This window comes from Ochotona princeps, chromosome 9 (genome assembly GCF_030435755.1).
Source record: "Ochotona princeps isolate mOchPri1 chromosome 9, mOchPri1.hap1, whole genome shotgun sequence".
NCBI classification, from domain to species: Eukaryota; Metazoa; Chordata; class Mammalia; order Lagomorpha; family Ochotonidae; genus Ochotona; species Ochotona princeps.
In genome coordinates, this window is record NC_080840.1 from 3072968 (window position 1) to 3145056 (window position 72089).

The window sequence follows — 72089 nt, forward strand, 5'->3', positions numbered from 1 at the left end:
CTTTTTCTTGTCTGATAGCTCTGGTGAGAATTTTCAATACTACATTGAAGAGTAGTGGTGACAGTGGACATTCCTGTCTGGTTCCCGATCTTGTGGAAAGGTTTCCAATCTTTCCCCGTTTAGTATGATGCTGGCATTGAGCTTTTCCTAAATTGCTTTGATTGTGTTGTAGAATGTTCCTCCTATGTCTATCTTGCTTAGGGTTTTCATTATGAAGTGGTGTTAGATTTTATCAAATGCTTTCTCTGCATCTAATGATGATCATATGTTTTTATTTTTCAATTTATTGCTGTGATTTGTCACATTTATTGATTTGTGACTCTTGAACCATCCCTGAATACCTGGGATGAATCTCCTGGTCCGGGTGAATGATCTGCCTGACGTGCTGTTGAATTCTGTTGGCTAGTATTTTATTGAGGATCTTTGCATTTATGTTCACCATGGATGTCGATCTGTAGTTCTTCCTTTTGTTATATGTTATCTCTTAAGCTTTATCCATTGATCCCATTCATTTTAATTTAAAAGTAGAGTGTGGTCTGATTTGTTTATAGAAATTTGGTCATGAGCTCAAGTCTTAACTTGCAATAGACAGGGAAAACAGATGTCTGGTCTTCCATGTCTGATTCCAGGATGCTCACTAAATCCTCACCAAATTCACAATAAAATAATTCCGGTTCTACTTGGTTTTGTCAAACTCCCTTTGCTTCCTGATGAGCCTTGGAGGACAAAGCATGCCTCAACCCAAAACACCTGTTTATGAATTACTAATTGCAAAAATGAAACATTTTTACTATACAGAATTCAAAATCCAACAATTTTGTCTGATTTTAACTAATTATATAACATTTCTGGTGAGAGCATTTTCCTATGGCAAAATTCAATTTCACATGTTCTGAGGCAATTCAGTGAGCAGGTAATCCTAATAACGTCCTGCATGACACACTTGCCTACTGAAGTCAGATGTGAGTGTGATTGACATGGGCAGGAGTTTAGGCATTATCTAGACGATTCCAGGTAATAGCACTTAAAATATGATAGGTAAGTTATTGGGGAATGTTCCTCAATGAAGGGGAAAACGTTCAAATTGCAAGGATTGCCCAAAGATAATATACAAGTCTTTTGAAAGGCTGAATTTCCTGACATGAAGTCTCGCAAGCTGAGGCTGCACAATAGCTCAGCAGGGAACTTTCTGACTTTCATTGTCCAATGTGACAATTCAAGCTTAAATTAACTCAAACTCAAAGATCAAATCACTCAGTCACAATGGTCACATTGCAGTAGCTCAGGAAACACATACTGCCACACATGCCATAATTGACAGCATACCTACAGAACACTTCCATCATCACAAAAAAAATATTTTTGGAGAGAGTTGTTACAGATGATCTCAAACAGCAATCACAGCTGAATGGGATGTAATTAATGTCCTTCAGTGCCAGCAGTGTACATAAGCTGGTCTATGCTTAGAAACTACAGTTACTCTTCATTTTCAGGAGAAGGCAGAAAACAAGGCAACAGCCATCGCGTAAGGCTCTAGGAAGGGAATAGTATCTCCAAACAGACAACAGTAAACTAAAGTCCAAATATCAAATATGTAAGACTGTGATGCACAAAACCTTTGCTGCATCAGCTCTTCTGCCATAGAACAAAATTGGCTTTAGACAACACGGAAATACCAACTTTTTCCGTAAGCATTTCTGTTTGGTGTAGTCAAGAGCAGGCAGTCATCTGAGCAGTCCTCTCTAGTGCTCAGCATTGGAAAATCATCGTCCATATAAGCAGTGGCCACTGCAACAATAAGCACTGACATGGTGACAGCCCCGTGCTCTGCACTTGGTCAGCCCTTCAAAATTACCGGCCAGACTAAGCAACTAAAGACACTGATAAAATCAAGTTTGTTACTGATGAAATATGCAATTTGAACAGCTTAATTATTTCAAATTTTGTTTTATTGTCGTTATTCTAGTTGGAAAATGTGATAACACTGTGAAATAGCTCCTGAGGTCATTTTGAAAATTTAAGTGTATGATGATGCAGGTAAAGTGCAAGATGCGTAGGGGTTTCTAAATATCAGAGAAACTGTGTAAGGAAAAACTGGGCATGGATTTCAAAAATGTTATACTAAGACGTACTCCCATTGTAATTCCATTTCTACAGACTTTTTGAAGTTCTCTTCTGTGTGTCAACTAAGTGTGTAACATGGAAGATGGAGGCCACTGCTGTATATACTCTTGTTATGTGATTACATCAATAAGATAGATATTGGAGCTTACGTTAGAATTTATAAGTGCAGTTGTGTAAGATTGGGAGAAAGTGTTAGAGAAAATATGTTCTATCTAAACTAAGTACTTTAGGATTCTATTTCTAATGCAAAGATTCCAGCCCAACAATCATAATTTTGAGGGTGATGCCAACTGCTGAATGTCGTATAACACCAGGACACTTCACACAAGAATGATGCATTTGATTGGAACAGCATTTCCTTCAATTTGCAGGAAACCATGATTAGTTTTCTGCAAATTCCTAATTGGACTGACTTTGAACTGATGAGCAGATCATGGAAATTTATCTTGTATCTCACAGGTGGTTTTGGTCACACTTGACAAAGACTAGAGCATGGTCTATGTTTGGGCTGTGTCACAGGCTTTATTATTGAAAGAAGATCCTAGAATGCAGGGGCTTCTGGGAAATACAATTTAGCATTTCTCATTTCATTAGCAAAAACCTCCCTTCTTCCAAACTATGAAAGACATGTCTTTAGTTCATGTATCTCTCCATTCTAGATGATATGGATTAAGGTGTGAATTCTTACTTTCAGTAAATCATTTAAACAACCAAGTAAAACTAAAACTAAATCGCACTGAGAGAATTCAAAGAATGATGGCATAAATTTTATTAACAAGAAGCAACCAATTAGGAAACGAGTTGTTGAGTTCAAGAAACATTTATTAAGCCCAACACTAGGCAATGTGTAAGTGCCATAGAACAAGTCAGTCAAATGTCCTCCTGTGAAAGTTCACCATCTTTATAAAAGAACAGTACAAATCAAATGTTTGTCAAAGCTAGGCTAGTTGTGGCAACAAGCTGCCAAGACTCCATGCGTAGTCTCAATAGTGTTTAAGTAATATTTGACAGCTCACAGCCATGCAAGGTCGTCATGTGGTTGGCGACTCCTAGCCCATCAGCTGCTGGTACAGGTCCAACTACCCATGTCATGACATGACTCTCACTATTGGTTGTCCCTAAAAAATGGTTAAATGTACTTACCCAAGCTTTTACTCCTGATGAGGAAAAGAACAGATAGAAAGCATGAAAAAGGGAAGAAGGGAAAGGGGGAAAATTAAAGACAAAGGGGAAAATTAAAGACAAAGGGGAAAGAGAAAGGAGAAATGTTATCAGTGGAAGGAGAACAAGAGAGAATTTCCTGAAGAACCATCACTTCAGTCAGATGTTGAAGGATCCTCACCAATTGTCCCATGCTTGCTTACCAGCTCTTTCTGTAAAGAATCAGATAGTAAATATTTGGTTTTGAAGGAAACGGTCTCTAAAGCAACTGTCCAACATTGCCTGGGCCGTGTAGACTCTAAGGAAATGTGTGGGCATGACTTCATCAGAAGAACGAATTTAAGAACTAAGCTACTGGCCTGTAGGCCGCAGGTTGTTGATACCTGCATTATAGCTCATGCGTATCCAGCACATAGTTCAATAACTTGGCTCCTCTTCAACCCTGAACCAGGTTCATGGTACTTTCTTGTGCATTTTAGCAGTTCACTCTGAGAGGTAGTCCTGTGAAAAAGACATGCTTTTCACTTTTTGCTTTGCAGAAAATGAAATCCATAGAGAGGGGACTTGAACAAGTTTCCCTAGTAAGAATGAATGGATTTTAGGGATGGTTTATTTTGATTTAAACCACCACAGTGCTTCTCAGTTCTTCTGGAGTGAATAATAGTCAATCCTGTACAATAGAAAATGGACATCTTAGAGAAAATTAGACAATTCACTCACAGTGTTGTCAGTATGTTGTGGCCAGAATTGGAGCCAAAACATGGTGTCCTAACTCATTCTCCCTTTCTTTGTATAAGCTAATGAATATTCTGTCATATTCAAGCCATAGTGTGTCCCTGGGATATACAGGCTACCTAATTTAGCTTGACTGGTCTTGATATTATTTCAAATGTGAAGTTTTAATTTAACTTTCTAAGGCCAAGTAAAATTTATTTTCCCTGAGCTACTGAAGTGAAATGACTGTTTTGTGCATATTGCGAGAAACCGACTGAGTGCCAGCAAGAACAATGTAATTCTAATTTGGTGAGTTTTCAAGTTTCCTTAGATATTTCACTGGGGAACAGATGCTTTATTTTTCTTTTCTTTTCAGGCATGAATTGAATATTTGCCTCCTGGGATAACAGTTTTAGCAATTTGAAATCAGTTCATCCCCAAATAAACCTAATTTCCATTATCATCCAATAGTCACGACTCATTCATTCAGACCATTAACACAAAGGCCAAAGGCAAGTTCAACATCATAGCTCAGAAACACACAAAGTTGCTGGCATGATCAGAAGGGGTCAGTACTGCCCAGAAATGGTCTCTTCTCTTTGCTGTGTGAAGGTTTCCAACATGACAAGTGCACACAGTAAATAAGGGGTGTGCATGAGAACCCCAGATTAAATTGAGAAATGAATAGATGCGATCTTCAATACGACTTTTTACAATATGATTCTATTCTGTCCCTTCAATGAAGCTGGAAATTGGGCTGCACATCCTGACAAGGGAGAAACAGAGAAGAGTGAAGCTAGAGAGGTCATCTATTTGAATGCTCTACCTGGATTTACTCCAGATTTAGGCACATGCTATGATGGATTGTTCAGGTTTTATTGGACCTCACTCAACATGAATGTCCTACATCATTTGTAAAATGGGGGAAAGGAGTTTGAGAGCACAGAGGTCCAGTTTCCAAGGAGAAAATGGTGAGGAACACAATTGACTCACAACATTGAATTTTGCTTAACTTTATTCTCTGAGACCTTGGAGAGACACGATCACAGATGAAAAATACAAAAATAAACCAAGAAAAGTAGGAGTCATGCTTAGTGCTGAATGGATGTGAAACGGTGAGAACATGGGGGAAAGTGGGGCTCTTCTTTCTTCTTGACACAGTCAGGGAAAGTTACAGAGAACAGCCAGCATCTGGATCTGGTGAAGTAAGTCACCAGGAAAGAAGACACAGGAGCATCTTAGGCAGAGGAGCAGTGTCTGGTGGCAGTCTCTGGCTAGACTGGGGGCCTGAGGAAGGCAGCTCAGAGGTGAATACAGCGAAGAATGCACCTGAGGCCCAAGTAACAGGCTTTGATTTGTTGTCTGCACCATGTTACACTGAGGAACTACCCATTCTGCAGAGTAAGGGGGGATTTTCCAGGCACTGGGTAGGGACCAGCCTCCTGTAGCAGTGATCCCAGGAGCATAAGAGGTGCTGTTTTGAAATTAATCCTGTGCCTAAACTCCTCTAGGTATAAGCAAGAAACAGAGAGAGTACATCTCATGAGAGTAATGGACAACAATGGGGGGAATGGATCAAAATGATTCTGATCTTCCTCTTCACATTGACACTAGATCATAGTAGTGAGTGGACTGACCATGGATCTTTTACTTCGAAGGAGGGAACAAGAAGATCCTTGTTTAGGGGGCTGTGGAGTTGAGACCAGGAGAGTGTGAAAGAAGACTCCTATGGAAAGTAGGTGGTGAAGCGTACTTGGCAGAATGCAGGACTTCAAGGGTGTGCAGTGGGAAAGCCTGGAGCCCAGGGTCTTGGGGAGTGTGGATCTCAGAGGGGAGCAGTCAATGAGGGCTGGATCTCAGGGCTTATTGAGTGTCAAGGCAGAGTTCCATTTGCATTTTTACTGTAATGCAGGTTACCTTTTAATTTTCATTTTTTTGAGGTGCAACTGATTTTTTTTATTAATTACGTTGTATTATGTGACACAGATTCATAGGCTCTGGGATTCCCCCATTCCCTCCCCATGCCCCCCCCCAGTGGATTCCTCCACCTAGTTGCAGTATTACAGTTTGAATTAAGTCTAGATTCTTTTGTTGCAATCATATACCAAGTATAGAGTCCAGCATCTTATTGTCCAGATAAATTCAACTGTTTCTTAGGGAGACCTTCTCTGGTCTGAAGGTAGAGCTGGCAGAATATCGACCCGATCAATTAGAAGCCCCAACACAACATCAACAACAATTTACAACATTATAGAATTGATTGACATAGTATTGAGCAATCATATGTTATAACAGTGCAAGTTCTTAACCACATCCTGTGATTACTTCATTGACCCTTCATTTTTTGTTTGTACTCAGCACCAACTGCTGTACACCTTAAGATGGCTATTCAGCTGTCTCGTGTCTGTTTTCATTTTAGTATTTAGTTGTTTATTGTGTTGACACGTAATTTTGCTGAACTTGGTAGATTTTTGAATAGTCTTAAACTGGCTTATAGATCTAACCAGGCCTTCATCTACAGTTGAGGTGCAGAACAGTTTTAGGAGGGGTGTGCAGAGAAATCTTCCATACCCTAGTTAGGAATAACTAATCTTTGTGTCCTATCTAGTAAGGTTTATGTGGATCCACTCTGATCGTTTCCTCTTTGGTTCTAAGCTTTCCTTGTATTTCTCTATCTATCATATTTTTAATTTATTTTTAAATTTATTTTTTATTTATTTTATTTGTTTGGGCGGGGGGGGGGGCTCCAGGGCGATCCTGATGGTCATTGCAAGAGAGGGCGGGGATCCAAAGCTGGAACTAATACGAACCAGAAGAAGCTCCTCTCCCTAGTCCCGAAGGAAGTTTGCTGTTCTTCTGTTTCTGCAGATCTCTCAGGGTTCCTGGCTGTTGTTCCGATGACCTTGGGTCCTGTGAGAAAGGATTTGGGCTTCTTCCATCCCATGTGATAGATCCAAACGGGGCTGGGTGACTTCGGAGTTCTTGGCCTCCGAAGGCATTCCAATTCCCCGTGTTCTCCTTGTCTGTTGGGATGTAGTCCTTGGTGCCATACTGGTAGTCCTTGGTGCCCATACTGATAGTTCTTGGTGAGGATTTGGGAGTCTTCAGGGTTGGGATACAAGCCTCCTCCTATCCACCTGCTCCACTCTGGGGTTCCCCCCCTTGCTCTGTGCATATGACCTCCTGTTAAGAGATTGTCAGGATCACTCCTGATTCCCCCTATATGTCTTTGTCATTTAACTATTGTTTAATGCTGATTCGAGTCTGTTGTCTATGAATTACCTGTTATGTTTCTGGTAGGTTATACTCTATGTCTTCCTCACACATTCTAAGGAGATGGAAGATTTCCCTGTTCTTCCACCCCATTTCCGAGTAGCTTAGGGTCTTAAAAGTATATTAGGTTCTACAATTCTTTGATGCAGAGCATAAGCAGTCTGATTCGCATTGATTGTATGTTCATTGGCTACATCACAATATCTTAATGCATCAGCTACAGGCTGTTTGAGGTTAAAACACCAAAACAAACCAACCACTCAGAAAATGGGCACAGGAAGTGGGAAGACATTTCACAAAGGAGCAAACCCAAATGGCAAACAAACATATGAAAAAATGCTCAAGTTCCTTGGCAATAAGGGAAATCCAAATTAAGACAACAATAAGGTACCAAGTAATTCCAGTAAGAAGGGCACACATACGAAAAACCACCAACAACACTTGCTGGCAAGGATGTGGGGAAAAGGGAACCCTACTCCACTGCTGGTGGGACTGCAGACTTGTACAACCTCTTTGGAAATCAGTATGGAGAACACTCAAACAACTGAAAATCTGCGTACCATATGATCCAGCAATAGCACTCCTAGGAATATATCCAAAACACTTGCTACACGAGAAACCAACATGCACCCCTATGTTTATAGCAGCATAATCAATAATTGCAAAAACTTGGAAGCAACCAAAATGCCCATCAACAGAGGACTGGATAAGAAAGCTATGGTTTATTTACTCCCTGGAATACTACTCAGCTATTAAAAAAAAAATGAAATGCAGTTTTTTGTGGCCAAATGGGCCTAACTGGAAACCATTATGCTAAGGGAAATGAGCCAATCCCAAAAGGTTAGATACCACATGTTTGGCTTAATATAAGATGAAAAGATGTCAATCCGGAAAATAGTACCTGTGTATTGCAATTTTCATTTTTTAAAAAGCTATTTTAATTTATTAGATAAAGAAACTTAAGGGGAAAGCAAGAGATTGAATTAAAAAAAAACTTGAAAAATACTTAACTCAAAATCTTTTTTGCTGTCGAAGAGATCAAAGAGCCAATTGAAGCTCCAAGAGGAGACATGATCATACAATCATTTGATGCTGGAACTATAATTTATACTAAGATCAATGATGGCTTCACTTCATATTTGCTTCACATCGAGTATGCTGTGCATTCATTAATCAATGACACACTATAACAAACACCAAGAGCATTGCCATACAGCATGTGGAATCTAGTATTTACCACTACTAAATAGGAATTATTACATTAACTGGTCACTTGGATAGAAGGGAAATGATTTCATAAAACTAAAAATCACATTGTACTGCTCTACTGGTAAAGAATATTATGTTGATAAAGGGTGTAAAGGAATTCAGTAAAAGTTCTAAAAGCAAACTATACCTCTTCCAAATTATCTGTAGGTGTGATATATGGATCCACACACAGTCATACACACTACCAAGCAAATCAAACACAGGTGATGAAATAAAAATAATGACAAATAAAATTTGAGGCAGAATAAAGGCCACATCTATTTGTTATAGCAATAAATATAAATATTACCATCATGTTTTTAAAATTTTTAATTTGTTCTGAAGAGATATAATCTAGTTCATAGATACAGTTGTGAGAATATAATGGTATTGCCTTTGCCCCTTACCTCTCCTCTCCTTCCCACCTTCTTTCCTTGTCTTGTATAGATTTTGGGATAACAGATTTTAAATTAAGTTACAATAATAAGTGTAAACGCTAACCCAGAAAAGAGGCTTAATAAGTAAAAAAAACCAACTTTTCCTTAGTGGGAATATAGACAACAGTAATTGAATGAAAACCTGATCATTTAACATACAGAAAAGTTTTAAGGAACCACATATCATTAAAACTGTAATAGTATAACTTTCTTAACTGCTGATTTGACAAAGGTAAAATATCAAGTTTCACAAAGACTATGTTTGCAGCAGTATTTATGCATATTATTATACATATTATTTTTTCTTTGTTTCAACTTATTTACATAAAATGAGCAAATATTATTTTAAAAATTTTTCAGTTTATGAAAATCTTTAGAAGACACATGAAAATTATATGTATATGTGAATTTACCAATGACATTTTGTCATATGTGTACATTGAGCAGTGCATAATAAGGGCCAATACATCTATTTCCTCAAAGGTTTAAGATTTTTTTCGTGGTAAAAACCTTTAAATTTCTACCTTCTAAGGCTTTTGAGAGAGAATACATGATCATCATACCGTGCAGTGGAAGCAAAAGATTTCTTGTTTCACACATATTTATTTACTTTTTATTGATTTGAACGTCAGAGTCACAGAGGGAGATGGAGTTGCAGGGATAAGATCTTGTCTGCTGGTTCACTCCCTAGATGATCGCAGCCAGGCCAGAGCTGGGAGCTTCGTTCAGGCCTGGCACAGGTGTGACAAGAGGACAAACCCTTGAGTCATCTTCCATTTCTGCTTGCAGGCCGTTAGCGGGGAGCTGGATCGATGTGAACATCAGAACATGAACTCTTGCTGTGCGGCATGTTAGCATCTCTGGAGGCAGCATCAGGGGCTGGACCACACCTAAGCCTCTTTACAGCTTCGGGTAACTACCATTGCATTCTTAATTTCATTGTGATCACCACTTATTTGCATTTTACTAATGCATGAGATCATGTGATAATTATCCCTCAGGGCTTGGTGTATCTACAACAAAGACCTCCCTTTTTATGATTGAGTAATACACCATGTACCACATTGTCTGTACCCGTTCATCAGTGGGCGAACACTGGACACTGTATCCACCGTTTGCGCACTTTGAACAGTGCTGCACTGGGAATACTCGGTCAAGCTGCCATGGTGTCACCTGTTATGTTGGCGTCCCCTGTGGGCCTCTGCTTGTGCTCTAGCTTCTCCACTTCCAGTTGAACTCCTAGTGGACTGGGAAAGCAGTAAAAGGTGGCCCAAGTGATTAGGCCCCAGTTACTCATGTAGGAGACCCAGAAGAACCTCCTGCCTCCTGGCTTCAATCTCAACTAGCACTAGCCATTGCAACCAGCGAAAAGAAGATATTTCTTTCTCTCTCCCTCTCCACCCCTCTCCCCCACTGCCTTTCTGTCTGTGACTGCTTTTCAGGTAAGTAAATGAGCATTTTAAAAAGAGTTATTTGTTTTAATTTGAAAGACAGATTTACAGAGAAAGGAGAAACAGATCTTCCATCTGCGGGTTCACTCCCAAAATGGTCTCAAGGACAAGAGCTGAGCGAATCCAAAACTGGGAGACAGGAGCTTCTTCTGAGTATCCCACATGGATACAGGAGCCCTAGGATTTTGTCCATTCTCTGTTGTTTTTCCATGTAACAGATGAGCACTGTATCTAGAAATGGAGCACCCAGTACATGAACCAGCATTCATATCTGATACTGGCACTTGTATGTGGAGGACTGGTCGAGCCACCTTGCTAGCACCAGTAAGTAAATCTTTTTTTTTTAATATTTATTTATTTTTTTATTGGAAAGGCAGGTATACAGAGAGGTGGAGAGACAGAGAGGAAGATTGTCTACTAGTTCATTCCTCAAGCGGCTACAATGGCCAGAGCTGAGCTGATCCAAAGCCAGGAGCCAGAAGCTTCTGGGTCTCCCACACAGCTGTAGGGTCCCAAGGCTTTGGGCTGTCCTCAACTGCTTTCCCAGACCACAAGCAGGGAGCTGGATGGGAAGCGGGGCCATGGTGATTAAAACTGGCACACATGTGGATCCTGGTACACGCAAGGTGAGGACTTTAGCCAAAAGGCTACCACGCCGGGCCCAAGTAATTAAATACTAAGACCAAACCAAACCAAACCAAAACAAAACAAAGCAAAACAGGATGCGAATGCAGATGTCTCTGGCAGACTGATTCATTTCCCTTGCATGTGTACCTGGTAGTTAGATTGCTGGATCATATAACTGCTTTATACTTACTTTCCTTTTCCTTTTTTAAGGAAATTCCATGGTTTTGCACAATAATATGCAAGGATTCTCTTCACATCCTTCTCAGAATTTGTCATGTTTTGTATTCTTGGTAGTAAACCATCTACCTGAAATAAGGTGACATTGTTGTTTCCATTTCTTCTGTGGTGATTAAGGTTGATGTACTTTGTGTGTGTATACCTTTTTCTCATTTTATGTATTCTTTTGAAAAATGTCTGCTTACATCTACAGCACATTTTACAAATTGGATTATTGTTTATGGTTGAGTTAACTGAGTACGTTATGCATTCGAATGGACCATCTTATGTTAGCCACTTGGACAAGCTCCAGAGGTTTAAACATTTGGAATATAATGGATCCAAAAGCAGCAGTGGCCACCTATGTGCTGTGTAATCCAAGTTGGTGCTGTGGGACCTCATCTAGGCGAGGCTGGCTTGGGGTGGATGTTAACTATGATCATGAATGGAAAAAACACTTTTGCGATACATTTTTAAACAGGGCCTGAATGATTGGCTTGTGCAGTGAATGTTGATTGAGTTTGGGACAACAAAGAAGAATGGAGGGCAGCAGGGGTCCAAGCTGTGATGCAATTTCTGGTGCTTGTGACACTGCCACACTGATCCTGTAAGACTCACCTACCATCCCACCTCCAGGATCTCACTTGCCATCCCACCCCCAGGATCTGTGTAACAAAGCACCCCAACGTCTTTTCTCTCATATTCATGAGTAGGAGAATGTTTTTTTTTTTTTTTAATTATTTATTATTTAACTTCAGTAATTACATTGTATTATGTGACACAGTTACATAGATACTTGGGTTCTCCCCACCCCTCCCCAAACCCTCCCACCATGGTGGATTCCTCCACCTTGTTGCATAACCACAGCTCAAGTTCAGTTGAGATTTCCCCATTGCAAGCGTATACCAAACATAGAGTCCAGCATCTTATTGTCCAGTACAGTTCAACGGCTTCTTAGGTATACCCTCTCTGGTCTGATGACAGAGCCAGCAGAGTATCATCCCAGTCAATTGAAAGCTTCAACATACCATCAGCAAAAATTTACATCATTATGGAATTAATTGACATAGTAATGAGTAACCAATATGTTAAAAGTAAATGCGGGTTCCCAGCCACCTTCTGTGACCACCTCACCTATACTTCAATTTTAGTTTATACACAACATATAACATTCAAAACATAACATGTTATACATAACATCATACCATCTTAAATTAAGGCAAACATGTGGTATTGAACCTTTTGGGATTGGCTCATTTCCCTTAGCATTATGGTTTCCAGTTTGGACCCATTTTGCCACAAAGAACTGCATTTTGGTTTTTTTAATAGCTGAGTAGTATTCCATGGAGTAGATGAACCATAGCTTTCTTATCCAATCCTCTGTTGATGGGCATTTTGGTTGTTTCCATGTTTTTGCAATTACTGATTGTGCTGCTATGAACATAGGAGTGCATGTTGGTTTCTCATAGAACAAGTGTTCTGGATATATTCCTAGGAGTGCTATTGCTGGATCATACGGTATGTTGAATTTGAGTTGTTTGAATATTCTCCATACTGATTTCCATAGAGGCTGTACCAGCCTGCAGCCCCACCAGCAGTGGAGTAGGGTTCCCTTTTCCCCGCAACCTCGCCAACAAGTGTCGTTGGTGCTTTTATTCATGTGGGCCAGTCTTACTGGCGTTAGGTGGTACCTCATTGATGTTTTAATTTGGATTTCCCTTATTGCCAGGGAACTTGAGCATTTTTTCATATGTTTATTTGCCATTTGGGTTTGTTCCTTTGTGAAGTGTCTGCCCATTTCCCGTGCCCATTTCTTGAGTGGGTTGCTTGTTTTGACATTTTGGTTGTTTTGTAGCTCTTTGTATATTCTGGATATTAGCCCTCTATCACCTATGTCGTGTGCGAAGATCTTCTCCCATTCTGTGGGTTGCCTTTTTACTTTGTTGATTGTTTCTCTAGCTGTACAGAAGCTTCTTAGTTTGATGAGGTCCCAATTGTTTATTTTGGTCTTGATTTCTACTGCATCTGGAGTCTTTTTTAGGAAGTGAGGGCCTACCCCTAAGTGTTGCAGTGTGTTTCCAACATTTTCTTCCAAAAGTTTGAAGGTTTCTGGATGTAGGTTTAGATCTGTTATCCATTTAGATCTGAGTAGGAGAATGTTAATGCACATGTTGCAGGTAAGAAAACAGAGACCCAATACACATAGTCTTGGTCAAGTTCATTGTCAGTGACAAGGTCCACAATTCAAGACAACTCTCTAAAGTGTTTTACTCACCACATTACAACACAGTGTGAAAAAGGAAACAAAGAAAACTAGGACCCATGACTAAAGTGCCTCATTCTCAGAACAAGGCAAGCATAATACCAAGTTTTTAGTTAGTGAAATCTGATTCTAGTCTAGATGTCAACTAGTAATTTAGATAAAATTTTAATTTTCTCCCAGTTTAATCTGTAAAGTGGAGTTTTAACAGTCACTTGAAGGAATACTGTGAGGACTAAATCAGTAAATTCATAGAAATTGCCTAGTATAGTATTTGACACTTGTTGTATCTTCTCTCTCTGTCCAGGAATAATAAAACATGAAGATTTGTAGCTCGATAGTGTTATGCCTTTTATGTGGGTAATGTCAGCAGTTAAACTTCTTATCTCAATTAATATGATTAATGGCTTAACATAATGATAATGATAACGCTAATGGTGCCAAAATACAACAATGAAATGTTCTAATCAAAGGAGGCATATTTTCCTATGGATTTATAAGTATTTTTGAAATGTGGTTCAATATTTCTCTGAAAGCCAATCTTTGGGAAGTGCTATAATAATAATACTTATAACCAAAAGTTATTAAAATTGTTTATGCACTTAGTATTGTGTTTAATTAGGCCTATATTCTGTATCTTCATTACAGTAAAACTAGAAATATGCTTCTACTGCTGTCTTCATTTTACAGATGAAGCAGCTGATACACAGACAAGGTAGACAGCTTATTCACGGTGACAGAACTACAAAGCATCAGAGTTTTTCTTTTATGTGATGAAACTGGGGGTCCAGATCCTATATTGTCAAAATTGGTGATGCCCTGTTGAGAGGAACAGATTGTTTCAGTATCCACCTTACCTTACCCATAGTTAACCTTTGACTGAATCATTCAAGCTCCCTAAGTGTCTGTTATTCTTAATGAAAAGAGATTCCTGACCGCATGTAGTTTGCTGGCCAGTTACCCAGATGTGAAATCACCGATTGAGAGACCAGGCCTCAGCAGCAGAGTCCTACCTCTGACATCTTCTGAGTGAAATTAGAGTTATACTTTTCTTAGGGTAATTCAGCTGTAGTGTGGGAAATGATAGGGACATGGGTTCAGTTAATCCCTGTTGTTGCCATGAAACTGCTCTTCAACTTACTCAGCAGATATTTGACACGTGAGTAGAGGATGCTGCCTGTGGGTCTTCCTCAGCATTCAGCTCTGAGAGCCTTCTGTTCGTCCAAGTGAGCAGGACGTGAGCCGGAGTTTCTATCCCAATATTAGTGGTTTGTGAAGAGCATGGGTCAGGTAATGCTTCTTTGATTCGTTACAGTAACTCTCAAACCGAAATATCCGATACAAATCCACGTGTCAGAGCTAGATGCCTGAAGGATTTTCTGAATACAGAATTGATTCTTCTCATCCTGTTGTTGATCCTATCTGGGTTCCCATTAGCAAATCATGGTCTCTAGGTGTATCCAGAGTTTTCCAACAAATGACTTCTCTTTTACTGCCATTACTGCCTTCATCATGTTTTAGTAGGTACATTGTCATTCCAGAAGGCTGATTTTTTAGCACCTTCTCTTTGGCATTATGACAATAAACATATTGGTTAGAAAGAATCTTACATGCCTCACACATATCTTCTAAGTCTTTGAGACAACTCATAGGTAACTGTATCCCTGTTTGATCAGTTAAAACAAACACAGAAACAAATAAATATTACTCTGAACACTGAGAGTTGCCTTCAGTGTCGGCATTTCTTCCTCAAGTTCATCTGACTACGACACTCTCCCTGTGCTAGTAAGTTAATTTGTGACATTTATGATTGAAATCAGCTTAGAAATCATTTCCTCAGGTCAATAAAGCAGAAGTATTGATAACTTGTGTACATTTAACGGGATTCATGTAACTCAATTGTCTGTTTCTGTAAACCCAGAAGGATGGTAAGTTCATGAGTTCTGGAGTCAGGCCTTGATAGAGTCACTTGCTATATCCTTTGAAAGGATGTGGCAATGAATTCTTGGCTGTTGGACTATTTTCAAACTAAAGTACCAGGTCAGCCGTGTCTACACTGGAGCTGTCCTCAGGGGAACATAGGCGACAAAATGACTCATAGTTCCCTGAACATGATTGTTGGAACCAGTTCAAATATCCCCTTTGTCTGCAAAAAACCTTCTTCACTGGGAGTGATTTTCTTTTGTTCTTTTTTTTTCATTCATTTAAGGTCTGAAAGTTTGTATTATACTTTAAAAAATACATGTAAAATTATTTTAATTTAACTTTTCCTAAATGAAGGAATTAAGAGACTAGTGAGAATAATCACTGATGAATTTCCAATATTCTGGACTAAATAAAACTGCTGCCTTTAAAAACACTGCTGTGGGGCTGATCTGATGTCCAGGCATACGTCCTAGATAGAGCTAACGTCCCGTGGTAATAGGCATGCCCACTGCAACTGTGAGAACAGGGAAACCTTGGGAGAGACACAGCGCTATGACACATTTCTTTATCCACCTAAAGTTCAAGGCTTACATTTCTGGAACAAGAGAGCTTAAAAAGAGGAAAACATAACACATTTATTGAAAGAATGAGGGGACATGCAGAGATGTGGTTGGACAGAAGTCTGGGTCAGTGGCAACAGCCAGGGGAAAGTCCACAGGGCTGTTTGTCCACACTGTGCCTAGGCTTTCTCTAGCATTCTTTTTCCCCTAAAAAATAAACTTTTTTAATACATTTATTTATTTAAAAATGTATTTTTAAAGTTTATTTTATTTGTTTGAAAGGCAGATATATAGAAAAGGAAAGAGAGAAAGATCTTCTGTCCACTGGTTCATTCCCCAAGTGCCACAACAGTCGAAGCCAAGCTGAACCGAAGCCCAGAGCTTCTTCCAGGTTTCCCATGTGGGCACAGGGTCCCAAGGTTTTGAACCATCCTCTACTGCTTTCACTAGCCCAAAGCACGGAACTGCATGAGAAGTGGAGCAATCAAGATTAGAACCAGTGTCCATACATGATCCTGGCACATGCAAGGCGAGGATTTAGCCACTAGACTATTGTGTCAGGCCCTATTTAATTACGTTTTATTTTTTATTTTTTATTATGCAGTTTCTTAGGCTCAGAGATTTTTCCTTCCACCCTTCCCCACAACATACCTCTAACTGTTATCCCCTATATTATAGCAATAGTATACACCTTCAGCAAGTCACAAGTCCATCATTCTTCTATTTAAGTGTATCATGACATTGTAGATATTGGCGATGGTAGCAAGCCCAGCATCCTATTGTTAAGATATATTTAACCATTTCTTTGGGAGTCCATCTTTTGTTTAGAACAAGACATGTATAGTGCAGCACATCTTCATTTCACAGCATATTTACCTCCATTACAGAATATACGAGAATGAGAATATATGCATATCCTTGTTTACCTCTATATCTAATAATCTTACTCAGCCATTGAAAGGAATGAAATTCTGCCATTTACAATGAAATTATCCCAACTAGAGACCATTATGCTCAATTAAATAAGCCAATCCCCAAAGGCCAAATGTCATGTGTTTTCTCTCTAGCATTCTTTCTCCTGGGTCCAACATAGGATTTCTCTGGAATGAGGGTTTTATGATCATTTCAAAAGAAGGACCAGGGAATTCCTTTTTGTCCAACTTTCGCTTACAAAGAGGAGCAAGGTCAGAGTTTCTGTTGTGTTGCTGAGTCCATTCTATTTCTTCAGTCAAAACTATTTTGGGTAGCAGTTTTCGAGTCCTGTTATGTTTCAAAAATGAACCACGCATTTAAGATTATTTTTTGACAGGTCCTTGTGGTCTCACATTCTCTTCTTTTAAGATCAGTCCTTGTTGGTATGACAGACGACAAGCAGAGAAGAGAGCTAACTATTAGGAAGACAAGTACCTGATGAGGTCCAGGCGGCTCAGCGCAAGGAAGAGGAAGGTAGTGCGAGGATTTGACAGACTGGGATGTAGAATTATCTCTCCCAAGAAATATCCTGATTTTTCCTGTTTTAAGTTCAGACTGTCTCCTAGTTTTTCTACCTCTCAAGCTCTCCCAGAGCTCCTGATTGTTCTATGGCATCCACTTAAGCCTCAAGTGTCAGTATGCTGGCCATTCACCTCTGCAAGAGTGGCTGTAGATCAGAAGATGCCTCTACTCTCACCAAGGCATTGTCACTCCACCCTAGGATGATATCTGAAAGGTGTGTAATGCCTTAGACAGTAAATTAAAATGGGGCTATGTTGTCCCTTCAATTATGTTTTCATCTTTGTTCATTGTAGAGAACAATGAGCTCCTGCTTTGGGGCATGGACTATGTGCTCCTGCCATGATCTTCTGGGCACATACTTCAACACGCCACAGTTCTATGGGATATGTGATCCACGTTTTGTTCTTGCTTTACCCCTAGCACATCTTCAGATTTAAGCTTCATCATCTGCGTGTTTGAAATCATGCAATTTTGTGCCTGGAGCAGCAGACTCAGTCCATTTTGGAGAACACATATTTCTTTCAGCCCAGAGACCCATTATTCCATCAAATTAGATATGAACTTGATAGCCAAAAAAAAAAAAAACAAACCTGCAAGGAATGTAACAATGCAAGTCCAACTCTGGACTAAGATTGGTCCCCAGCTCATCTGACATGTTGTTTCACTTTTGTTTTATAAAAAAAAACTACTACAAAAATATTCACAACTCACATCCACTCCTTCCAAACTGTTCTTCCACCCAGAGCAAGAGGAAAGTGAAACCTTTAGAGAAGGGGGTGAGCCTTCCTGAACCTAATAATAGAATAGATTAATTACCTGAATAGATTAATTACCTGAATAAGTGGATGCCTCCTTTTTTTCTCCTGAGTAGCACATCTGTAGGTATCTGTGAGTAGAAGGAAACAGAGGAGCAGGAAGCAAGGGGAATTGAAGAGGGAAGAGCAATGCTGAAAGAATAGGATGAGCAAGTTAAGGAAGTCATTTCTGTTGTATGGTCTTCCAGTCCTGATGTTTCCCTAATGGGTGATTTATGTCAAATAATGATCTTTGCTGGTCAGTTAAATGTTTTGTAATGTGAAATAATGCATGCGTTATCTTTGTCCTACAAAGTGACTGCAAATGCCAAAAAAATCGGGTATGTATAAAAATATTTTTGCCACTCATGTGTATATTGTAACGACACAGGATGGTGGTTATTTGTAGTTAGTTATAACTCTTATCAGTTGGGAAATGTGGATTTTCTACTCGTCCAACATCAAATTTGTCTTAGTCCAGGCAATGTCCAACCTGCATTCAAATCTTTCAGTTTATTGAGTAAGATAAGGGTCCTGAGGCAGAATATCTGGGTCCTGTTCCTACTACCTCCACCACTACCCAAGCCACATCTCCAAGTCACAGTTTCCTGGTTTACAGTTCGACCATGTGTTATTACCTTAGCACCCAACACTGTTGGGTTTCTCAAGTGAGATGGCTTGTGCAATGGCAGCTGTTCCATGTAGACATAGCCTGTTGCTCCTGGCACTAACTAAAGAACAACCAAATCCCAGAGGTGTTTTCTCTCTTTGTGTGGGTCTACCTTCCTCTCCATTCTTCAGGACAAGACAACTCCCATATCATTGGTGCAGATCTATCAGAATTCTTCCTGTCACTTGGCCTCTTTTTACCATGAATCTGAAGAGTGGATGACTTAGTGTTGAGAAAGTGCAATTAATTAGTCTCCCCCGCTGTTGTGTCAATTAGCAGATCCAGAAATCCTGCAAGCTGGTTATATATACTCCTACTCATTCTTCCTATAAGCTCATAAGTGGGGGCGGGGGAAATGCAGTTGAGCAAGGAAGCGTTTGGAGATTATCTGCCACTGGGAGAAAGTGCATGTGTTTCCTGTGTATCTTTTCCAGAGCTGTAAGCAAACAGAGGTTTAGAGCTTCAAAAAACTGTGAGGCTGTTCTTTGTCCCGTCTGAATCCTAGTCTGAGTTTTACTGGAATGGAGCTCAGAGCTCAGTTGTCATAGGTAGAAGACCTCTGTAGGAAATTTATGAATGTGCCTGTTAGAGTGAAGCCCCAGCCATGTGTACATACAATTCTCCTGTGAATGCTTGAGTTTCTCGTCTTATGTAAGACATCTGACAAATGCAGCATCCTCTTTCATGTGCATACTGTTCCAGGCACTTGACAGTTTTAGATGACCCTTTGTGAGTTCATTCTAAAGCCAGTCGTTCTTCCAGTGGTTCGATTTAAGTGAAGACTTTTGAATAATTGTAACTGTTTCAAGTAGAATGACTTGCACTCCATCAAAGACAGGCACACGACACACAGAATGAATGTCTGAATTAATGTGAAAATCAAAGGGATTTCAATACTTAGGTTAAAATTCTTTGAATTTGCTAAAACAGCAATAAAATACTTGTTTGAATATGTTGAATTTATTTACTTCTTGGGGTGGAATCTATGTTGCTGCAACTTTCCGGTTACCTGGGATTAATATGTCGATTCTCTGCAATGCAGATTGCACAGTCTACAGAAGTCCTGCTGATAAGGTAAGCAATGATCAACAGTGGCTAAAACTTTATTTTGTATTTTGTATGTTATTTTTTCCGGCTAATATTTCTGTCCTTTGCTTACTTTTTAGAGAATGTAAATTTTATGTTGCAAAGAAAGATTTTCCAAGTTGCACCTGAAAATAACTCTGTATTGGGAAGCCAGGCTCTTCGGGCTTGTTATGCTCCTACAGATGCTGTTGCCCTATCAGGATCGGAGGATTTTGAGAGCATCTAAGCCACACTGTATCATGGTGTTGCTAATGCAGCTAATGTCATTGCTTCTTCTCGATGAATAACAAGCTAGTTTTCTTCCTGGTATAAAAATAAAAGCTTTGATAGACTAGGCATTCTTCAGCTATGGAAAAACCACACTACATGCAGAGCACTCTGTGGCCTGAACTGTGCTTTCCTCCTCCGGGAAAGCTGCGCGGTGTGTGAGTCGATGCCAGTACACCGATAATGATGCTGCTCGCCTTACCTTGAGGAATGAACTCCTTTGCCTATGACCCAGCTGTCTCATGGCTGCAGTCATCATTCATGAAGTGGTAATAGGATAACTCTGTGAGCATAAATAGAGTGAAATAAAATTACAAAATCAATATTATGGTAATACGAAGTGATGGAAGGTAACATTCTGCCATTTATTTATAAAAAAACTGTAATTTGCCTTCTGTAGTCTGGATAGGTAATAGGAAACAATAGCATCTGTCTTGGAGAGCCTGTCTCAGCTCAAATATCCTGGCATACTATTGTGGAATCTGATGAGTAATCTTTAAACATAATCTTTAAATATCTTCAATACAATATCCTAATATATTCTATCATTGGAATCTAAAGAGAATGACCATGGGACTATGTAAACTTCATGATTTCCTTATTTCTTTTAAAATATTTGTTAAATGGCTTCCCAGTGGGAATTACAGTAAAATATTAAAAATCTTGGATCGTAGGGATGGTATGGATGGAAGTGGTAGAATAGTGATGGAGGTAGAAAGGGCACCTACGGGGCGATATCTATTTCCTACTTGGGTTTGCTGTGATGATTTAAGGGGGTGTTTCTATATTATCTCCTTGTGCCAAGACAGAGTCACTAGTTGTGGTTTTCACCTGAAGTGAGAACTTGATTGTTAACCCCTCATGCATTCTCTACAGATGACCTCTATCATCATTGGTCTGTAGGTTAAGGAAACTTGTGATTCAAACCTTGCATTTGACTTAATCCTGTCATTTGGCAGCTACTGACTTTAGAAAATTCACCCAATCTCTCCAAGACTATTTTCTCATCTGAAACTCAAGAAAATAATACTTAACCAAAGGGTGCTTAGGTGATGCATGGAAAGTCTGGGCTTGAACACATTTCATGCGCATGAAGAGTCTATGTTGATGTGATTGTCTTCTCTGAATCTCCTGCTCAGATGGTGTTCTTATCCTGTCTTTATCTCGCAAACTTTATCACATCAGCATAGTCTTGCTAACTTTCACCCACCTGCAACTGAATGGCTCCAACTGAGGGGTTTCCCAAGAAGTGCAAGGTCTGCTCATGAATATGGCAACTTTCCAGAAACCCTTAGATTAGGGCTGGCAAGAGCTGCCTGATTCTCAAGTGGAATAATTCGTGGTATTTCCCAGTTTTGCCATAAGATTAAGCTTGCATTGACCCTGTGAATAGATGATTTATCTTGTACTACTTAATGCCCTAAGTTCTCACTGCCTCATCTCACCCACAATACTGTCTCAAGGCACATGTAGTGCATGTAGCATTTGAGTACTTTAAAATTACTTTGAGGTGGGAAAGACAGTCACACCCTCACAAGTCTTTGTAACCTATGTCTTCCACATGTGTAAGCTATATTAAAGAACCAGGGATGCTTCTAAACATGGAGAGTAAGGTGTAGAAGAGACTTCCTGGACCAGAATGCAGTTCACCATCTGATACATCCAAAAGTTTATTAATTTACTGACTTATTTCATGGATACAAGGAAGGAAATAAGATAAAATCCCAACGAACGGTTCTCATTTTTCTTGTCTCTTTCTTTATGGGTTTGATATCAGTAGCAGGCTAAGGATATTCCTGATAAAAATTAGATTTTCATTTTGCAAAGTCTGAAGTTCCTGAACATCCATACTGTGGTACTAGAAGCTAGAGCGAAAAAATGCTTCTAGGGATGAGACTAGAATACATGATTGATAGCAGGAATAGCCATTACAAGTAACCTAGGAAATAGCAATTACTATTGGCTGTGATTGGATCAGGAAATGGGTGATGTCCTTGTTGAACAAGGAATTAGCACTGTGGCTGGCATTATGGTACAGCCAAGTTAAGTCGGTTAACATGTATTACTTGGTTGTTGCCATTCAATATAGGCACTGGTTCCCACCAAGTTCCCTGACAACACCCTCAGAGAAGCACTAGAAAATGACCCAAAGTACTGGACCCAAACATGCACATGAGAGTCCCAGATGAACCCAGGCTCTAGGCTCCTGTTTCAGCCTGGCCTAATTCCAGCAATTGTTGCCATTTGGGAGTGAACTAGAAGATGGGAGATTTATTTCCATTTCTCTCTCACCTCTCCCTGCATCCCCAGAGCTTGGGTTTTCAAATAAATCAATCAATTCATAAATCTTAAAATAAGACCCAAGGAAATAAGTGGATACTTTCCCACAAACATGTTTTAAATCTTATAGTATGGTATATTCTCAAATTATTTCTAATCTCATTAGCATCACATAACCATTACAAACTGTATTACCAAAAACTAATGTGTTTGGACCTGGTACGATAGTCTAACGGCTTAAGTTCTCACCCTGAAAGTGCTGACATCTCATATGAGTGCCGTTTCAATTCCATTCCACCCCGCTTCCCATCCAGCTCCCTGCTTGTGTCCTGGGAAAGCAGTCGAGGATTGCCAAAAGCCTTGGGACCCTGCACCCGCGTGGGAGACCCAGAAGAGGCTACGCTCCTGGCTTTGGATTGGCTCAGCTCCAGTCCTTGTGGCTGCTTGGGGAGTGAATCAATAGATGGGAGATCTTCCTGTCTCTCCTCCTCTCTGTATAAATACTTTGCAATAAAAATAGATAAATCTTTAAAAAAATAAAAGTAATGTGTTTGATGCTCACCTTGTCAAGTGGTGCTTTCTCTTTTGAGATACATTTGATCAAGGACCATTACCAGATCCTGAGGCTTCAGCTCTCCTAAAAAATATTGTCAGGGACACTTTTAAGAGGCCAAATGTAAGAGTTATGGGAGTCCCAGAAGGTGCAGAGAGGGAAACTGGTTTTACAGATATATTTAATGAAATAATAAGGGAAAATTTCCCTAATCTAGAGAAAGAATTGAGAAATAACATCCAGGAGGGGCACAGAACTCCAAACAGTCTTGACGAAAAGAGATCTTCACCAAGGCACATGATCATCAAGCTCTCTTCAATTGAACATAAGGAAAAGATCCTTAAATGTGCATGTGAAAAAAATCAGCTGACATATAAAGGAATGCCAATTAAACTCACAGGAGATCTCTCACAGGAAACTCTAGTCAAGAAGAGAATGCAATGACATATTCCAGATTGTGAAAGAAAAAAAAAATGTCAGCCTAGGATAGCATATCCAACAAAGCTTTCTTTTGTCTTTGAAAATGAAATAAAATTTTTCCCACAGTAAAGAAAAGTTAAAAGAATATGCCTCTTTCAAACCTGCCCTACAAATGATACTTCAAGATATTCTCTTGACAGAGAAGAGGAATAGCACCAAACAAAACCAAAGGCAAATGGGAAGAACATCCCAGTATAATGACAGTGGAAGACTAAACCAATGAACAAACCATTCATAAAAGGACAGGACCAAAGTACCACCCATACATATTAACCCTGAAAGTAATTGGCTTAAGCTTAGTTAAATGCCATAGATTAGTACACTGAATTAAAAAACAAAACACATCTATTTGTTTTCTAGAAGAGAGACATCTCACTAACAAAAATCAGCGGAAGCTATATCGCATGGGCTTTGATGCTTTCTGTTAGTTCCATCTCTTCAAAACACTTCTTGTGATTAAATTATTCAATGACTCATAGATCATACAGTAGCATCATTTTCTTCAAGGGTTCTTGCCTTTCTTTTTCATTTCTTCAGCGATACACTAATTTATCGGTAGCATGTTATTTAACTTCATGGTGTTGTTAATTACTTTTTCTCCCTGATGTTGATTTTGTTTTGTGGCTTTTCCTTTAAGGGGATGTATAATAGCTGTGCAGTGGAGACTGTCATATCTAGTAACATGTCACTTAACTTAATGGCATTGTAAATTTCTATTTTTTTTTCCTATTGTTGATTTTGTATTGTGACTTTTCGTTTAAGGGGATGTAGAGTAACTGTGAAATGGAGACTAGTATCCAGATGTGAGGATACAATGTAGTATGCATCTCTACTTCCGGACAAAGATGGACTTACAATGAAACTGTTTACTCTATCTTGACAATAGGATTCTGGACTCTCTGCCATTGTCCATTCCTGCAATGATGGACATATTACTGTGTATGAAAAACTATACTTTAGTAATGATATAGAAGAACTAGGGGGGTGAAAACAGGGGAGGGAGTAAGGGAAATCCCAAGAGTCTATGGAACTGTATCATAAAATGATAAATAATGATAATAATAATGAAAAGACATTCCATGTGAAAAAAAAACAGAAAAAAATATTGTCACTGCCACTCAGTATTTTCCTAATCTTTTCTGTTTTAAGTCAGCTAGTTCTAAAGTTATGTGTCCTAAGTTCTTAATCCTTTCCCTCTATAACTTCTCTACTGGGAACTGCTATAGCCTTCAACTGGCCAAATGTGAAGTTCTATAGATTTGGGTTTGAATGAAATTGGCTTCCCTGGATGGCATCTATCCATATGAAGGACTCTGCCATCCACAAATGGTTTTAGATGGTAGATATATTGATTTTGCAAGTAAAATAAATCAAGGTAGTTGTTTTAGGAATAGAGAGGAGGTTCTATTCACATCAATCACCTTTTATACATGTGTTCATAGATTGAAGTTCTTAAAGAAGAATGCCCAGGAAGTGCTGTAGAAAGAACAGGAGCACGGTCACTCCCAACACCAAGACAAGAGAAGGAGTTGGACGGTGTCTGCCTCATCTGACCAGCACGAACCACGCCTATTTTTTGAAATGCTGCATTGTATCCCTTAAAAATGTGTATAAGATATTAAAACAAAATTCAAAAACAAATCCTAAATGCAAGTAAAGAAATTTTATTACCATATTGCCTCATGTCTGTGATCTAAAGAAATAAATCAATTTCTTACTAAATTAAAAAAAAATGAACTCTACAGGGAAGTTTATTTTGGCACAGGATCTTTTGAATTACATGGCTACCGTTTTTCATATTATGCACTTCTATTACCTTTTGAAGACCATTATTTAGATTGTATCATCCCCCTCATTAAAACCATCAAGTGGCTTCCAATTTTACTGTATTAACTTTAAGAAATCCATTGCCTAGTGAGTGATTGATCTCATGGTCCTTGGTTCTTTTTAAATGTTGTTGATGTCCACACCGCATTGTTCTGTCCTTATTTCTGTATTTTAAACAAGTCAATGCATGAGGCTTCTGGCCCAGGGCTTTGTTCTGTCCATTCCTGGCCTACAAGGCTGTTCCTCTTGGATTCCCACAAGGGATATGTCAGGTAATGAGAAATCCCTGGCCCATGAAAGAGCACACCACATCTTATCTGCCTCTCCCATCAATCTATCATGACATCCTGCTTTGTGAAACCAACATAGCACCCATTTCTCAATGAATCAGCTTCATTTTTTGTTACTGATTTCCTTATTTTTCACTGTTTCATGCCCCCATCCTCTATGACACAAGTTCCATGAGAGGAATCTTTTCTACTGGTGCTGTAATCTCAGGAAAAGTGTTCAGGTACCAAACTGAGGGTCTAGTGTGTATTTAAGCCATGCCATTGAGTATCTGGCATTTATTTATTCCCTGGTGACCTGTGACATTTGGGAGCTCTGTTGTAGGCAGACACAGGTACACAGGCCAGTACAATCCATTGTACTTATCACAGCAACAGATGAAAGGCATGATGGAGATACAGCAGGGAACATCCAGTCCTGAACATGCTGGAGAAATTTCCACAGAAAGGCTACACTGAAGCTGAGACTGGACGATGAGAATGAGTTTTAGAGATGGTATTGTGCTGTTCATGGGCCTACGTTATACTAGAAAATAGCCATGTGCCTCATTCCATGTGTGAGACTGAGCTAGGTACAGATGGAGAGCTGCAAGGAACTCCTCGTTGTGTCTCAAGTTTTGTTGTGAAAGTGTCATCATCATAGTCCAGTTCCAGTAAGGTCAATATAAAATCAGCAGGATAGCTAAGTAACGGGGAACAATGACAGGGTATGCACAATACAGTGATGCAGCTAACCTGTGCATGCGTGAAAAGAATCCAGCAAGCCGGGGGAAACAGAAGCAGAATTTATCTAGGACAAAGTTTTGAAATTCATGAAAGTTCACTCATCGGCCAGTGTCCATGTGGTCAGAAGTTCAGCATTTGCCTTCCCTGAGGATTTTCAGGAATGAAGAGAGGAAGGTATATTTTACTGTAACGGTTCAACCAAACCAAACTGGATCTCTTGGTGTCATAAGAAGCAACGGAAGTACTCTGTGGGAATTCTGTCATAGTCACAACTCTGGGTTAGGAATTTCAGCATCGTAATAATAGTTTTGGAAGCTTTATGTTCTTGTCAGTCTCAAAGAGCAAGACAGGGACAGCTGAGCCTCCATTATGTGAAGTAGAATGCAATGAACTTTGTTTCAGCCCTACATCTAGGCAGGGACATTGAGTATATTTTTCTTACTTTTGGTTATGTCATGTTGCTATTTTTAGCAGAAACTAGTGAAAACAACAGGCAATCCTAAGTAAGTCTTACACCTGGGGAGAGGCAGACTGCTCACCGAGAGGTGACAGTTTCTTGTGCTAACTCTGACTTTAACCTGATTTGTGTTCTTGGGAAAATCCCTGACTTCTTGCTGGATTCCAATTTTCTGAGCATGAAATGAAACCCTGCCTCACATGGTTCCTAAGTTCTTTGTGATCCTGACATGGGTTAGAAATGCCCAGGTGCTATGAAAAATGTGAACATATGGATGCAGTTCTGGCATGCTGGAATATGAGCTGCCTTCCTAGCTACAAGACAAAATGAACTTAGATACCTAAAATCTTGCAGATGTCTCAGGTCTTCATTAGCTAAATCATTTGAGTCATGATTTCTTAGAGGCTTTTCAAAATGTTTGTGCATATCTCCTTTAATCCCTGTTCCCTTTAACCTTCAATGCAGGCAATACAGAAGTTAAAGGAGAAATTGCCACCAACACTTGCTAAGGACGTAATACTTCCCCAAGTAGTAATCTCTGGAACATCTGAGAAAGGTAGTAAGCTCAGATCAAATAACCTTCAGGAGCATCTGCTGGGTAATGAACTCTAGGCTAGGCAGTCAGTTGGTGAGGCTAACACGGTTTTAATCCCTTATGAGCTTGTGATTTGCTATGGAAGAGTCGGCGGCCACTAGAATGCTAAATCAAGGCACTCTTCATCCTGGCTCTGCAGGAATTCCAACTGATCTTTGGTTTATGATGTTTGCCTCTCAAAATTCCTATAGTTGACGTGTGTATGGAAGTGCTATCTACATGAATCAATAATTACGGTATCAGCCATCAGAAAATTTTGCAACATGTAAGCAATGTGAACACATTGCCAAGACTCTTCTTCTCAGGCCTCAGGATATGCACTTAAAGATGAAGCCACCTAGTGTTTAAGCTTTATTAGTTACCTTAAATAGTTTGTAGGATCCAGTACAGATTGGTTGCATCACTGGCAAGGCCCGGTGAAAAATACTGGGCCCTTAATCTCAGAGCGTTATTGAATGCACCCAGGCAAGCATCCAAAAGACCTGCAAAATCATCAAGTCTGTATCCATGGGTATCAGTGACCAAAGCTAGAAACAGCAGTGATCTTACAATTGATTAGTCACTGGGATTCTTGGTCAATGGAATGGAGAGTAGCACATGTTACCAAAAAAATGAGTAAAAGCCCCTGATGCACTCTTCATAGATGCATAATTTGGAGACTTGAGCACCTGATATAGGTTCTAAAATTTAAAAATGTGAAGTACCCCTTGAATCACTTGTGACTGGGTTTGAATTTGTTCATGTAAGGAAGTGTCAATCAATCCAGTTTTTGGAAGCTGCAAATGCAGTGCCAGGAGATGATGCTTGAGTTCCAAGATTGAGTCGGTGTTCAAAAACACATTGCATACAATAAGATAGGTCGATTGGCTGCAAATCCTATAAGGCCCTGTAATGTAAACTTGATTTGGGTTCTGGCTAGCAAAATGTTGTGATGTAGTACATTTGCTCAATAAACTCTGTATAAGCTTAGGTATTTCTTTTGTAAATTGAGGGCAGTTGGCTTGGCTTAGTCTGAGTTTTCCTAAAAGCAGAACCTGAAGCAAAATTCAGTTTCTGCATGTTTTCTTCTGTAAACAGGAGCTAGCACACAACCAAGGTGACCAGGGGAGGGAGCAACCCAGTGTATAAATGCATGAGAGGCCGAGTGACTGCTCTCCTAGACCCATGTCATTTTCTTGAAGAGTCTTATGGAAAACATCTCAGGATCTCCCTTCAAAAAAAAAAAAAAATAAGGAACCATTCTAATACTACGGGTTTTCTCAGGCTACACTATAGGCTGAATGTTATATCTTCCTGAAATTCCTTTGTTGGAATCTTAACCTTGAGAGGTATTACATTTGAACTTGATTTGATTGTGAGCGTGGGGCCCTAATGAATGACACTAATAATTTACAAAAGAAATTTGCAGGAGACTTTTTGCCTCTGAGCATGAGATCACAAAGAGGGCAGTATCTAATAGAAATATCTTTGGGTAGATCCTGAATCTGTTGGCTGTTTGTTTTGGATTTCCCTGATTTTCAAAGGATGAGGAATACATTTCTGCTATTTGTAACATCTTCAGCCTAAGGTATTTTGCTAGGGTATCAGAAACGGATAAGAACAGGCTGCTATAACAAAACACTGGGCAGCTTAAACAGGAGACCTTTAATCCCACACTTCAGGAGGCTGAGAAATTCAACATCAATGTGCTGATCAAATGTGTTGGCTGGTGATTTTTCTCCTGGCTTACTGATGGCTATCTTTTTATTATATCCTTTTATGGGAGAGCAAGTGAGCAAGCAACTGAGACCCACCTCATGACCTTATCTAAATCTAATCACCTACCGAGCCGGTGTAGGGTAGCACTTCATCATAAGGGTTTGGGGGATCATTTATCCCATGCTGATGTACTATTTGAGATATTTATGTTTCCTATACTTACAACCTTATATGGAGAAGTTCCCGGTGGATCTCTGTGACTCAGTGGTGCCAGAAAAGAAGCCCCAAGAGAAGAAATGAAACTGCCAGGGATCTGAGGCAAGAGGATTGCAGGATGCTTCTCACCCAAGTTCCTGCAAATGTAACTGAGATAAAGGACAGGCAGGGCTATGGGGCTCAGTTGCTACTCCAGATGTCACTAGGACAAGAAACCATAGGCAGGCTTATTATCAGCATCATTTTCGAAAGTCACAGTTACAAAAAGATGAGCTAGTTACAAAGATAACTCTCTGTCAATCATCACCTCTTGTTTTCTGTAAGCGTTCCTCAGTCTTTCTAACTCTGTTGGAAGAGCCGTCCTCAAATATTTTCAAATGATGGAGCCTACAAGTTCAGTGTAATCACACATCCCATACAGTTTGTCTTTCTTTTAAAAGTGTTCTTAATAATCGACACATTTGCCAAGTTTTAATAATTTTCCAATAGCCGTCACCCCGGGAACTTATATTAAAACTACTTTGCAGTGGGCACATGTTCATGACTGTCCTCCACCTCAGTTAGAATGCTTTCAACCCAATTTGTCTGTGCAATTTAATTTGTTCAATGAAAATCACTGGGGTTTAATTGAATTCATTTAGACACAAATCAATAGAAATCAATTCCAAGTGATTAGCTCTAACATTCATCAATAGAATTAACTCTACCTGCACAGTTGACATGTTTTAAAAATGTACTTGAAGTAATGATGATATCAGCTTGTTGTGGGTTTTGAGAGGCTGGGCATTGTCTGCTAATGGGATGCTGTCAGTATTGGATCCAGGCAAGCACTCATGGGAAAACATAATGCAAATTAAACTCTGTGTTTTTCAAGAACTTCACAAAGTGATGGTTCATCTTCCTGAAACTAGGAAAAAATAGACTAAAATAAGTTCATCTTCAAAGACAAGGCTCACACTGAATGATGTTTAGCACTGACTTACGACAGGACTTGGAACTGGTGGTGTGTAGGTGCCCATCTGAAGGCATGCTGAGATCTTGACTTTCGGCAGGGCTGGGTTTGTAGCTGTCTCCCCAGTTCTGCTTTAGCTCTCCACCTATCAATTCCATGTAGGAATGAAGGGGGTGATTCTTTTCACAACATAATTGTGATAGATAATTGTTTAGATGATTTGCAGTGAGACAAACACCAAATATAAATAGATAATTTTCACAATCAGTATACTCAGATTTACACTTAGCGAGAAATCCCAAATTAAAGAATGTCCAAAACAGAAAATTTCAAAAATGCTTAACAACTGGGTCTCTGTTTGGGATGCTAATTACATTAATCATCCAGTCAAGGGATTTCATGGTGGGACAGGAAAGAGTATGAAAATATGAATTATTTTCAAATATTTATAGGACTGACAAAGAATAGGGAAGGCATATTTAACTAAAAGTTGAAAAAGATGTATTGAATAAATGCCTTTGTCTTTACTCTGAAATGTGGCACTCAGCAAGTCACATGATCGTGCTGGGTCTGCGTACCTTGATGACACTTGCACCTCACCTGCAGGGAACGATGATGTTTATGAGCGGTAAAGATAGATGTCACGCGAGCTGTCGCTAAAATTATCACCATGTTGCTTCTGACATTTCTGAATAGAGAAAAGTCAAGTTAACATTGAGGCTTCATAACATTTTAAATTGCTCGTTAACAAGCTGTGTTTTCTCAATCAAAGGTACTCCACATGTGTGTTTAAGGAAGATGGTCAAGTTGCTCTCATCCCACTTTTTTTCCTTCTGTACATAATGCAAAAAGTGGTGGGCTTCAATGAGGTTAAAGTAATGAGTTTGGTATTGAAATTAATGTTGAAGATGTAATGTCAAATGGCAATTTTTAGCATATGTCTAAATATTTGCTTATTTTTAAAATTTTCATTAATATGAATACAGATTTTATGCATTTTATAAGTAAAGTTACAAGAAGACAACCATACTTCTTAGCCTCTTAGTCTTCCACATCTCTCTTTCCTCCCCTTTCTTCATTAGTCTTTGCGAGGACGTAATTTTAGTCAACTTGTTCAGAGGTTTAATTTGCCACTAATCATAGTATTCAACAAGTAAGAAGTAGAAAGACGCAGTTCTGCAGGAGTACAAATAAGGGCTAAAAGCAACTATCATATTGCAAAAGGACCATTTCACTCCTAAACAAGTTCTATATTCTCTGTTAATTTGCACATGAGGAAAAACATGCAGTATTTGTCTTTTCGAGAATGGCTGATTTCGAAACAATAGTGGTTTCCAGTTGAATTTAAGAATCCATTTTGTTGCAAAAGATAGGATTTCATTTTTTATGGCTAAATAGAATTTCATCAGGCATGTATACCACATTAATTTTTACACATGCAGCTCTGTATGCCCATGTGAGAACAAGGAAAGGTCTCCGGTATCAAAAACTGGCTAACGTTAACACTTTGTATTAGAATGAAGTAGAAAGGGAGTTTTCAATAGGAGAAAGTACAGCTTTAATTGAGAAATGTGACATCTGAGCTGAGGCTAGCAAAGCCTTGGAAGGGAAACATGTAAGAGAACAATGGTACTGAGGGCTTGGGAAGGGTTTATTATGCCCCGTGGATTTCTGTAGTTGTAACTTGGAGAGGTACAAGCTGGGTTGGAAGAAAGTACTGCTGTTGTCTGTAAACTGAAGATCTCTTAAGACCCCGATTGCTGTTGTTAGTTCCCAGGCAGCAGTATTGGTAGGAGGAAAGAATGAAACAACTGGAGATCAAAGAAGAAATTGCCTAGTCGATGGCAATCTGTGATGGTGAGATCTAGGGAGGGCTCACAGCGTAGAACACTCGATGGAGTGCAGGAGTAAAGGGACTGAAATTGCTGTTCCTGGAATCACCAGGATCTCTGAGAGGAGTAATAGAAAATGAACAGATTCAAAATGCTATCTAAAACTACTTTTCCATTCGCTTTATCTTACCATTTTGTGTCCAAATGCATGTGTTTTGGCTTACTTGACATAGTCTCAGTTCACTAAATCTCTCAATCTACCAAGCTATTATCTATCAATCAATCAATCAATGTAAAACTATTCTTGTGTGTGACTCCTCCCCATTACACATTGCAACATCTGCAAAGTTCTTATTGTAAAAATGATGCAACATTTGCATACTACCTGTGCATATTCTCCCCAGATTTCTAAAGTCATTTCTAGGTTATTTACAACAACTAATCTGTCAATACTGCGTTAATAGTTGTTATATTGCATTGTGTAGGGATAGCAAGAAGAAACAGTTGTACACATCGTACACATTGATCTGATTACATCTTCCTCCAAATTTCTTATCAATGGTTGGTTGAATCCTAAGATGGGAATCTGGGGAAACATCACAGACATTGTGTGTATATCTAATGTGTCTATGTAATGCAGAATCTGTTCTGTTCTGATCATGTGACCTCTACAGCTGTATCTTTGAAATTTTCCTTGCTGTCTCCAATTTCTCATTAAATCTTATCCAGTAAAATTTTCATTTTAGATATTTTATTTAATTTTTTTTTAAAAATCCCTACTTTTTGGAATTCCCATTTGCTTTGAGGTTTTCCATTTATTTATAATTTGCTTCGATAATTTTTTACTGTATGCCATTAGAATTGAGTTTGTTATTGGGGTTTTAATAGCCTTATTTGCTCAAGAATATAAAAATAGCTTCTACACTAAGAGGTGAACAATTTAATAATTTATAGTGTTAGGAAACAGGTGATTTCTAAGAGTACCAAAGACAGATACTTGACATAATAAAAACTGCAATAGAAATCAGGGACACACAAATTAAAAAGATTATTAAATAAATGTTTAATCTGTAAGTTGAGAGGACATAAAATTAATGAGAAAAAAAAGCACATTTTGGTGAAGAAATTATTGAGCTCCTGTCTCCTGGCTGGCCATGAATATAAAAATGTAATTTTCAGAAATTCCGTTATAAGGCAGTGTGGCAGCATCTTTCAAATTCAAAATACGCATACCTTTTTTAATTCATAAATTCCTTTTCATATTGCTTTCTACTCCCACGCCTCTTTCTCTCATGGGGGTGGAAGAACCTGAAAAAAGACTGGAAAGTTTCTCTATTTTTATTTGGAAAGGAAAGACATAATCCTCATGGAAATTACTGCTATGCTGTAGAAAATACGAGCAAACGCAAATGAAAGGGTTATGAAGCTCTTGTAGTCATTTTATTTCTGTTTGTCTTAGGTGTGTTGAACAACTGCTAATTATAGTGTCATTTGTTTTTGTGAAGAATTTTATACATACCCCTGTCTTTCTCCAATCTGTTGCAGGCATACACAATGATACCTATTAAGCTAATTAGATGTGCTCTTCTGGTATAATTAATAAGTAATAACCATACTGTTGTATGAGGATGCTAGAATTTTAATGCCCTCTTGTTATCTGTCTCACATGAATACTGAGAAACATAACAGTTCCAAGGAGTCATAAAGTAGCCAAGACCCTTTTTAACTTTATTGTTATTGCTAGCTCTAGCCTATTTATGAATGTGGTATTAAACCATTTCTGATAATTGAGATAGTTACGGGCCCTGGGTAAGATATAGCTATGACATGAATGTGAATACAAGGGGATTACATTTATTGCTTCTGTCCTCGGGATTATAATGTGAAATTTAGCATCAAGAATTGTCCTTAGCTCTAGCTTTTCTGGTACCTTATGTTACTTCAAAGCCCAGAAGACCTTTAAAGCTTCGTTTTGGTGTTTGCCAGTTGACAGATACATTTGGGACATTTCAAAATACTTTAATTCCCTGTAGCTTGATGTAAAACAAAAGTCACATCGAGTCATTTAATGTGTCTTCATTGAATGCGAACCTGTGTCTTAGGGTCAGTCTCCGCAGACATCACTTCAGGAAGCTTTCAGAGAAAGAAAGAGATTCTCAGAGTTGGAGCTAATATTGAAAGGCATCTAGTCCAACTCTACACCAAGCCTTTGCAGAACAAACCTAATCATCTCACCTCATGCATGGGGCGCCCACTTCTCATTTGGGAGTCTAGAATCGAACATCTCAAGAGTTGAAGAACTTGTTGCCTTTAAGTCAATCCAAACTTTTAACAAAAAGTAATGATTAATGCACAGTTCATGATCTATACTGCATTTTGTTTCACGTTACCAGTTTCTTTGGGGAACTACCCCAAGGGAATATTCTGTTATTACACCAGTATTATTTACACATCCCTGTTGACTCTTTTTATAATATAATTTTCAATCCCTTCTGAGCTTTGAATTTCTATATTCTTCTGTTACTCGATGTAGCTTGAATAGTCTTGCCTTGATAGGATCTTGTCAACAGAGAAAGGGCCTACCGAGCTCTTACTATCTTATCCTTTATTCAGGCGAGTTTTTTCTTTAATATAAATCATGTTTACATTAGAACCAAAGGAAAAGAACACAGATAAACTCTATGGATAGTATCCTGGTAGGTGAATCCTCACAAGTGTACCCTAAGGAAGTTCTCCATGATTGTCACTGCCACTGAGAATGAGCGTGGGGACTAGGTTGAGATGAGAGGGAGGACTTCTCTGAGGAACTCAGGGTAGCTCGGCATTAACAACAAGGATGTGCTGCAAAAAAAGATTTAAATAGGTGGGACACTTCTGAACATGCATACTTTTTAAAAAAGATTTTATTTATGTCTATTTGAAAGTCAGATTTACAGAGAGAAGGAAAAACAGAGAGATCTTCTCTCCTCTGGTTCATTCCTCAAGTGGCTGCAACAGTCACAGATGAGCTGATCCGAAGCCAGGAGCTTTTTCCAGGTCATCCATGTGGGTTCAGGGTCCTTGACTGCTTTCCCAGGCCACAAGCAGGGAGCTGGAAGGGAAGTAAAACAGCTGGGATATGAACCAGCATACATATGAGATCCCGGCACATGCAAAGCAAAGACTTTAGCTACCAAGCTACTGTACTGGGCCTGAACATGTGTGCTTTTAAAGATAAAGCTGGAATGGCTTTTTGGAATTATCCCAAAAGACAAGTGAAGTCAAAATGCAATGATCATCCTGGAGCGTGCAAAGGCCTCTCATGCTCTCTGGAAAGCTACACAGGTTGGTGACAGAGTATGCAGAGGCCTAGCTGAAAACACTTTAGGATCAGACTGCCATCAACTGTTGCTCCTACGACATGAGCTAAGGGAAGTCAATTTTCTGTGGAAGGAATTGGAAGGACTTCTCAGAAGATGAAAAATCATACCAGCAATAATAGCTGTGATATATTCTATACTTGTACTCTGGTAGTGTTGTGAAAAGAGCAATGCGGGTTGTCTCTTGTTCCGTTCTTAGTCTCTCCTAGACACAATTATTGTTGCCATTATTTTAGGGTAAAGAAAATTGGAAATTCACAATGGTTTATAATTTACTAGGATCCCAAAGCAAACCAGTGATACAGAAATATAAGAATCAAGGGGCTCGGCATTTGGTTCTGTGGTTAAGATGTCTCTTGGGCTCCCTACATCCCATATTGACATGCTTTATTTGAGCCTCAGGATTGGTTGCTATTCCCATTTCCACTGTTACATATTGGGAGGCAGCAATTAATGCCACAAGTATTGGGTTAGAGCCAAATATGTGGGAAACCAGGATTGAGCCCCTGTTTCGTGGCTGAAAGCTGTCCCAGCTCAGGATGTTGCAAGCATTTGGGTAGTAAACCAGTGAGTAGATGATCTCAGCTTGCCTTTCTTTCATATAAAATAAAACAAATATATTTTTTAAAAGAATCCAGGTAGTTTGACTCAAGGGCCATCACGCACTAAACACGATACTAATCCTGTGTCATGTATGAGCAAGCAATGATGAGTGTTTTGTGTGATTTCCACTAACTTTCTTTTTTGTTACAATTAGTTTTGACACTGAGTTATGACTTTAGGCCAATTGGAGGAGTTCTGCCAACAGCAAATCAACTTCCTCCAGAGACTGACACAACACCAGAGACATACTCTGGTTTTCTGAGAATCATAGACATCAATGTCTCCGGGGCACTCAGAAACACAAATCTTGATTCCTGCCACAGCTATGTGGAATTAGAATTTTTCCTTTTTAAAAATGCAGCTGGCGTTTTGTATACAGATTGAATTTGGAGGAAAAATTGCTAATAAACACATGTGAGAATCCAGGCAGTGAACCCCATACTGTGTTCATCCTAATAGACTCATTGTCTGTGTGACAGGCATGCCACCAAAAACAAGGAGCTAGAGATAACAAGGGTGAGGAGTAGGCATTGCGTATAATGGCTGAGACAGTATTTGAGATGCTGCTTTTTGTGTGGAAATGTCCGAGTTTGTGTACCAGCTCATCTTTTGGTTCCAGTTCCCCATTAATGTGCACTGCCAGGGCAGCAGTTGATGGCTCCAGTGCTTGGGCATTTGCCTGTCATGTGCAAGATCTGAATGGAGTTCCTGGTTGCAGGTTTAGACCTGGACAAGTCACCTGGACAAGTCATAGCTAATGTAAAGGTTTAAAGCCCTGCATGGAAGTTCTCCCTCTCTCCTTTCCTTCATTCCTTCCTCTCTCCTTTCCTCTTTGGCTTCCTCCCTTCCTTCCTTCCTTTCTCCCTCCCTCCCTAACTCTATTCTTTCCTTCCTCCTCTCTATCCTTCCTTCCTTCCTTCTGCACCCCTTCCTTCACTCCTTCCTTCTGTTCTTCCGTCCTTCCTTCCTTCTTGCCCACCTTCCTTGACCATAATAGTCCTTATTTTCCTAAATGCAATCATTGCACCTATTTTGGATAGAACATGTAAGATTCAAAGTTGATATTTGGCAAAATGCAAAGCAAATGCACTTGTGATATCAGGTTGAAAGGAAGACTCTGAGCACACAGAATGTGGGTTCTCCCCAAGTTTAGAACAAGCCCAGCTAGTCACCCCCACGCCCCACAGGTGCTTTGCCTCAGACCCCAAAATAGCACCAATGTGCCACCTGCAGTGTGCGGGGGCTGGGGGAATCAGTTGCAAACTCCACTGCCATTCCCAAGTCCATCCCTGGGAGCTCTGCTGTTCTCTTTTGGCTTGTGATCACATAAAACAAATCAGCAGAACCCGCAATTCTATTGCTTGATTCACACCCTGAGTCCTTAAGGATTTCCTCTTTTCACATGTTTGGTCAGTTCAGCTCCAGTTTATGATGGTGTTTTTCTTTCCTGTAGCAACATTGCACTGTCTCTGCTGTTTCCTGTTTCCACGGATCTCCATCAACCTTTCTCTTGGTAGACTGCCCACTTCTAATACCTGGAATTGTGCCCTCTCTGCTTCTCTTCTGTTTCTCCTTCTCTTCCATCTTAGCATGTTCTTACCCTATCCTGCTATTTTTCTCTAAAAACTATACATAATCAGAACATTCATCCTCTGACTTAGAGAGATGTCCATTACACAATTTGTCCTCTCTTCCATCTCCTTCATAATGGAGGAAATATTTACACTATGTTAGCTTAAATGTTCATGCTTGATTAATGCATAGAGTTAGTGTGACTTAAAACAGGAACCGGACACTATTCCATTCCATTTTTAAGAAGATTTATTTTATGTGGAAACCAGAGTTATGTGAGAGCAAAGAGAGACGGAAACATTCTCTGAATGACTGTACTGACCAGATCATTAGCAAGGAACTTCTTTCTGGGTATCCCATGTGGGTGCAGGGTCTCAAGGATGTGCACCATTCTCAACTGCTTCCCCAGGCCACTAGCAAGGAGCTGGGTCAGCAGTGAAGTAGCCGGTACATGAACTAGAATCCTTATGATATGCCAGCACTTACTGGTAAAGGATTGGCCTATAGAGGCACCATGCCATTCCCGTATTCTGTCCCATTCCTATTCTTTATATTCATTCAGTGGGTATTTTGAATTGCTTATTCAGTGCAGCCACTTAAGATTTTAGATATGCTAAGAAGAGTAAGTCAAATTAGAGAGATTAGGAATGGTCTTTAGAGGAGTCGATATTGGCAAGGACAACCAGTAACATGTGGAGACCATCATATGGTCATATGGAGGAACACCAAGAACTGAGGCACCACAGGTATGAAGGATCTCCAACTGAAGCAAGAGTGATGAGATCTAAGATCTAAGGGTCTGAGAGTGGTGAAGAGGTGGAGTTCTGGGAGATATATTCAAAGATATAGATTCTTGCCAGGCAATGTCAGGATTTCTGCCACAATAAGGACATTGGGTAAATTTTCAGTTGATGGGTTTTCATTGGAGTCTTTTACTGCCTAGTGAATACTCTGGCATGAGGAATGGTTGGTGGCCATGTGCACATCAAAGCAGAGACACCATGTTAGAGGCTTTGTCAAACCACATGTTCAAGATGATGATGTCTTGAGCTGGTCAAGGCAGAAAGAGTGACATCTCTAGGATTATGAATTGAAACTTCCTGCAGCATGATTTATGACATTTTGCATGTAGAGGGTGAGAAGACAATACTCATGGGGACTGTGTGAGCTTGGTCCTGAAACGCAATTGGATCAGAGGTGGGAGATTACATCTGTTATAAAAGTCTTCCCACAAATCCATGTGTTGAAACATTACCCCCCTTTCCGGGAGTGATTACATCACAGGTTCTGTCGTTGTGGATGGATTAGAGCTTAGACAAATGCTGGAAGGAAATAGCTTATGCTGTCAGGCACTCAGCCTCCCAACGTGTGGAGCAGGGGTTCCTCACTAGGCATTGAATGTAGCACCTTGATCCATTTTTTATAAATTACTTATTCCATGACATTTCCTACTATTGTATAAATGGATTCAGAGGCTTCCTTTTAAATGAAGAAGATGGTAGCAAGTGGACTCTCAATACATTTATGTTTATTGAGTTCAAGATGCTAATTAGAGTATACACTATATATCATAGAGAAAAAAGCATATTTAGTTTTTTGTAGGCATGGCTCTTTGACTTAATCTGTGACCATCAAGAGTAACTGCTTTTAGCAGGCTCATGTGAATAGCACAGGTTCTCATACATAATTTCTTTCCTTTCAATGTTTTTTTTCTTTCTCTTTTTTTTTAAAGTTGGAACTTAATAAAAATCTGAACAACCTCTTCTGAGTATCTGCTGGATTTAATAATGGTAAAGGGTTGAGAACATCCTGTATCATTAATCTTGGGCCCATACCACTATTGTGCTTTCTGGGTTTAGGATAACTGACTTTTTTTTTTTAAATCTACCACCCTGACTCTCGTATGTAGCCTAATTATTGTCTTTTGCCGTCTGTTATTTCCAATGTTCCACTTATTTTGAGTGTGATGTTCAGACTCAGGATGCTGACTTAGACACCGAAGCTTTACTCATCTTCCGTGTACAGGTTCCTCAGGGTTGGTGGTATTCATACTAACTCAGTCATGCAACAATGGAACCGACTACTTGGTTGCTCTCCCTGCTTGTTGATCCTTCCAAGATATTTGATTTGTTTTGTACCTCTTAAAAAAAAAGGCTAAGTCTTATTGGAAATGCAGATTTACAAGGAGAAGAAGAGACAGAAAGATCTTGTTTCTGTTGGCTTACTCCCTAAGTGACCGCAACGGCCAGAGATGAGCTGATTTGAAGTCAGGAGCCAGGAGCTTCTTCCAGCTACATCCTCTGCTGCTTTCTTAGACCACTAGCAGGGAGCTAGATGCAAAGTGGAGCATCCAGAACATGAACCAGAAGCCAAATGAGATCCTGGGGATACACACTCAAGGCAAGGATTTAAGCACTGATTCATCACACTGGGCCCTGCTGTGTGCCTCTTACCTTAGTCCTACAAATGGCCTGTCATTATGTGAGTCAGGTCTGTGGACTTGCATCCTCTGCAAAGTCTTCAAGACTGGACATGGACCTGTGAGAAAGATTTGCTCCTTATGAATCCAAGCAAAAATTCTCCAAATTCCCCTCTCACCCTGAGGACTTCCCAGGTTTGGAGCACATGATTGACCCATGAAGTGGAGGTTTAGGGCATTCATGACTGAATGTATGGCAGTGGGTACCAACACCAGTGTTGGGTGAGCAGGAGGAGCAGGAGATATCTGATATATGTGGGCTGCCAGAAATTATTCCCATTTGAATACCTTGTTAAAAATGTTTATTTTTTCTATTTAAAATACAGAGTGACAGTGAGGAAGAGACAGAGATCTTCAATCTGCTGGTTCGCTCCTCAAATGTCTTGTGGAAGGACTGGGCCACACCAAAAATCAAGAGTCTAGATCCCTAAGGTGAGCAGCAGGGACCAAGTGTATGGGCATGTTCCACTGCTTTCCCAGACACAGTAACATGGAGTTGGATCAGAGGAAGAACAGGTGGAATTCAAAGCATCACTCTGATAAGGAGGGCAGGTGTTGTAGTTGGCAACATAACCCACTATGATGCAATGTTGATTTCTGCCAATACTGTAGGCTAAACAGGTCAGCAAGATATACAAACTTTGCCATAGTCAGATAATCATAGAAGATGATTCAAATCAGAACAGCTAATGCAAGAAGAGAAACCATGTGAATGCCACAAAGCACTACAGAGAAGCTCTGGGTACTTTGGGTAAGAGCTGCTCAAAATTATGCAAAAGATGATACAAGTTTTACAGCTGAGTTTTAAGAACATTTTGATGTAGTTAAATTTAATAATCAAATTCTCACATTTTCTTCCTCTATAAAACCTCCACAGTAATGTTTGGGGATGAGGCTTTGTCTGGGAATAGTTGAAGTCCTTAAGTAAAAAGTTAACCATTACAGATTTGTTGCATTATATATCGAACCACAAATTGAACTCAAAGTCTCTTTTCTATTTAGAGTCACTGAGAAGGAAGGAAAACCTACTTTTCCTAGGAAACAGACTGAAGCGCTGCCAGGACAGTGCATGGGACACAGAATCCAGATCCTTGCTCTGATACACTTTACAACGACCTTGCTCGAGTTCTTCAGTCCATGCTAACCTTAGCGTCTGCCTGCAGAGGAACGACGAAGCCAGCATCCTTCTCACAGATCTGCGGAGGATCTGCTACCCTCTGACGTCACTTAGTCCGCAGTCGTTCAGAGTAAACCTCTACTCGGATTCATCAAGTGCGAGCCAAGCCTCTGCCGTGTGTCTCAGCTTCTGTCTTTCTAAACTTCAGGGGCATCTGACTACCTCTTCCAGTTCTAATGTTGAATGCTGTGAGAAATAAATACATAACTACATATACAACCTTGAATAAAGAATAACAATGAAGTGAATAAAAAGCCCTGGTAGCTACCAGGAACTTCTTGCTGCTCAAATGCTCACATCACCACATAATTACCATATCATGAATGCTGAAGCAATGAATTTCTTTTTCCCTCTAGGCAGGATGGATGGATTTAAATTCAATTGAGGGCCAGAGTAACTTTTTAAATATCAAAAATTGGATAATATTGGGATCCAATGTGAAAAGTCCATCAGTCGTGTGTAAATGTGAAAGAAGAGTGGGTGCTGCAACGCTGGCCATGAACTCTCCAGATTCAGGGTTTTTTTTTTTTCAAGAAAATAGAAGAGTGAGTAGGCTGGGGATGAAAAGCCACTACACAGATTCAACAACAGAAAGAAACATGGAAATTTACAACATCATGAACTTAACTGACATGGTACTGAATGACCAATGTGTTAGAAATGCAAGTTCTTAACCACATTCTATTGACATCTCAATTTTAGTTTATACATAACCAACTGCTATAAACCTTAAAATGATTATAGGGCACTATTCAGCTGTCTTGTGTCCTTTTTTTTCCTCATATTTATATTTAGCGGTTTATAGTATTCAAGCATGATCTTTACTGAACTTGGCGAATTTGAGTATAGTCCAAACAGGCTTATAGCTCTAACAAGTGATATGTTAATGATTGAGGAGCAGAACAGCTTTAGGAGGGGTGTGCAGAGAAATCTTCAATACCTTAGTGAGGAGTAACTAATCTTTGCGTCCTATCTAATAAGGTATAAGTGAATCCACGCTGACTTTCTCTTGTCTGTTCTAAGCTTTGCTTATTGGTCTCTCTCTATTTTATCTAATTTTGGGGGTTCCAGAGTGACCCTGATGGTCATTGCAAGAGAGAGTGGCGAGCCAAAGCTCCTCTCCCGAGTCCTGAAGGAAGCTGACTGTTCTGAGGACCGCTCTGAGCTCCTGGTTGTTGTTCCGATGTCATAGACCCTGTGAGGAGGGTTCTGGGCTTCTTCCATCCTGTGTGGGAGATCTGATAGGGAATGGTTGACCTCAGAGTTCTTGGCCTATGAGGGCACTCCAATTTCCTGTGATCTTCTTGGCAGTTGGAATATTGTCCTTGGTGCCCATACTGATAGTCCTTGGTGAGGTACCGGGAGTCTCCGGGGTTGAGTCTCCTCCTGTCCTCCTGCTCCACTCTGGGGTCCCCGCCTGCTCTGTGCATAAACTTCTTTGAGACATCAGAGTTTTGTTGAAACATCTAAACAGTAACTAAAGTCACAGAGAACTGACAGAAGAAAGCTGTTTCTTGATTATTTTGTCTGAGAAACAAACACAGATCGACAGTTTCCATCTACTGATTCACTCCCTACAAATGTTCGCAATAGCAACGGTTTGACCAAGTCCAAAACTTTGAACTGAGAGTGAACCCCAGGTCTCCCAGTTGAGTGATAGGCACCCAAGTTCTGAAGCCAGTATCTGCTGTTCCCTGGGGTGCATGCGCATTAGCAGAATGCTGGGATTAGGGGTGGAACTCGGACTTGAACAGGCATCCACATTTGGGCTGCAGATATCTCAACCAGTGTCTTCCCTATTAGAATTATTGGGCTAGACGTTTTTATACATTTATGTATGTTTAAACAGAGAAGACAGATAAAGAGAAAGACTGCCCATGTGCTGGCTTATACTGCAAGCTCCAACAATGGCTGAGGTGGAAGAATACTTAAGTTCCTAGTGCGTAGCAGGGCTGTTTGCAGCCATCACTCCTGCATTAACAGGAGGCTGTAGTAAGGTGCAGGGCTCAGGTATTGAACCAAGGAATGCTGATGTGAAACACAATTACATTTACCCAGCCCAGAAGAATGTTTTGTATTATAAGATGAAAAAAGTGTTGAAACATTGATGAAAGAATGCCGCTGAGACTAGCAGCCTCGGGTGGGTATTCTTGGTGCTGTCATGATTTCTGATATATGTGTGAGGCTCTCTTCTTTCACTAAGGTCATTTCAGATAATAGGTCCCTGCTCTTGATATGTCAGAATGTGTAATGTCGCCCTTTCCAAGCTGGGACATTTCATGGTTGTTGGCCCATCTTGCTGATCATTTTATTCTGAAAGGATGACTTAGATTAAAAAACCAAAACAATTGCTCAGAAGAAATAAAATCATTTCTAGAAGATCAAAATGAATCTGCAAAGCATTCTTCCATCTATCTCTTCACTCCTTTCTTCTGTAAAGAAAATACAGGGAAGGAACAAGCCCTCATGTTTCTCTGGGAAAGGAACCTGATACAAATGACAGGTTAACAAGAGAAGCAGACAGCAGTTATCATACAATGCCCCTGAAATTGATTTTCTTGGGCAATACAGGTTAGAAGCCGACTAGAAGGAACTCCAGAGGCAAATTATATGCCCTTGTAGGAAAGAGAAGGCAAGTCGTGTCCTTCAGGGAAGCCTCCTCAGACTTCAAAGAAGGATCTTAAAAGATCATGGTGGTTGTGGTTGATATTGTGACATAAAGGGTTAAGCACAGCTTGGGATGCCACCGGAAGTCCCAGCTATTCCACTTCTGATCCTGATTCCTGAGAAGGCACCTGGGAAACAGCAGACAACAAAACAAACCCTTAACTTCCTATTATCCATGTGGGAGACCCAGATGGAGCCCCAGGGCCTGGCTTCAGCCTTGCTGGTGTCAACTGTCCCAGCCACCTTGACAGTGGACAAGCCGCACATTGGGCTCTCTCTGTGTTAGTCTACACTCCAGGTAAGAAAATAATCTTTAAAAACCTCATAGTTTCTTGTGTGTGCGTGTGTGTGTGTGTGTGTGTGTGTGTGTGTTTTGCCAAAATACGTTCAGATCAATTTAGGGACATAAAAGCTTAGAGTGAAAATATCCAGCACGGTAAGGATTGATCAACAAGAGACTTAAAAAGCTAAATACTTATAAAAATGTGCTCTGAAAGCTTCATTTAAGTTACAATATTAAAACAGTAGTGTATACAGATGTATAAGTTATATCCCTACATGTATGCAAATATATGTGCATATATAAAATACCCACCCACACACACACACATAGACCACTGATCAATCCAAATTGCTTGCACAGACATACTCTTCGTTGAAGTCATTCTCTTATTCAACACACGCTTCTTCCTGCCATCGCAAAGACTCAGTTCCTCTGGGATTCACCCAGATCAAGCATTGGTTTGTACAAGAGCAATTTCTAAATGCTTGCCAACAATTTGTTCTGGCAAAAGAAGCAGAAAATCTCCGGGAATCCCCTGGAGTGTTACTCTGTGATGGATGCATTTTTGGTCTCATTAAACTAACTACAAGCACTATTCCCTCCTGCTCCTGTGCTAGGCACCAGCTATTCTATCCGTCTTCACCAAAGACAAAAGAAATCATTGCTTTCCCTTCCCAGTGAAACTTTATTTAATCCCTGACAGTCTGTGTCTGGCAGTGACTCAGAGGTGCTGCGTAAGCTGGGAGGGAAGAGTTTATTATAAAACAGTGTATGACACCAAAAAAAGTTATTTCTTGTACTTACAATGTCTTCTGCAGATCCAATCAACTTGGGAAAACAGTTCTGCATGTACTGGTTCAACAGCTGGGAGGCCAAGTGACACACCCTTGCGTTTGGGCAAGCAAATGTGAAAGTCACGCATACAGATACAGACTCACGGTGAAGGAGAGGATTGCGCGTGTGAAGGAGGTGCAGTGTGGTATGGCGATGCAGCCCTCCTGTCCACAGTTTATTTTGGAAAATAATGAGAACATCAGTTGCCAGTGTAAGTCTTGGAGATAGGATCTGAGACAGAACCGGGAATACTACAGAAAGAATGTTAAGGGAAGAAAGTTAGAAAATTAAACATTAAGAGTACTGAGGATACTTAGAAATATGGTCATTTGTCAGGAAGCCTTTTTAAAGGGTTATTTACTTATTTGCAAGTCCTAGCAACACACAGAGAAGAGACACAGAATGATCTTTCATGTCCTTTACTCCTCAAACGGCTGCAACAGCCAATGCTGGGCCAGGCTGAAGCCAGGACCCAGGAGCCTCCTTTGAGTCTCCCCAATAGATGGCAACAGCCAGGCGGTCAATTCAATCCCAGACCCCTAACAGGGTGCTGGATCTGCAGTGAAGCAAGTAGGGTGCCAAGTGGAGCCCAAATGTGACAGTGGAGTCCTGGGAGAGAGCTGCACCTGGAATGCCACAATGTCAGCACCAGTGAACAACTATCAAGCAGAGTGCATTTCAGATCTCTCCCTAGTCTGGAAAGTTGGTATTTCACAGTAGTCAAAGACTCTGGGACTCATTATATGGGGACTTAGTTGGAAATGCACTAAAAGCCATGGCTTTGCATTTCGATAGCAATGGAGGACTGCGAAAAGTGAAGGAATGTCCTAAGGAGGCAAGTGGCCGCCAGTTCCAGGACCATGATGAAAACTGTAGTCTCCATCTTCCAGGAGCAGTGGCCCTCACTGTGAAAATAACTACTTCATCTGAAGCTTGCACAGTTGTTATGAAATGTCAACATGCTATTTCTCTAATTGTGATTTTTTTGGAACTTTGCCAGCTCAAAGAGATGATCGAAATTTATGGGACCTGGAGTGTCTCAGCAGGACTCCCCAGTGTTGCAAGGATAGGGGCTTTTGGCTACAGATCATTTTCTCTGCTGTGGTTGACACCTGTGTGGTTCCGCGGGGAAAAGCTCTGCAGAGTTCGCCAGCTGGTTTTTCAGGTGGGATATAGCATGACTCAGGTGGTACGATTCGGCCTAACAGATATGTGAATGAAACAATAAACAAGCGGCAACCTGTCCATCTTTTCAGGGAGAACACCAACTTCAGGAGCTGCTGTCTGCAGAATCTACACATCTACTTGCTTTCCACATTCAGCACTCTCACCCCAGGATATTGGGAAACAGTTGACTAAACTCACAGGAGCCTCTCATTTATATCCCTTACTGGTAGTATAACTGGTTTTCTTAATATATTAAGGAAACTGCCCATATTACACCTGTTACAGGTGAAAAATCTGCATGTCTATGAATAATTCATGAGTCTTCAATACCAAAGAGAGTGTTGCAAAGACGTGTTAATTGCTTAAATGCCAGTTTGTATGCCAACATCACAGATGTAATTGAAGATTCTAGAGAAGGCACCTGGTGTTAGGGGTTTCTCATTATTCCATAACTAAGGCTGTTTCCCAGGGTTACATATTAGCCTAAGTGTAACAACACCACATCTCACATCTCACATCGGAGTGCCTGCATTTGGTTTCCATTTCAGGTTTCTGACTTCAAATATCTACTAATGTGTATTCTGGGAGGGACAGGTAATGGCTCCAATCATTTGGTCCCCGCAGCCCATGAAGGAGAGTTAGAAAGCCCCAATCCAGCTTCAATCATTGTGGCATTTGGGGAGTGAATCAGTGGATGCCAGCTCTCTTTCTTCCCCTCTCTCCTCTCTCTGCCACTCAAATAAATATTTTAAAAAATAAGTGATTGGTGTTGGACAAGGTAAATGGTGCATCTGAATTTCATCCCTTCCTCTCCCCTCCTTCCAGAATTTCATCAGAACAAGTTCACTTTCAAAGTAGAACAAATGTAGACCTGAATTTATGGTAAAAGTTTGTGGAAGCAAAAGTAGAATTGATATTAATGTAAGAAGTTGATTTCTTCACAAGCACAGAATAAAACATGCGTTTTATATCTATATATTTTCCAGAACTTGTATAAGTCACATGGTAAGCTTTAACATTTTTTTTGACAATGCTGAAATATTAGTGTAATATTTCTTTCTGTTCCTTTTAAATATGATTCATTTAAAGCTTTATTTGTAATTTTATCTCAGTTAACTAAAAACAAATATATCCGGGAAAGCATTCTCACACTAATGGTAGGATAGATATAGCTTCTCAGTTGTTACACTCTTAAGTGTGTTCACGATTCGCTTGTTTGCATCCTCCTGGGCAGCCAAGATGCCTGTAATAACGTGTGTATATATTGTATTAGGCAGGATATTCTTCCCATTGATTTTTCTTCAATTTTTTCCATTAGCTCAGTGTTTTTTAATTTTAAGAAGCATTTTAGGTTTGTAGAAAAAGTGTGAAGATAGCAGACATTTCTCGTCTATTGCACATCCAGGTTTCTCCTACAGTTAGCACTTTGGATAACATACTTAAATTCATGACCATTCCTTTATATTACCATGAACTGAAGTTTCAAAAGTTTGCTCATATTTCTTTAGATTTTTTTTCTTAATGACCTTTTACTTTTCCAATTTGATGTTCTGCTACTCGGGTTCTTTTATCAGAATACTTGGATTATTTTTGTGTGTATCTCTTGCTTCACTTTTTTCTCCTCACAATTTAGAATGTGGAAATAATAGTATCACCTAACATTGCTACGATGAGAGTTACATGAGTGTGTTGTAGAATGTGTGAAGAAAGTCCCTGAAATCAATTAAAGACAAGAACAGAGGCCGGCCTCATTGAGCTGCAGGCTCAGTCATGTATCAGATATGGGAGATGTGTCTCCCATATGGGAGTGCCTAGAGGCTGCTAAAGCTTTTGGGGGCAGGAGAAGATGGTGGGTTCCTGTGACCATGTCAGGGTGTGGGTGGAGTTCCTGACTATTGGCTTCAGCATTACCTAGCACGTGCTAGTGTGTGAATTTAGGGAGTGAACTAGTGCAGGGAGAACCTCTCTTCTGAATTGCTTTCCTGCTGTCTGTCATTCTGCCTTTCAAATGCCTACACCTTGTAAAGTAAAAGAAATGTAAATACAATGCTGCAACCGATATATTTCTCCAGAAACTTAATGTGCTTTGAAATGGAAGTCTTTAGTATTTCTCACACTTTATGTCCAATACACAACAATAGTGTTGTGTTCAGTAGGCTGAAGATAAAAGCTTGCTGAATTGACTGTGAGAGAACTTGGTGGAAACATTTGAACTCTAAGATTTTGTGAAAAAGCCAGGGAAATGTTACATTTATTTTACCCTTTAAATGAGAATAAGACAGTGTCATAACAGGCAACGCTTTATATGTTTTTGGTCAACAGATATTTATTGTTTATGTACCTTTGATGCAATAGGAGCATGAGACAAAAAAATAGAATGATTCCTTTTAGTAAAATGTGTAATTCTGTACGAAAGGATATTTAAAGACCGAGGTTAGAGCAGACACGTACAGAGTAAAGATGGGAAAAGCCTGGTGAGTTCTAGATTTGAAGGAGATGGGATGCCCAGCAGGCCGTGTATGCAACAGCCAAGTTTGGGGGCAGCTTCATGGAGTACATGATTTTATGTGAAGCAAAGGCTAGTGGCAAGATACAAAGATTAAGGCTTGAACTCACACAGTCTCTGATCTCAAGAGACCAACATATCAGAAGATATGCTGCAAGCTACTTATTGCAAGACCAAAGAGAAGGAAGGGAATGGCAATAAAACAAGGTGATACGTACCGAGAGGCTGCACCGCGCTTCTTTGGAAAAGTGCCTTGATCCGAATGTTTCCATTGCATTTACCCAAGGTTCAGACCTTCTGAATCCGGAAATGGGCCTTTTCATTCCCAGTTCTGATGCAAATGCAAAACCCATTGTGGCTTAGTTGATATTTGGGTTCTATATTTACTGCTCATGCCCACAGCACTCCTTAGGCCAACGCATACTCCATGCACTGCAGAGCTGCCAGATCCCAATCTCTGTGTTGTTGCCTGTCCTAGTTAGCTGTGCCAAACCCCGTGAAAACCTTAGGGGTGACTCTCACAGCAGCACAGCTTGACACAGACTTCTGTTACAACTGTCACTGAAACTACAGGAGCATTGCTGTGATTTGGGCCTTTGTCAATTGGCATTTGCCAGGGTGCTCCCTAACTCTTTCTGGACTAAATTCCAAACTTAGTGCAAGGCAGAAATTGCCCCATCTCTGTGCAGCAAATCCTATTTCTTTCTGCTTTCTTTAGCTGTCAGAGAATTATAATGAGGCCTGAGCAACCATTGGTACCTAAATTGTATTTAATTCCGAGCCTGGCAAGCCTGAAGAAGCTTTCTGGTGAAACAGGCCGCTTACTGCCATGACAGCAGGATTTCCACTGCAAGGTCCTTGCTCTTCACTCCGGTGTTAGCAGCCCTGCCCATGCCCAGCAGAAGCAGGGATGGTCCTCACGGGACCAACTGCCCTGTTCCTGAGGTGACATTTCCAGAACACACCATCTGACATTCTCTGTACCTTCAAGCTTATCGCGATCTGTCTTGATTGCCAAATTTTATTTTGGCCACTTTCAGGTAAACCGAATGATGCAGAGCCAACTCTGCAAATGTTTTTTCCTATTTATAAAAATCCAGTGCACAGGAAGCTGAACATACAGTAAACAGCCAGAGGACATTCATGTACAGTAGTCAGTGTTAACATTTGATGCCCTCATCCCTGATTTGAAAAGGTTTCTGACATCTTGACATTTTATTCTAAGTATGTCAGAATGCTCCCTGGGAGGTAATGCTGAGCGATCATTTACATAACAAGAAATTTTACATCAAAGCAATAGTGCTCTCTAAAACAGAATTCATATTCAAATGCCATTTTTTTTTACCAATTTTTTTCTTTATGTTTTAGAGGCAAAAAAACCGAGACAGGCGGATACAGAGAGGGAGACAAGCTCCCATTTGCTGGTTCACACCCCAAATGTCTACAACACCTTGGACCGAACTAGGTTGAAGCTAAAAGCCCAGAAAGTAATCCATGGCTCTTGGGTGGATGGAAGGAACCAGCTGCCTGAGCCATTGAGCCATCGCCGCTGCCTTTGAAGATTTTCATTAGCAGAAAACTGGAATCAGGAGCCAGTTACAAGGAATCAAACTCAGATAGTCCAATGTAGGATGTGGGCATTTTAATTAAAGATGTTTTCAAAAATAATTTTTAAAAGATTTATTTATTTTATATACAGGGTGGAGGACAGAGAAAAGGAGAGAGAGAATTATCCGTCTGCTGGTTCATTTACTTAATTACCTACAAGAGCCAGGGCTAAGAGGAGAAAGACTGGTTCCAGGCGCTTCATCTGGGTCTCCCATATGGCTTTAGAGAGCCAACAAGTAGGCCGTCACCTGCGGCCTTCCCAGGGATATTAGCAAGAGGCTGAACTGGAGGCGGAGGACCTGGAATGTGGAGTGGTCCCGCAATCTAGAATGTACGCATCCCAAACATAGACTCCACATGCGACATTGCAGCACCACTCCCTAACTGAAGTCTAAATTTCTGGCACAAATGCACATGCTCTTTTAAAAACAAACCAAAAAAATCAAAACCAAAATACACCTCCTAAATCCTCTCATTTTAATATATTTTATGCTCATGTAAGAACAGGCATATGGTAAGAGTTCAGATCAATTAATTTTCCCAAAGGCAAAAATTGGGGTTCCGAATCCAGCTCAAGCAAGAGAACACCATGAGTAGCTGAAGGCTGTACTCCTGATGCCTCCAGCCGTACACACCATTCTAACCAAAGCCACCTTGGCTGTTCTGCTGCTTCATGTACATGGAACCATGGAGTGTTTCCTCCAGCATGTGGATTCTGTGCTCAGAATTAGCTTGGGAATTTATCCTCTTTGCTGTGTGGGCTCTACTTCATTTGTTTCCATTTTAGCATAGTATTCTAATATTTTATTTATCCATTTTATTTTTGTTGGGCATATCAGGCAACTCATATTTCAGTTATGACAAATGGCAATAGTGAAAATATTTTGAACAAAAGCTGTTGAATTCTATATATATATGTGTGTATATAGAGTGGGGTTTCTAGGTAACGGTTTGGTACATATGGGAACACAATTTTCCAAGAAGTTATATCAATTTATACTGCTAAAATTTGATTCATATTCTTGCCAATGCTTGTTATTTTCAGTGATTTACAAATGTCTGTTTAACTTTTGTCCAAGTTTCAACTCTCTATCATGTATGCGAATCTGCTTTCGTGTGTCTTTAATGTCCTTTAATCTAAGGCACTGTCTCATCGTTACACATTTTAGTTTTCTGGAATATTACTGTTTGTGAAGAGTCTAGAGCGCTTGTTTTGGACTTTATCACACAGATATCCTGTGGGAGTGTTTACTTAGCATTGTATCCAGCTAAATGATTTTTGACACAAATTCAGATGCTGCTGCTCCTCACCGCTCATCAGGCTCAGGGACTCGTGGTGTAATTTGGCTTCATTTGTGGCAATGGTGGCAGAGCTGGCCAGTGCTGCCTGTGGCAGGGGGCACAGCGAGAAGTGGAAAAGATAGAAATTATAAAGTGTCTGGATAAAAAGACCTGATCCTGTAGAGCTAACAGTGAGAAAGTAATGGGGTGGCAGATATGCTAATTATCTTGATTGTGGCGATGGTCTTTCAAGGCATACTTATAATAACACCAACATGACATTGTTTAAATTTCTACAGTTCATTATATATCCACTATGCCTCAATAAATGTGCATAAAGCACATGCGGTAGAAAGGAATATATTAACAAAATATGTGCTTAAGCATTAAATAAATTTTAACTAAAGATGATTTCTTCCATCCAGAAAAGGAACTGAAAACATGTGTTTTAGGTCGCCAAGTCTTCCTTAGTTCTAGGAAACAACTGAGCACTTGGTTCCTGAAGCTGTGTTTCCCAGTACATGAGCTGGGAAGGTCCGGGCCAGGCTTTCTATGGGCGTTTTGAATGCAGTGGCAATGCTGCATCCTAGAATCTGAGAATACAAGAACTCCCTGGCATCTGCCTCAGAAAACTCAGCTTTGAAGAAGGATAGTACAGCCAATTTCTTATGAAGAAAGCACAGTTGATCGTGCTATAGTTGTTCATTTAGTATCTGTAAATCACTTATCTGAGAATTAGGAAGCTCTTGTCACACTACAAATCACTTCAAACATAATAGCCTAAAGAACCAATGGACATTTAATTTGTCTATCTGAAAATTAAGTGATGTATGATTAATGGAGATGGCTTGTCTCTGTACCTGCCGGGGCACATCACAGGAGGATGAAGTTTCCATTTTCAAGATAGCCCATGAACAAGACTGGGCAAGAGAGTGCTGGCTAATGCCGAAAAAACCAACTGAAAATGCATGTGGCTGTGTGCGCACATGTGTGTCCATGAAAGTATGGGCGCGTGCCCTGTTTGCTTCTCACAGTTATCATACATATAAAAGGTAAACATACCAAACAACTGCCATATGGTGGTTATAAAACAGATTTGGAATAGTTAAAACTTTATGAAAGTTGTTCTTATGCATGTTGTTTAATCCTTATTGATGCAATGTTCCCAATAACATGGAAATAACATGATCTACTGTATCGAGCAATTGCATAAAATAATTGAAATACGATTTCAATTTCCTGGTACAAAGTAAATGCTCCATATGCATTGATTTCTTTGCTGTCACGCCATTCTGTGAACTGTTTTCCGCTGACATTTTTACCTCTGAGTTATTTTAGTATATAACATACTGTCCCTGTATCTTCTGATATCTTAATGTTTGTCACAACAGCGATGCAGACGAAGGCAGTCTAGAATGTAGCAATAATGAATGTTTGGTTGTTGTTTCTGATAGTACTCGTTTCTTTCAATGTTAACTAACATTTCAGTCTTCACCAACTACTTGAGAGAATTCTGTTTCCATGTTACAGCACAGAACTCTGCATTGGTTTTACCTGAGTGCGTAGAAGCAGCAAGTGGGACTGAACGGCTGCATGGTGGCTCAGAACAAGCAGCGGGGAAAGGGGAGAGGCTCATTTAGAATCTAATTTGCATTCCTGTGCTCGCCTGTACCTCCTATGTAAGGTTAACTACAAAATAGGCAACTGCCATACGAATTAATGTACAAAATTAAACCATTACGTGTGATAAATGCCTTACCAGTTATTTCAGAAGAGTTGGCAGGGGCAGGGGTCAGGTGATTTACAGAAGGCAAGTCATCACCACGAACAAATTAATCCCAAGAGACAGTGCCACTTTTCCCTGCCACCAACTGGCGAGTCTGAAGGGCACACCTTGGGAGCAAAACAGCAAAGAAAACAGGGTTTGATATCATCAGAGAACTCAGAAATAGTTCATAAAGACTCTATAGAAGAAGGAGGAGATAAAACTGCCCCAAATGACCTCTTTGGATTTTCTCATAATGGGGAGATTATAAATCCAGATGAAGCAGAATGAAGACTTGCCTTTTGAAAACCCAGAAAGGCCTCATCAACATCCATTGCCCCTATCTGATGTCGCGTGTCCCGAGCCACTTTGCACTTGAAGAGGAGGAAGGTTATCAGATCATCGTGGCAGAGCTGCGGTGCAGCCACCCAGAACACGGAAACCGCCAGAAGACATAGCAGCAGACCTCTGCTCATTGGAAGAGCTCAGCCAGACACCTGCACAGGCTAGCTGCTCTCGCAGTCTCTGACCGACTGCTCTGTGACGACAGCAGGTCAACAACACAGCTAACCTCAATTTCTGTGGGGCAGGTAAATGTTACACAAGTTAAACACATAAATGCTGTTGAAATTCTTTGTAATTTGCTCAGCATTATTCACGATTTTTCCTAGAAAACCATTTCCTATTTAGCTCATTGCTAAAAATGTTCATTATAGAATGCTAGAAAATAAAGTTGAACAAAAAGGGAATATGAATCCGTTTTACTCAAGAAGACCTGTCCCTGAGTGTTGTGGCAGAGCATCCTCCCAACGAAAGATGCTTTGAGGAGTACATTATGTTTCCCTTCACCACTTTCTGTTTTCTTCCAGTAATTTCAGCTCTCTTAATTATATTTCCAACTGTATCTTTACTACTATGTGTACAGTGGTACGTCAGTGTATAACATATCTGTATGTAAAATATAGAAAATGACATCTCTATTTGATATGCACATTTGTGTATTCATACAAATGCATATATATATACATATATATGTATTATATATATATGAAAAGAGAGAAAGAATGGATTTGCAGCTGTGTACACCCCTCCACCCCTAGTGTTTGCTGTGTATGGTAGGCATGGCTTTACTATTCTTACCTGCTCATAATTCACTTCCTTATTATTCTGTTTTGTCTGAGATCCAACAGTTGCATACAGAGGAAGCTTGCTAAGGGGTCAGTGGGCTTGCATGCCTTAGCAAACCTCTTTTCATTCTAGATGCACGGGTTGTTGCATCTGATTTCAACCAGAAAGTGCGGGCTATTTTAGGAGCAGTTCTCCTCCTCCTCCTCTCCTCCTCTTCCTCCTTCTTCTTCTTTGGTATTTAACGATGCACATAGTTTTTTTCTAGCTGAATGCATTAAGTTGAGTGAATGAATCTCCTATTTGTGGGAAGTACCACTGTGCTCCTGCCTCTCTTGGAGCAGACCCCCAGGCCCAGGGGCTCTGTCAGCTACTCTGTCAGTTACTGCATTGCATCCGGTGACAAGCCTAAAGGAAACATCTCATTTTGTAGACCATGCAGACTCAAATATTCAACACGTCATCCCACATTTTCTTCTAATAGTGCTGAGTAAGAGACTGCTCATTCCACGTGCACAGGGCTTACACTCCAACTGTCTTTCTCCTTGAAGGGAGAGTTGAAGACACATTCAGTGTTGCTTTATTTCTCCATTTTTTTGTCTACCTGCAGCCAATTGCACACAACACTTGCAAGTCTCTAAATCTCGCCTTTGGGTCTCTAATTCTTGTTTCCTTCTCCATTGTTACTGTTCTGATTATAGAGACAAACATTGACATTTTCATATGTAGCTCTGTGTGCGCATGCACACACCTCTCTAGTTCTCTTTGCAATGTTTCCCCTTTAATCCTGTCACTCATATGTATTTTAAAACACAGGCACCTAACAGCATCCGTCTGCGACATGCTAATGGGTTTTAGCAGACAACTTCAGGGTAAAGGAAATCACGGCAGGGAAAAAACAAACAAAACAAAACAAAATAAGATCGTATGAAGAGCCAAAGAAATGACTTGTAAAAGAAAATGGGAATATTAGTGATCAAGAAATGTATATAATTTAAAACCCTGGAGTTAATTTCAGCCGTAAAAATCTTTTATGGATTTTCTTTTATTTTAAATATATAATTTTTGGTGATATAGCTCCTTAGGGTCAGAGATTTGCCCTTCCACCCTCCCTCACCCTCTTCCTCTCACTAAAGGTAGTTTAGTCCTTCAACAACATTCCCAAGTCTCAAGTCCATCATTTTGTTATTTAAGTGTATCCTGACACTGTAGGAGAAGAATGGTATAAAGTCTAGCATTTTTTTTAAAAGAGTTATTCATTTCTATTGCAAAGTCAGATATACAGGGAGGTGGAGAGACAGAGAGGAAGATCCTCTGTCTGCTGATTCACTCCCCAAGTGACGGCAGCAGCTAGAGCTATGCTGATCTGAAGCCAGGAGCCGGGAACTTCCTCTGGTTCCCCTACGCATGTGCAGGGTCCCAAGGCTTTGGGCCGTAGTCGACTGCCTCCCCAGGCCATAAGCAGGGAGCTGGATGGGAAGCAGGACTGCCAGGATTAAAACCGGCGCCTGTATGAGATCCTGGTGCGCTCAAGGCGAAGACATTAGCCACTAGGCCACCATGCTGGGCCCAAGTCCAGCATTCTATTGTCAAGATATATTTAACAGTTTCATTGGGAGTCATGGTATACTTGCCTACATTTTAAAGCTCCTCTAGGTAAGTATATGTATATTTATACTGACATATGTATCTATTGATCTTATGTTTTACAGGAAAGTTGTCTTATAGCAGAGAACATATGATATTTGTCCTTTTGGGACTGGCTTATTGGTTTATGAATTTTAAAATTAATGACTGTAATTCTACTCTTCGAGAAAGTCTGTTATGAACTGTATTTACCAAAGGAATTGAGTCATAACCCAAAGTAGCCATAAAATCTCACAATCTCTATAAATAATTACCTTCCACAGGTGCCGTGGGGCTCCACTGGGGTACAAGTACTATAACCAGAGTTACCAAGACAGTTTTGTAGAAGTGACAATTTTAATCCCAAATGGACATTTTTACTTCCCAACATAATGTATAGTGCAATGCCAAGTCAGTTTAGCTCATTGTTTTACGCTTCTTTATCTTCTATTCCTGGGCCACCATTGTTTGTAATTGGATTTTACATTGTCCTCTAGTAGGAAAGCGCAGAAGCCACACCTAATAATTCCTAGAGGGTCATTTTGACTTACCGGAAAGGGCTGGAGAAAGAGATGGTGTTATCTCCTCCAGCAATACCTTTGACCTGGACACCTAAATGCGCTTTTTCTGGCCTCTGTGGGTCAGCTGTTAAGCCTTGAAACACCTATGAATTCCCTGGCCTGGAAGCTGGTTGAGTAAGCGCATGCCTGTCCTGCATCCAGGCTTGGTGACTCAAGGAGGCCTCTCTCAGCCTGCAGGCCTCAGCCACCACATGTCCTGCACTCAGGGTGTTCAGATCTAGCAAATACAACACAAGGCGCAAATGTTCCATAACAGTGGGATTTTAGATAAATATGAGGGTATTCTCACAAAATACAAGGAATTACATAAAAATCTAAGTCTTTCTAGAGGCTAACAACTTTTTCTAAAATTCACGCCTTTTTTTTTTCTCCATAATACATGCTTCCCATGAATTTTCTGTGTGTGTGTGCTGAAACGTGCATGCATGGAGTATATGCTACGTGCCCAAACACAGTGTACAAGTTGTCTGAATGGCTGAGGTATGAAATCAACTTACAGGGAAATGAAAATAATGATAGAACGCCTCAGAAAGATAGCCGGAGTCCATTCACAAGCTCCGAAAAGGACACGCTTCCCTCAGAGGTCAGCTTTTTTAAAAGCTTTTTTTTAAAACCATGGAATTGTAAATTAATATCCAGACTCATTAAATTTATTCATTTATTATTTCAAAGACAGTTACACAGAGAAAGGCATAGAGAGAGCTTCCATCTACTGCTTCATTCCCCGAAGCAGCTGCAAAAACTAGAGCTGGGCTGTTGAGGCCAGGAGGCGGGAGCCAGAAGCCAGGAGCCAGGGACTTCCTCTGTGTTTCCCACATGGGTGCAGATTGTCGAGCAGTTAAGCTATTTGCACCATAGCGCTGGCCCCAAAAATCTTTATATGGCGACAACCTTACAATTAGAGCCTTAAGGTAGCCAGTAAATCATCCAGGTCTAAGTTGGGAGTATGAGAACTCATGAATTCATCTCATTTTCTGTATTTTGTTTAATAATAAAATGTATGTTGGAAGCATTTCTTCTTTCACCCAGGGTTTTGATACCTGCATGATCTCTCTCTCTATCAGTGTTCAGGAATCAGTAGGTGAAATAGCTACATGGTTGACTCGGAGCATCCTTATTCGTTTCCCTTTACCCAGTGTGCTCATGCAGACACATTTGAAACTGGAACCGAGCTGCAGCACTGGATTTCACGACCCCGAAAAGGAGATTTCATGGCAAAATGGCTGGACCATTTCTCGAGCTGCTTTGCTGTGAGACGCAGCGCTTGGTTGCTTTTTCATTTTCCCTTCCCTTTGACGGGGCGTGGGACGGGTCATGTGATACACATATCCGGTTGACTGAGGGTGGTGCAGATTTATCTCCTAATCTGCCCTACTATGCCTTACCATGGTAATGTCAAGTTCATTTTTTTTTTTTTTTTTTTTTTGGTCCGTGGTCTGAAAGCACAGGACCCTTAGAATTTAGAAACGAAGTACAGCAAAATAAGCAAAGTTATGGCTGAAGGGTTTCTCAGTGGATGAATCTTGTGACCTGGAACATCTACACTGTAATTCAAGCATGGATTGAATACAGACTGCATTTAAGCTGGTTCCCAGACTAGAGGAAAAAACATAGCCCTGTACCATTCTGTTAGTCAATAAATCAGAGCCCAGGTGTTTTGTCTTCCTATTACTTGACAGAGACTCTGCGCTATATATATATTGTGTGGTAAATAAGGAAAACTGAAAGTATGTATCTTGTCAAGGAAGGAAAATATATGTTCGTCTGTGAGTGGACATGGATGACTTCTTGGGGCAAGTACTTTGCAAGCCGAGATATGACAGAGAAGGAGGCAATTCACAGAGAATCAGGAGAGAGGATCTGAGGTCGCTGGATTCCTAGGTACTCCTGAGAAGGGAAACAGACTGGAGGGAGGAAGCCCCCAGCTTAAGTGCAAAGAAGCAAGAATGGTTGATCAGAAATCAGGCAAGAGACAGCCTTGTAAAGGATAAGGGCTATGTAAGGATCCTGTGGGGTCGGTTCAATAGAAAACATGTGTATGATGGACATATGATCATACTGTACTATACTTTAGTAACAATCTAAGGAAACTCATGGGTAGAAGGTTGGGGAGGGGGTAAGGGAAATGCCGGGCCTATGGGACTGTATTATAAAATGATAATAATCATAATAATGATAATAATAATAAGTGTATTCAGCTTTTGAAGGGCCTTAAGAAGGGATTGTTATAAAAAGGATACTATTTTAAAATATCACTTAGGTTACTGTGCATAGTGCTATTTATAAAGCATTGAAAGTGGATGTTCAGAAAAATAAAATATCTATGTTGCCATGGTAAAATGAGAGTTGCTGATGTAATACATTTTCTGAGATGGCAAGGGATGTAGAGAAAGGTGGACATTTAAAACAGATTTTTGATATAATCTGTGAAATAAAAGTTACATATGGGGTTTCTGACAAAGAAAAGTTAAGAATAATCTTAACTTTTGTTTTTGTGGCATGCTCACATGTCAAAGTGGTACCATTTCCTGAGATGGAAACTGACAGAAGAAATTTCAAGAATTTGGATGCTATGAGTTAAGAGACTCACAAGACTCCAGCAGGGGCAGCAGGTGAAATTTGGAAAGTAGTTCAAGTGGAAGATAAAAATATAGGAATTGTGAATGTTAAAATATTTAACAGCACTTCAGAAAGTTTGTGAAAAGTGGAATTGAAAGGTAAGCTGATTTGGGTGCAAAGTAGGTTTTAGATCCATGAATTGTTTTCATGTATGCATGAGCTCTGAGGATATTTCACATGCATTGATTTCAAATTATCTCTTTTTTTATTAATTTTTTTTTCAAAGATCTATTTTATTTTTATTACAAAGTCAGATATACTGAGAGGAGGAGAGATAGAGAGGAAGTGGAGTTGCCAGGACTAGAACCAGCGGCCACATGGGATCAAGGTGAGGACCTTAGCCACTAGGCCATGCCGCCGAGCCCTCAAATTCTCTTTTGCAAATAATCATAGCTTCAATTTTCTGCTAACTTTTGAAGCATCCCCATGTTTCAGGAATTGGGAAAGGATGAGGTTGCTGAAGAAGAGAGTCATGAGCTGAGGATCCTGGGGGTCCAGCCCTCAGCACAGGTCAGGACACACGTAGTCTGCCCATTTTTACTCCTTGCTGACTTAGAGTGCCTTCGCACACTGTGTCTAGTGAAACCCAGCATCTGCCTATCTTCTCTTTCGTATCGGGCCCCATGGCATGAGCCAGGGTTTGGCAATCTTGCCCTGTTTCCTATACCTCCTGTGCATTCCCAGCAATTGGCAAGCCGTCTCTTTCACGACAGGCTTTCACCTAGTAATAAGCACATGGTAGGGTAATTAAATCTTCATGATTACACCCACTTTTACACTTCTCCAATAGTGTACCGTCTTTTCTAAATCAAAGAATCTTGAAAAACGATTGTGCCCTTACTACGATCCAACAAGGCATACCAGATACACAAAACCTCATTTCTGTCCTGTATATTCACAATGGAAACTCAAAAAGAAATGTTCTTATATACCGGTGGATTTAAAAGGTACCCAGGAAGTTCTTTGGCATTCTAGCCTTCTAGAACATTCTGTACTTCTCAATTCTATTCTTCAGTTTTGGTATAATACAATTGTACTATCACCCAGGGTAATATATGTCTTGGAGTACTAAATGTGCTGTTACTGGGCAAATGAATAGATCGGTTTTAAGGTTGAATGATTGGAACTAAGGCATTCATGAAAATCTCTATGTCAGCCCTGTAGTTAGCTCTGTTCAGAGCATCTGCCAGAGATGTGAAGAAGCATGATCTTTTTTATGACTTCTATTTGAAAGATTACCCTTGGGGAAAATAAACAAAATCTTTGGCCTCATTCTCAGAAGGCGCCTCCATTAGTCTGACTTTCTGTCTTTGAAGTCTACAAAAATGGCTTGATTTATTTCTTTGTTGGATAACCTACCGTCCCATTAAGCTGTAGAAAAGTTAAATTTTAAACACTTTCTCTGTGCCCAATACTTTACTAGTAGCTGCAGATAATTGGAAATTCCAATCTTTATCAGGAGAGATAAGGAAACTGCCCTGAGAGGCACAGACCTAAGAATGTTATTTTAGAAGGGAAAGAATGCTGAGGGCATCTAATTATATGTCTAGATGCACATGCCAGTTATGGACAGGCTATGTGCCAATAGAGGCACAGGACTAAGAATTCTATTTTAGAGAACAGAGGAGAATTTTGTGGGTTCTAATTGCACATGTGGATACATATTCCATATACGGATAGGCTGTGACAGATTAGAATGTAGTTGATTTGAGTATGATATGATATAGGGAGATAGTTCATTTCTTCTGATATTGTAGGTCTTTTCTTTATTGACCATATCAAGACTGTCAATCCAGAGTATTTGAATGGAGTTATCCTGTATCTGCAAAAGCACTACTGTCCCTGTATTTGTGACACATGGAGATGGTGATTTTGGACACGAAGCTGATGAGGGAAGCAACTCCATGTGGAGAAACAGTAAAGAAGAGAGATGACGAAACTGGAAACCATTAAGATTATGAAACAATCCAGTTAAAAATAACCTACTTCTTCCTTGATCTGTGGCAACTAACATATAAATGCCAAAAATGCAATGTATCTCTTTTCTATGCTTATGAGGAGCAGTGCATTTTATACACATGACTTACTGAATTCTTCATCTAGTGAAAGGTTAAATGTCATTCAAATATAATTAAAAGAATGCAATTATAAAAACTAAAAGAAAAGGAAGAGTAGATCAAGCAAACTGGGAATTATAATTAGGCTCTTAAATTGCATAGACAAAATATATAAAATTTGTTCCCTTTTATGAATAAACGTATAAAAGAAAATAGATTAAAAAATAAACTCAAAAAATATTTTTCAGTACCACTTTAATTTCCATTCTTCAGTCTTGTATGAAATGCTGCCAATAACAGGAAAGGAACACTGCAATTAATCATCACGGGTCAGCATGTGTTATACTGGTTGATGATGGAGCTTTGGAAATATAAAATATTACAGGCCATGATTCTTAATTTTTATGAGATAGTCACTTATTATACCGTGTTTTATTATATCCAATACTTTTGGGGAATAGAAATGTTAAGAAAATCCGTCGTTTCTCACTTTTGAATGAATGAAGAAACACATCATTATTAATAAAAATCGTATGTGAAAGTGCAGGCATTTAGTGTATCAGTTAAGACCTTAGGGGTTAAAGCCTTGACTTGTCCCCAAGTCCAGCATCCAGACCGTGTGCATCATGTGAAATAACAGGAGGAGATACAGCTGCTGTGGGTTCTGAGATGAAAAGGCCCGAGGACTGGGAGATGAATGAACTTTCTGGATTCTCCGTGACTGGTGATTTATAAAGATGTCGGGTTTTCATTTTAGGCTTTTCAGTGAAGAAATCTTACAGTAGGGGACAAAAAAGAAGTGAATTCTTGAAGAGGTTTCTGTGTGGGGGGGTGTGTGTGTGTGTGCAATGCATGTGTAAGTATAGGGTGCACGGAGCAGTTGATAAAAATGATTCCGGGTAGACTGTAAGAATCAATGTAATGTGGTAAACTTTAGTAGCCTGTGGCTTCAATCATCCCTCCACTCAAACCATATGTTTTGAGCTTTTTTATATTTGTCTTTCGTTCATCAATAAATATACTCAGCTACAAATTTACACAGGACTTGGACTTTAATACCTTCTATCTTATCAGTACCTTTTGTTAGGTATTACTCTTATGCAGCCCTCCCCACCATAATGACAAGGTGAGCTTTCTAAACTGCTAATGAGATCATGAGATCCCTCTTCTGAAAGCCCTCTATAATCAACCTTTCCCTGATTCAATAATTCTTTGAACTGGATGTTGGACCATTAACAGTTGTTTGACAGACTCAAGCCCTTGCCAAGTAATGTGTGTTCAGGAAATCCCATTACCCTAGATTTTTTAGGACTCTTAATTTTCTAAGGAAAGAGTTTACAGTTGCCAAGAATTCAACTAATGGATCTTGTTATGAAAGATCAATAACTCACTTCTCTGGTACAAATCATTCTCTTGATGCTGTGGTCTTCATGTGAAAATTTTCTCACAGCAGTGTGAGAAAATGGCTTGTTTGGGAGATGATTCATTTAAGGTAGATTGAATGAGTCTGTCTTATGGAGAAGGAGAGACAGCCAATAAATGGGATGCTTTTGAACTATACAGTGTTATGAAAAGCTGGGATTCAATTCCACTGCAGGGCTCATGGGATTAAGGTAGAAGATGCCTCATAATTTACTATAAAAACAAGAAAGTAACAAGAAAGTAGGACATTTATTGATTGATTGAGCATCTGAAGTTCTGTTCCTGGGGCAAACTTAAAGATTCTAAAGATTCTAAAGATTCTAGCAACTCCAAATCCATGCCCTCTGCAGGAGTCCTTCAAAGCATCTGAATGAGCACAGCTTCTTGATTTTGGAAGATTTCATCATTTCCAGGACCCATCTATCATTCCTGCAGTCCAGGTGCCCTGACAGGACAGGGTATTATATACTCAACACTGAATATTCTGGAACCAGTCCTCCAATAGCTTTTGACAACTTACTGCTTTTACTGTATCTTCTTGCCTATGTATAAATGCTAGTCTTAAAATAAATTGGCTTCAGATCTGACTCAATAGCCTAGTAACTAAAGTCCTTGCCTTGCATGCTCTAGCATCCCATATGGACACTGGTTCTAGTCCCTGCCTGTGGCCTGGGAAAACAGTAGAGGATGACCCAAGGCCTTGAGACCCTGCATCCATGTAGGAGACCTGAAGAGGCTCCAGGCCCCTGGTTTCTGATCAGCTTAGCTCTGGTCATTGTGGCCCCTTAGAGAGTGAATCAACAGATGGAAGATCTTTCTCTCTGTCTCTCCTCCTATCTGTATATCTGACTTTACAATAAAAATAAATAAATCCTTAAATAAATGGCATCAATGATGCTAAGTCTTGATCATGTTTACCAGTCTAACACTGTACAGAGTATTGGAAATAACATCTTATGTCTAATCATCACTGACCAAAAGAGAGTGAAACAAAGAGAAAGAAAAACAACCCTTACATAAGTTAGTGTGCACTGTGTTGCTAATTACTACACATAAATTATTGAGGTCTTCAGACACAGACCTGATAATGTTTAATCTTCATGCAGAGGTAAGGAAATAAAATCAGAGGTGGACAAAATTTCTTCAAAATTATTCAGACAAAAAGAAATGGACTTGGTATTTAAACTTCAGAAGTCCAAAGTCAGAGTCCAGTTCTATGAAATAAGTTAAATTGCCAAAGCAACAGAAGAGAGAGGAGACCAGGAGTTTTGGCCAATAGGAAAAGATGGAGAATATCATTGTTGTTGACACCGCAAAATGAGGTTGGAAACAGTGAGAAAGTGAAGGGAGGTGATTAAAAAATTGGACTACATTAGCTTAGAAGCTGTGCTTTTCACTGATTTCACCTACATTAGGATTTAGCTCTCTATAGCTCAGAGAGCATGTGGATACTACTGTGGAATTCTGCTATTATAAATGAAACTCTTACTCACTTTATACTTTCTTGAAATTATCTACAGAGTTTTGTACAGGACTTATAACCTATTGCATCCTTGTTTTGAAATTGGAAATGCTGATCTCATTATTTTTCCATTCTGTGAGATATGTGTAGTCTTAGTTTCACGGTGAAGAAGGAAAGGAAGAGTTTAACCACATACTTGTCATGCAGGTGGTATTCGCAGAGGTGATATTAACAGAGATTCTGACCCCTTAAGAATGGTAAAAAGGCATCATATTGGGTGATATCTTGACAAGAAAGGGCTTGTAAGTCCTACCTTGGCAGCGTAGGTTGCTCTCTGGAAAGTGACTTGTCAAATTCTTAAGACAATTTATTCGTTTGAAAGGTGAATTGACACAAAGAGAGACATAGAGGGGGAAAGGTCTTATCTTTTCTGGTTTACTTCTCACATGGACACCAAAGCCACATCTGGACCAGGTCAAACTCAGGAGCCTGAAACTCCATCTGGATGTCATGTTGGATATGTCATGTGGATGGCAGGGCCTGGATGCTCAGTGCATTTTCCACTACCTTCTCAGCTGCATAAGCAGGAGCCTGGGTCAGAAGTGGAGCAGCTTGGACTGGAATTGACACCACAACACGGGATCCTGACATCGTAAGTAGTAGCTTAATGTACTGATGCAGAAAACTGGACTTCATCAAGCAATTTTGAATATGAAAAATATTAAATGAAAGTGGCTTGCTTTGACATTTATAAGGCTTTTCACCAGCTAGAGCTTTCACACGTGTTTGTCTATATGTCCATGTGCATGTTTGGGTCAATAGTTAAGTTAGACTCCTGGGATGATCATAAAGAAAGAAAAAAGAGCAGCTAGTGCATCTACTGCGTGATGATCTGGGTAATACGACGAAGTCATCACATTCTGAATGGAAAAAAAGTCATTTGGAGGCACTTGACAACTTTGATGTCATCGGAAAAGTAGTACTTGATTGTAGGAAAATTATGTTCATTCATGTAATTTTGATCTGGATTTGATACCTATTACTATCAGTAATCAGCTGAGTGACTTTGGATAGTTTATTCAATCATTTTTACCCTTAGCTATTTTACCATTCAAGTATGAACTTGAATGAACCATAAAGTGTCCAGATATTTGGTCAAGCATTCTAAGAATGCTAGCGAAGATAATTTGAGTGAAATTAAAATTTAAATAGACGGACTAAGGGGAGTTGTCTCTCCAGGGTTTCATTAGTTCTGTTCAAAATCAAAAACAACAACAGGTCTCAGTGAAAAGGAGCTGAGTTCTACCTGAGTTATCCGGAGGTAAGACTTTGGCCTTCTGCTTGGGGGATCAACGGAAGCTGAAATTACACCATCAGCTATCTCGCAGCACTTGAACTGCACCATCAACCACCAGGTGTCCAAGCTTACAACATGCATGTCTTACCATCTCGCAGACTCCAAAACTCCATAGGCAGAATTTGCATTGTTAAATTGATTGATAATAGATAGGTAGACAGATAAATTCTGTTTCTCTTTTCTTTGTATGGCACTGACAGGTAAATTCACCTAGTGTAGAAAAAGCATTAAGTTCCATCTGAATGGAATGAAACTTCCTGCAGCTGGTTTGTTTCAGAAAATCATCCCATATGTAGTAGGAAATAAGGGTGAGCTAAGAAACATGCAGAAGATTACAGGAAAAGCCAATGCAAGGGTGAATGGAGCGGCATGTTGCTGTTGAAGGAAGTTATTGTAGATTTTCATTGAGAATAATCCTCAGGCCATGTTTTCCCCTCGACCCCCATGCCCTGTTTGTCAGCATCCCAGAGATGTTGGTCTGCTGCTTTTCTCTGATGTTGCACTAAATGGACTACACGTTAGGGCAAGATAGAACCAGTGTCAGCAACACAAAGAACCACAGGCAACACTTGAAACATCTGGCTGATGCCACAGTGGGTTTATTAGAAAGAACGATGGCAACATTGTGTGACAGGAAAAAAAAACATATTTCAATCGTAGTCCGATAGTATGCATGTATTCTTCTCCAAAGCAGTGTGATTTACTGAAAAGAAAAACACACTTTGAACCAGAAGAATTAAGCATGCATCACAATTTAGAAAAACAGCAAGCCAATTATACCAAATAGTTCTTTCTCTATTTTTTTTCTTTCCTTCTCTCTCTCTCACTCTCTCTCTCTCCAGTAAGTGGTCAAATTGAAATTAATTCTGGACATACTCCTTCATATTTTCCATTTTCTGTTTGTGGGTCTTGTTTATTTCCTTCCATTAATAGGAGTTGCCAAGCTCTATCACGTTATGTTAAGCTGGATTTCTCCAACTGTGGGGCGACACTAGACCTTAAGAAATGTCAGGAAAGAGAACACTCCAGGTTTGGCTTACTCACTCGCTAGCTCTGTCACCTTGATCTAACCCTTTGTCCTTTTGGAACTTCATTTTCCTTTGTTGAAAAGGAAGGAATTTCAGACTGCCCTTTGGAAGTAAAAACTAGGACTTGTAATGTTATTCTGAAAGGGAAGAGGAAGTGCCCACATCACTCAGACTCTTCTCACACTCAATGTGTAATTTGATAATCTTATTCATATTCTAATCCACCCACAAAAGAATATGGCAAAATGCCTTCAAGTTCTTTAATGGCAATCCCTTTCAAGAGGAAAAAACATTTTTACACATTAAGACAGGAAACACAAATGAGTCATTTTCTCCCTGGTGACCAGACTGTTTATTCAGTAAACATTTTCTCTCCGGAAGCCCTTTATTAGAGTCCCTGCTGCGAGTTATCATTTGACATCTTATTACAAGAAGTCTGAGCAGCTATGACTCTGGACTAATGGGGTTGTAGCATATCTATTTTGAGGACAGATTCATTAGATGCTAATTACACCAAGAGTGTCCAAGTTAATTCCCACTTCTTCTGTTTCTGTAATCCTTGGCCCTACACAATATTAGTTAGACCCATCTATCTCCATAGAAACAGAAGAAGCTATAAAGAACCAGCAGAGCTTGACTATGCAAGAAATTTCTGTAGAAAGGAAGCAATTGCATTTTAAACAAGTGTAGTGTTGATTTCCAGAATGGAAACTTAATGCTCAATCCAGGAAGAGATAGATAAGGAGATGAGATCTGAACCGCACTATTTGACAGCCACGTTAAGCAGCCAGAAACAGGGGGTTTGTGAGTTACCAGGCCAAGCATGAAGTGTAAGAGGTAGGTAGTCCATTGCATCAGAACCAGGTTCTGAGATGATGTTTTAAGAAAGAGATTTTAACTATTTGCAGCTGGACAGGATACTCTGCATATTAGTCACACTTATGAGGTCTTAAGATGGCCTGTATGAGTGTATACATGCTCCAAACCTTGTGAGACTTGTTTTACCTCAAAAAATAAAAAAATCAATAAGCAAGCTACCAAGAAAAAGTAAAGATAAGCATAAGCCGCAAAAGAATATTGTTAGGCAAAAGGTAGGCTGCTGAAGGAGAGGAAAATAAAGAAAGTTCTATGTAAGAGATCAGAGCAATTTTGTCTGGAGGATGATTGACGAAGCAAGGTTGGCACTCTGAGAGGCTGGAAGAGGTACATGATGGGTAAATACAGTAACTGGGGTGAGAACATGTGTGCAGGTTTATAAAGGTCGGCATTGCCAAAGATCACCGTCAGTCTTGGCAGGCTTAGCCCTGCACAGGTCCAGTGTTACTTTGTCAGGTGATTGAGATAAATCACATCATTTCTAAATTAGACATTGTTTTTTTTGGGGGGGGGATTATAACACTTGATACATTTTATTAGAGGTAAAAAAAACTAGTAATAAAATCCAAGCAGACTTAGAATAGCAATTATTAGTAATATTTTCCATGTGTCTTATTAATTTGGATCACAGTTAAGATTTTTATTGTTTCCATGAAATTGCAATAACATATTCTATTTTTTTAAAAAATTATTTATTATTTTTACTTCATTAATTACATTGTATTATGTGACACAGTTACATAGGTACTTGGGTTCTCCCCTCCCCTCCCCAAACTCTCCCACCATGGTGGATTCCTCCACCTTGTTGCATAACCACAGCTCAAGTTCAGTTGAGATTCCCCCATTGCAAGCGTATACCAAACATAGAGTCCAGCATCTTATTGTCCAGTCAAGTTCAACGGCTTCTTAGGTATACCCTCTCTGGTCTGAAGACAGAGCCAGCAGAGTATCATCCCAGTCAATTGAAAGCTCCAACATACCATCAGCAAAAATTTACATCATTATGGAATTAATTGACATAGTAATGAGTAACCAATATGTTAAAAGTAAATGCGAGTTCCCAGCCACCTTCTGTGACCACCTCACCTACACTTGAATTTTAGTTTATACACAACATATAACATTCATAACATAACATGTTATACATAACATCATATCATCTTAAATTAAGGCAAACATGTGGTATTGAACCTTTTGGGATTGGCTCGTTTCCCTTAGCATTATGGTTTCCAGTTTGGACCCATTTGGCCACAAAGAACTGCATTTTGTTTTTTTTAATAGCTGAGTAGTATTCCATGGAGTAGATGAACCATAGCTTTCTTATCCAATCCTCTGTTGATGGGCATTTTGGTTGCTTCCATGCTTTTGCAATTACTGATTGTGCTGCTATGAGCATAGGAGTGCATGTTGGTTTCTCATAGAACAAGTGTTCTGGATATATTCCTAAGAGTGCTATTGCTGGATCATACGGTATGTTGAATTTGAGTTGTTTGAATGTTCTCCATACTGATTTCCATAGAGGTTGTACCAGCCTGCAGCCCCACCAGCAGTGGAGTAGGGTTCCCTTTTCCCTGCAACCTCGCCAACAAGTGTTGTTGGTGCTTTTATTCATGTGGGCCAGTCTTACTGGCGTTAGGTGGTACCTCATTGATGTTTTAATTTGGATTTCCCTTATTGCCAGGGAACTTGAGCATTTTTTCATATGTGTATTTGCCATTTGGGTTTGTTCCTTTGTGAAGTGTTTGCCCATTTCCCGTGCCCATTTCTTGAGTGGCTTGTTTGTTTTGACATTTTGGTTGTTCTGTAGCTCTTTGTATATTCTGGAGATCAGCCCTCTATCACCTATGTCGTGTGCGAAGATCTTCTCCCATTCTGTGAGTTGCCTTTTTACTTTGTTGATTGTTTCTCTAGCTGTGCAGAAGCTTCTTAGTTTGATGAGGTCCCAATTGTTTATTTTGGTCTTGATTTCTACTGCTTTTGGAGTCTTTTTTAGGAAGTGAGGGCCTACCCCTAAGTGTTGCAGTGTGTTTCCAACATTTTCTTCCAAAAGTTTGAAGGTTTCTGGATGTAGGTTTAGATCTGTTATCCATTTAGATCTGATCTTAGTGTATGGTGAGAGATGTGGATCTATCTTTTTGTTTCTGCAGGCTATTAACCAGTTGTCCCAACAGCATTTATTGAACAGACCTTCCCATTTGCCTGGATTATCATTTGTCTTTTTGTCAAAGATTATTTGGCTGTACCTGTTTGGGTTTCCTTCTGGTGTTTCTATTCTGCTCCATTGATCTTCCTCTCTATCTTTGTGCCAGTACCAGGCTGTTTTGATAACCACTGCCCTATAGTGTGTCCAGAGGTCCGGAACTGTGATTCCGGAACCCTGTTGACTTCCTGTTCTTCAGGATCGTACTAGCTATCCGTGGTTTTTTGTGTTTCCAGATGAACCTTTGGATCATTGTTTCCACTTCCATGAAGAATGTTTTGGGCAATTTGATTGGGATTGCGTTGAATGTATATATTGCTTTTGGCAGTATAGACATTTTAATGATATTGATTTTACCTATCCAGGAGCATGGGATGTTACTCCATCTTTTCAGGTCTTGTTCAATTTCTTTTTTAAGTAGTTTGTAGTTTTCTTCAAATAAGTCTCCTACATTTTTGGTTAGATTTATTCCCAGATATTTCATACTTTTCTCTGTTATTTTTGAATGGTATCTTGCTGGTTAAGTCTTTTTCCATCTTGGGGCTGTTCGCATACACTATGGCTGTTGATTTTTGTTCATTAATTTTGTACCCTGCCACTCTACCAAACTCTCGTACAAGTTCTAGCAGTCTCTGTATCGAGTCTCTTGGCTCTTCTACATAAAGAATCATATCATCTGCGTATAGTGAGAGTTTGACTTCTTCGTTTCCCATTTGGATTCCTCTGATTTCTTTTTCTTTTTCTTGTCTTATGGCCTCAGCGAGTACCTCTAAGACTATGTTGAATAGTAGTGGAGAAAGTGGACATCCCTGTCTTGTTCCAGATCTCAGTGGGAAGGGTTCCAGTTTTTCTCCATTCAGTATGATGCTGGCGTTGGGTTTTTCATATATGGCTTTAATTATGTTGTGGATTTTTCCATCTATGCCTGCCTTGGTTAGGGTTTTTAGCAGGAAGTGGTGTTGGATTTTGTCGAAAGCTTTTTCTGCATCTATTGATACTATCATGTGATTCTTGTTTTTCAGTTTTTGGATGTGGTGTATCACATTTATGGATTTCCGAATGTTGACATTGTTTTTAATTACTGCTCCCTGACAGGTTGTGTAAGGAAGTGTGATTGAATGGTATTTGTGGCAAGCAGACGGTAACTGCCTATCACCCAGTACCTTCAAATTATCAATCATGAAAAAATCCACTCATGCTTCCGTTTAATATGAAGCTAGAAGGAAGCTGGAAACATCATTGGGTTTCTCTGAAAACAACAGCAACAACAACAAACTGGTGTCTAATAGTCCGATCTGTCCTTGTGTCTGCCAACTGAGACGTCAGCTGTGGATTCACCTGGAAGATGTCTTACTGAAACAGCTCTGTAAGGTCCAGATACAGTGAGAGGCATTCTTTTACTACTGCTCTCATGGACAGCTGAAGACTGAACGTCTCAGACTGTAAGACGGTAATAATTACAGCTTGCACACTGTTTAGGGAAGTGAGAGAAGAAAGAACAATGACAACAGAAAATGACAGGGTAAAAAGCTACGGAACCATATGGTGGAACAGGAAGATGACAGCAGAAGACAGCGCCCAATGGACTAAGGCAAAGGAGTATGGAAAATTCCAGACAAGTAGCCTGATATCATGATTGACATATATGTATGTTTCAAAGAATGGGAGTATCAAAAAGCTTGTTTCAAGGACAAATATAAATATGTATCCAATTTCAGAAATTCCCTAACACAGTGTTGAAGGGATTGCAAACTAGAGTAACCACTGTGAAATACAGTGTGGAGATTCCTCAGAAATCTGAAAATAGATCTGCCTTATGACCCAGCCTTTCCACTCTTAGGACTTTATCCAAAGGGAATGAGATAAGCATAGTAGAATTACCTGAACCTGCTTATGCACAGAAGATCATAATACAAAGGTCTGAAATCAACCCAATGTCCATCAGTTGATGGCAGGATAAAGAAATTGTGACATACATGCATGCTGAAATGTCACACAACCACAAAAAAGAATGAAATCATGTTCATTTTAGTTCCCATTTCTTTTTTCTAAAAAAAAAAAAAAATATATATATATATATATATATATATATATATATATATTGCTGGAAAGACATACACAGAGAGGAGGAGAGACAGAGAGGAAGATCTTCTGTCCACCGAGTCACCCTTGAAGCGGTGCAATGGTCAGAGCTCAACCAATCTGACTTTGGGAGTCAGGGGCT